The 71,061-nt window shown below is 44.4% G+C and overlaps 3 protein-coding genes and 2 long non-coding RNA genes across 5 annotated transcripts; 4 read left to right on the top strand and 1 right to left on the bottom strand.

Moving 5' to 3' along the window:
- Window positions 1–21,579: 21,579 nt before the first annotated feature.
- Window positions 21,580–31,727, top strand: LOC129383399 (lysosomal alpha-glucosidase-like). The gene is made up of 6 exons (XM_055067956.1): window positions 21,580–21,735; window positions 23,311–23,450; window positions 25,801–25,963; window positions 28,520–28,616; window positions 30,069–30,286; window positions 31,710–31,727. Exons 1-6 carry the CDS (start codon window positions 21,613–21,615, stop codon window positions 31,725–31,727), a joined length of 759 nt encoding a protein of 252 aa, XP_054923931.1. The 5' UTR covers window positions 21,580–21,612.
- Window positions 31,728–31,775: 48 nt separating this feature from the next.
- Window positions 31,776–35,213, top strand: LOC129383251 (uncharacterized). The gene is made up of 3 exons (XR_011889933.1): window positions 31,776–31,855; window positions 33,883–34,002; window positions 34,712–35,213. It is a non-coding gene; the product is annotated as an uncharacterized lncRNA (long non-coding RNA).
- Window positions 35,214–35,324: 111 nt separating this feature from the next.
- LOC129383250 (uncharacterized) lies at window positions 35,325–42,182 on the top strand. The gene is made up of 5 exons (XM_055067630.1): window positions 35,325–35,456; window positions 36,956–37,119; window positions 38,145–38,299; window positions 40,271–40,358; window positions 41,762–42,182. The coding sequence occupies exons 2-5, from the start codon at window positions 36,973–36,975 to the stop codon at window positions 41,963–41,965; spliced, it is 594 nt and encodes a 197-aa protein (XP_054923605.1). The 5' UTR covers window positions 35,325–35,456; window positions 36,956–36,972; the 3' UTR covers window positions 41,966–42,182.
- A 340-nt stretch (window positions 42,183–42,522) lies between these two features.
- Window positions 42,523–48,882, top strand: LOC129383249 (uncharacterized). The gene is made up of 4 exons (XM_055067629.1): window positions 42,523–42,706; window positions 44,152–44,207; window positions 45,413–45,547; window positions 48,793–48,882. Exons 1-4 carry the CDS (start codon window positions 42,568–42,570, stop codon window positions 48,853–48,855), a joined length of 393 nt encoding a protein of 130 aa, XP_054923604.1. The 5' UTR covers window positions 42,523–42,567; the 3' UTR covers window positions 48,856–48,882.
- Window positions 48,883–59,910: 11,028 nt separating this feature from the next.
- LOC129383248 (uncharacterized) lies at window positions 59,911–61,916 on the bottom strand. Its single transcript, XR_011889932.1, has 2 exons — window positions 61,480–61,916; window positions 59,911–60,418 (listed from the first exon to the last, which is right to left on the bottom strand). It is a non-coding gene; the product is annotated as an uncharacterized lncRNA (long non-coding RNA).
- Window positions 61,917–71,061: the final 9,145 nt, after the last annotated feature.

Below are 71,061 nucleotides of genomic sequence, written 5' to 3'. Positions count from 1 at the left end.
AGGGGCTATTCATCTCAACTACTAGGACGAGGTTGTGCACCTCTTGACTCTTCCCGTTCGCCACACCGCCGAACCATACAGCTGTTACGAAGCCATTGAACACTGCCAACGCCAATTTGAAAGTGTTCCAACTTCTATTTATTGTGTTTTGAGGTGCTGTTGTTTATGTTCAAGCAGCGTCCTGTCATTTTGCTCGTATTGCATACCGGGGCATGAACGGCGCAGGGAGATCAGTTGATACGTGCTAATTTGGAACAGTAAGCGTTGGGCCCATCTTTCTTATTGACCCTGATTTCGCTTCTGAAACAAGAAAGTTTAGACATATATCTCTCTCCCTTTACTATGTGTTGTTTCTTTAATTTGCATTGTGTACTTTGAAGCGAGTCAGTTCAGGCACCAATGTCCATGGCTTTATTGAAATAAAAAGTAACACGCAATGAAGCGACTGTTTGGCATTCTACGTGTTTATTACCATGTGATCGTGTGTCCATAACTTTCTTACTTTTTATCTTAGTCTGTCCATAAGTGTCAACTGCCAGGCGTTCATTGCTGTGCTGTATGTTGTAATCGTCATGCCTGCCGAAAGTAAGCAATAATACACGTGTGTTTCCGCAGTGGAGTTCTAGCCAGCATATAGAGCTGGAATCGGTTCCCTACACACGTTGAATGCGAGAGACGTGAGACATCGAACTTGAATGTAATAACAACGCAGGCGTCATGAGTATATTGTTGAAAATAAAGAGAAGAATTCAGTGTAACGCGTTTTTTTTTTATTCGGCCTCAATAAAAAGTTTTCTTGCTGCCCAGGACTAGTTTGATTTGCAGTGCCATGCTGACTGCAGCGGCCAGCATACTAGAAAGTTTGGTGAGCATGATGCCGACGCAACATAAGCAGGGCATTCCGCATGGTGGCGGAAAGATGGTCAGTGCCCAATCAAAGTATCTGGTGCATATTAATCGAAGCTCAATCACGGCAGCGTAGACGTAAGATGGGCGAGCGTGACGCAAACAAGTGGCCGTTACTGCGTACTTGTGATGTTGGTGTTGGGTTGTAGCAACAGGTGGGCTTGGCCTCGCGACGCTGTGCCATTTAACGACACACAAGTACGCGCAAGAAGCGGGTTCTACTCAGCCGAGCACCGGAGAAATTTCGTAGGATGTTTTTTTTTTTTTTGTAGCTGGACAGCTGCGCACACGCAGTTGCGCATGCCCAGTTACACAAGTTCGCATCGAACAGCTTTTATTGAACTGGAGATGCCTAGTACACATCTACTCCCACCCAGGACTACCTACTCCCAGTGAACCAAGTTGATCGAAACACGGTTATAGATAGACAGGCAGACGGGCAGACAGATAGGTCGATACACATGTAGAGAGACAGCTTGTCCCCGGAAAGTTCGTTGAGTACCATAAGAATACTAGACGCACTAAAATATTTCACGTTTTGTTGGGCAAAGTACCCCTACATGTTGCTGCGGTCTGCCTTTTTTATCCGGGGTTGTCGTAAAGAGTAATACGTGCGTCGAAAAGGTAAAACTATTAAACTATTGATAACGAGAATGTTTATTGAGCGGCACCTAGTTGTTTTATTCTTCAAGGCTCGAATATATGCCCCATATATTCATTATGACATTATCTTACGCACTGAGGAACGCGTTATTTTCCGGCTCAAATAAAAAAGTTATCGTGGCGTTTTGCCTTTTCAGCATATTTAAAACACCGGCTATGCTTACACATGCGTAGTCGAGAACGCTAAAGAAGCATGGGGAACATGTTCGTACATTATTATTATTAATATTACTTCATGTTGATGTACTCACATAACCATTCGAGCAGGCAGGTGAGCCGGAGTCAACATCGCTAAGAGTGCGAAACCAATATTGTTAATTGTCATGTGCTTGTCCTGGGATTTCGGAAACCAGGTTGCGACTCCTTGCAGGCAGCCATAAATATCACGTTAATGTAATAGCATTTTATGGGCGGTCTTTACCTCCGTTAGAAGTATCGTCATATCATATCGAAAAAATGGGGGCGGTTCCTCGAGGCAGCGCAGTCTATGACAGCATTTCGAGGCGCGCACTGTCAAGTAGGAACAATGAAAAAAAAAAAATCTGGCACGTGACACGCTTGTCACAGGCTTGAAAGACGTACATTGAACCGAAAGAAGACTGCGTGCGTTCATGGCCTGATTGAGAGAGCAGCGGCATGCTATGCTGGAAAAGGCTCGATGCCACCATCCGTCCCGTACTTTTTTGCAGCTGGATGACCGTAGTTCAACTGTTATGGAGGTAGCTAACAGAAAACCGCGGTGAGGATCCAGTTTACGCGAGCGCCTTGTAGTGTGCACAACTTCGAAAAAGATGCGAGGTATAGAAAAGTACGTCACTTAGTTAAAAAAATAAATAAACTCAGGGGTTTTACGTGACGAAAACACGATACGAATATGAGGCGCGCCTATAATGGGGGACTTCGGATCAATTTCGACCACCTCCAGTCTTTAACCAGCATGCAATACACACTACATGGGTGCTTTTTCATTATGCCGCCATCGAACTGCCACGGCCGGGATTTGATGTCGTTTCAATAGACGAGGGTATGCCAGGTCCCTTGTCGTCATATAGGCGGAGCGCTTTTATTTTCCCGAAGAGGAAAGGGTCTCTTCCAGGCGGCCTCCTTTTGTGCGCTGCCAGCATCAAACTCAATGTTATGTAAGCTCGATGCATGGCTTTATTAAGTTAGGGCCTCTGGACGTGTATTGAGAGCGTAGAGTTAAAATTGGTTGAGTGGAGGGAAGGGAAGGGAAGTGGAGGGAATGCAGCAGTTGAAGTGGGACGCCAGACACCAAGCCAACCAGTAGGCAAGCTCTCCCAAGTAACAAAGGACCTAATAAAGAAACGACAAAGAATGAAACTCAAGAGATAAGATAGAATTCACGCAACTGTCAAAACTGATTAACAAAGCGAAAATAAGTGATACCAGAAATTAGAACGTGAGAAAGACTGAAGAAGCCGTAAAAAATGGACGCAGCCTGAAATCAGTGAAAAGGAAACTTGCATGCGATAAACCAAGATGTATGCACTGAAAGATAAGCAGGGTAATATCATCAGCAATCCCGAAGATATAATAAAAGCAGCGGAAGAATTCTATACTGATCGGGTACAGTACCCAGAAGACTCAAGAGTACTCTATTCGAAACAATAATTAACAGTATATACAGAAACAACTCCTATAACTAGAGATTAGGTCAGAAAGGCCTTGCAAGGTATTAAACGGGGAAAAGTGGCAGGAGAAGATGGAATTACAGTCGATTTAATAAAAGATGGAGGAGACAATGCTATGCAAACTGGCGGCTCTCTATACGAAGTGTCTATCGAATGCAAGAATCCCAGAAAACTGGAAGAGTGCAAACATTACACTAATCCACGAAAAGGGAGACGATAAAGAACTGAAAAATTATAGGCCCATTAGCTTACTCCCAGTATTACATAAAATATTTACCAAAATAATCTCCAATAGAATAACGGTAACACTGTACTTTAGCCAACCAAGGGAACAGGCTGGCTTCAGGGAAGGATACTCTACAATGGATCACATCCATGTCATTCATCAGGTTATCGAGAAATCCGCAGAGTAGGATAAGCCTCTCTATATGGCTTTCTGAGATTACGAAAAACCATTTGGTTCAGTACAGATACCAGCAGTCATAGAGGCATTGCGTAGTCAATGAGTACAGACCGCTTACGTAAATACCCTGGGAAATAGCTACAGAGATTCCATAGCCACGTTAATTCTACGCAAGAAAAGTAGGAAGATAACTACAAAGAAAGAGGTCAGACAAGGAGACACAATCTCTCCAATACTATTCATTGCGTGCTTGGAAGAAATATTCACGCTAATAAACTGGGAAGGTTTAGGAGTAAGGATCGACGGCGAATACCCCAGTAACCTTCGGTTTGCCGATGACATTTTTCTATTCAGCAACACTGCGAACGAGTTACAATTACTGATTGAGGACCTTAACAGGGAGAGTGTAAGAGTGGTGTTGAAGATTAATAGGCAGAGGACAGAGATTATGATAAATAACCGGGCAAGGGAACAAGAGTTCAAGATCGCAAGTAGCCTCTAGAGTCTGTGAAGGCGTACGTTTACTTAGGTGAACTAATCACAGGAAACCCTGACCATCAGAAGGAAATTCACAGAGGAATAAAAATGGGTTGGATCGCATATAGCAGACATTGTGAGTTTCTTACTGGGAGCTTACCGTTGTCATGAAAAGGAAAGTATACAATCAGTGCATTTTACTGGTGCTGACATATGGGGCAGAGACTGACAAAGAAGCTTGATAATAAGATAAGGACCGCGGGAAGAGCGATGGAACAAAGAATGCTAGGCATAACTTTAAGAGACAGAAAGAGAGCGCTTTGGATCAGAGAGCAAATGGGTATAGACGATATTCTAATAGACATCAAGAGAAAGAACGACGCTGGGCAGGTCATGTAATGCGCAGATTAGATAACCGTTGGACCATTAGGGTAACAGAATGAGTACCAAGAGAAGGGAAGCGCCGTATATACAGGAAGGCAGAGGACTAGGTGGTGCGACGAAATTAGGAAATTTGCTGGTGATAGTTGGAATCGGTTGGCGCCGGAGCGGGGTAATTGGAGATCGCAGGGAGAGGTCTTCGTCCTCTATGTTGTTGTTGTTGTTGTTGTTGTAGCCTGCGATGCGTGTGGCTCCTACCCACGTTGGGGGATTGGCCAAGAAATGGGTGGATTATTCGAAATTATTATGGAGCATAAATTTCCTAATAGCTATTGAAATAGCATTGAATAGCGCTTAATTACCTGCTAAATAAAATCAGGAAAGTCATATCGAATGGGTAATAATTAATTTAAAAGTAAAAACAAAAAGAAAGGAATTTAGCAGGGCATTCGTTTAGATTCCGTAAGAAATGATCAGACAGCGAAGCATGCATCCCTGTGGCTGAATCCCAAAGTGGACGCTCCGAACGAAAGAATTGAAGGTTCTGTCAAGTCCAGGCCAATTCTTCGAAAAGGTATTTCCAACCATCTTTTTCTAACCGCAGTAAAGCGGCGACAAGATAGAAGAAAGTGGTGTATCGACTCTTCCTCATTACAAAAAGAGCAGAGGGGGGAGGGAACCAAACCCGACCTGTGTAAATAGAAATTCAGCGGGGGTACGCGGCAGCGTAATTTGGTGAGGCAGACCTCAAGCATCTTTGTGTCACAGGATTCGCTATGCCAGGGAAATTCCAGGTGCTTATACTCTGGAGAAGCAGTCAAATGTGGGTTTGATAAAGCTAATCTTATTGATCGCATCCGAAATCTTGCCGCCGTGATCTGTGCTGTCACTGGTATAATAGGAAGAACAGGGCCGGATAGTGATGCATTTGCCAGTGAATCAGCAGTTTCATTAAAAAACAAACCTTTATGCCCTGGCACCCAAATCAAATGAACACATTGCACATGGGCTGGAACTAGTAAGTGGAATAGTTTTAGCATGGGTGACTCATTAGTAGCGGTAAGGCAAGAGCATACTGAAAGGGAATCAGTCAGAATGGCAGCCGTTGTAATAATTGGGTCTAATTTGCGTAAAGCTAGGATTACTGCTAACAACTCGGCCAGAAAAATAGGCACAAAATCAGGCAACCTTAAAGAAAAAGACCAGTCGAGTGCAGGACAAAATATTCCAATGCCAGCTTTTTCCTCGCACTGTGAGGCATCTGTTGCAATGATAACGTTTGTTTCAAGGCTGCTTAGGTGGTCTTGCAACATGGCGTTTAAGATGCCGTAAGGGAGTAGTTTCGCGTGGTTTGGGAAAATGTCATCGAACCTGATCTCTGGGTAATTTGAATGCGTATTATCATGAAGCACCTCGCGAATTTGCACATTCAGTGGTTCAAGTAATGTTTGCACAAATATAATCTGTGGTCTATGAAACCTGGGCCAATGAATAGGAAAAAATAATTCTGGATCAGAGAGGAAAATGATTTGAAGGCGGTGTAATGGGGATTCATATAGCCTTAGGAAAGTCTGAACTGTCAGAAGGCGAAATCGGCATATTATGGGTGGGATTCTTGCCTCCAGGTATAATACGGCATTCGAAACGTATTTTGGGAGGCCTAAGCACAGACGCAGCGCCTCTCGTTCCAACAAAACTAGCGGCCGAAGCTTGTATGCTGGATCACCGGAGAATAAAACGCATCCAAATTCTAACACCGGACGAACATACATCTTATATACCATCAAGAGGGATTTTCTTCGCATACCTGTTCTCCGGTTGCTCAACTTGCGCAAAATGCCCATTGAACGAGCTCCTTTTGTCGCAATATATTCAATATGCGGCCGCCAGTTAAGAATTCCGTTGTAAATAACTCCAAGGTATTTTAGTGACTCTACTTGTGGGATATCTTCGAGATGATAGTTAAGCGATATGTATACTGGTTCTTTAACGGGAAACACAAGGATAGCACACTTATTAGCATTCAGGTTTAAGTGTAAGCTATCCAGCCAGCTTTCCAGTTCCCTGAGATACGACTGCAGTATTTCGTAAAGAGAGTATATGTCGCTAGCCATACCAAAAAAGGCAATGTCATCAGCATAAACGTATGTACTGACAGCTGGGTGAACGGGGATTCTGCTCAGTAAAATATTAAATAATACTGGTGAAAGTACCGATCCCTGAGGCACACCTCTTGTTTGCTTATATTTACTGGAAGAATAGCCGCTTCGAAAACAATAGAACTCCCTGTCATTTAAAAATTCATGCACCCATGCTACAATATAGCCTGGAAAGCAATGGCTCTGTAACCGATTCGTTAAAATTGTATGTTCAATGCTGTCATAGGCTTTACATATATCTAAGGTAACTAGAGCCGCATATTGTTTTTTCTGTCTGGCGATGTTAATGCGACTTTCAAGGTCTACATGCGCGTGCCATATTGAATAGCCAGATCGAAATCCAATTTGACACGGACTCAACAATCGAGTGTCGTCAATAAACTCTAATATATGTCCGAGAAGCACTCTTTCAATAAGTTTCACTATGTTTGATGTCAAAGCAATTGGTCTGATGTTGTCGATAGTATAGCCTGCCCCTTGTTTTTTAAGTAACGGAATAATTTTGGCGATCTTCCAATCTTGTGGAATCCATGCGTTACCAACAGAGTAGTTTAGCAACTTCAGAAGCTCACGTGGAGCTTCTTGAAAGAAAATCTTTAACATTGCATTTGTTATGCCGTCCGGGCCAGGCGCTGTAGTTGGCAACTGTAACATGACCTTTGCTACTTCCGAATAGGATATCTCCTTGTAGCCCGAGAATGCAGGAGAAAAAGCAGGAGTTTGGAGGCGCGTTGCGAACCGACTCTCCAGTCCTTTAGCCAGTAGTTCTAAGGACTCCTGCATTTCCTGTGAGGTATAGACGATTGAGTCTACATTAATGCTCATTGAGAGCTTGTGTCTAAAACGAAGGTAATTAAATAAAGCACGTTTGTTTTTGGATTTAGATAGATAATCAAAATGGTTTTTATCGTACTCATCTTTTGCATGTTTAATAGTACGTTTGAAGGTTGCCGAAATAAATTGATAATCTTTCCAATTTTGTGGGCTCTGATTATGTAGAAGTTTTTTCCAAGCAGCTTTCCTTCTTCTATAAACTCGTGTGCACTCGCTGTTCCACCAGGGACTAGATGAGAAACGCTTAGCTGTCTGAATTACAAATTCAGACTTTTGTCGGGACGTCTGTAATGCTGAACAAATATTCAAGCCAATGTCTTCGTCATTACTATTACTTAGTGACGCAATGGTGGACCGCAAGCAGTCTTTAAATTTTTTACAATTCACAAATATTCTGCCTTGTCGTTCAACTGATGTTAAAGGGCATGCAATTTCAAAGTATACCGGGAGATGATCACTGTTTGTACAGAAATCAATCGTTGTCCAAGATGTCACAGTGACACTTGTGCTAGAAAACGTCAAATCTAACACTGAGCGAGATTGTCCGCGGACAAATGTAGGTCCACTGGTATTGAGGCATGTAAGGTTTTTATCTATGGTCCAGTTCCACAGACGTGTCCCGCCTGAATCTGTTTTGTAACCCCAAGACACGTGATGCGAGTTGAAGTCACCAGTAAGAATGACTTCATTTTTGCAGCTGGCAAGCGCACTATCCAATTGGTATGTACTGTGTACGCCCGTAGGGAAATAAGCATTTATAATTGAAAATGTACGGTAGCCTGGGATGCTAAGATGCACTGCCAAAATTTCACATTCCGGAGACATTAACTTGAAAGCTATTTTCGCCTTATGACAGAATTTAGATGACAACAAAATCATTAAGCCACCTCCTTGTGAAAGGCGATCTAATCGAAAAGATCGAAAATCTTTAAATAGAAAATTTTTCTCAGGAGTAAGCCAGGTTTCTTGTAAGATTATGACGTCAGGATTAAGCTGAGTTGTTAAGCAATGTAAGTCTGTTGAAGCAGAAAACAGGGAACGACAGTTCCACTGTAGCACTTTTAAAGAAGCTATGGTGATGATCTAATTGATATAGTTTCTTCAGCGACTACCGTCGCAATGAACTTTCTTGGACGCCAGAATGAGAAATTGGATTACCCTTTTTGTTTTTGGTATATGGACAAGCAGCAGTTACTGGAGACCCAGTTCGTTTTTGCGGTCTGGTATCATGACCTGTTTCCATGTCGACCTGCGAGTCTGACTGACGCGAAGAACAAGGATCGGATCCTACAAATGTTGAGTCCGATGTGGTACTCGGCGCTAGGACTGAACTGGCTACCTGTTCTGCAGCACAAGCAATCGATTTGGTGATTGGTGTTGCAGCTGTTTGCAATAGCTGTGTCATCTGCGCAGTAAACACTTGGGAAAGACAGTCGGTAACACTTGTGACAATATGTTGCATAGCCTTTGTCATTGCTTTTTCTACGGCCGATTCAATGAGTTTCGACAAGTTGTCTTCCTGTAAAGTAGACTGCCTCGCAGTGACGCCAGCGTATCCAAAGGCTCTTTCCTTGACGACTGCAATAGCTTCTCGCCGCGAACATCGTCGCCTGTCAATTACTTCGAGTACCTGTATTTCGTTAGCTCTAGCCGAGCAGTTTGCATAGTCAGCCGCATGGTTTCCTCCACATAGGCAGCAAGTTTCGGCTTCAGCTGTGCACTCATTGGGAGAATGATTGGCCCCACAGGCGCGACAGCGTCCATTTGATTTGCAGCCTCCTGCACTATGGCCAAAACGCCAACAGTTCCGACACTGAAGTGGACGGGAAGCGAGAGGTTCCACTCTAAAAATAAGTGGCCACACTTTCAGTTCAGAAGGGCAGGACATGCCAGCAAACGTAGCAATAACTGATTCTGTGGCAACTTTTTCTCCATTTACCAGTCGGTTACAACGGTATACAGCTATGACGCCAGCATCTGACAGTTTCTCCAGAGTCTCAGTTGGGCTCAATCGAGAGTCTACGCCCCGGACAATGCCTTTAGTGCATGCTAGATGAGGAGGAATAAACGCACTCACCGGGACAGATGCAAAAGTCTTACACTTTAGGAGGTCTGCGACACAGGTCGAATCTGATGACCTACAGACTATCCCACCTCTTCCAAATTGTCGGACATCGCTTATCATCTGGAAATGACGCGTCATGGCCTGGAGCTCGGCCTGAACAGCTTGTGGGTTGTTCAGCCGGATGAATCCACCGTTCGAGGGCACCAGCGCGACAGGGATGCTGCTAACACCGCTGCGGAAGAAAGATTGCAAAGGCAAATCATCAGGGGAAAGGGAGGCTGACCAAGGGCTGGGCCCTTGCCCAGGAGAGTTTTTAGACATCAGCGATGTTTCAATCACGGATACGTCCTACAAAAATAAGATAAGTAAGATAACTAGGTCAAATCCACCCAAAACTCAGCCAAACCACCAAGTAAGTTCCAGCTTGGGCACACCGGGGCGGAGATTGAACGCAGCAGCAGGAGCGTCGAACGAGCCAACGCGATCCCCGTCCGAAGATCCGACCTCATAAATAGGCTGATGATGATGATGATGATGATGATGATGATGATGATGATGATGATGATGATGATGGATTGAAGGGGATGGTGGCTCATTTCACTTGGAGTTATATTTTTTTTCTTATTGCTCAACTGGTCACTGTGCATCGGGAGGAATCATTAAAGGGTGCAAAGACCATGAAAAAAAGAAGGGAAGGTACAGGAGAATATATATGCCAAAGCATAAGGAAGGTACGTATGACAACGCCTATTCTCTCCCGGAAAATCAGAGAAAATTAGCTTAGTGAAGTTAAGAGTTGACCAACACGAAGACACTGAGCCACGGCTCATGAACTTTCTACTATAAGTCCCTGCTGGAGGTAATGCATGAAGTGGATCGCTATATTTTATATGAAATTTAATTCACGCATAAAGTCGGCCTTTCGGAAGCCCAAGCAAATAATAAAAAAGGTCGCCTCAATGCTCGTATCAACGCACAAAAAAAAAGCGCTCTGCGCCACGACAAGCTCGACAACTGCCCCTTTTGAAAAACATAAAGAATTATTCGACCCTGGCCCAATAGCTGACGCAAGCAGACGTTGCCGTAAAGGTGCCGGTGTGTGTTATCTTAAAAGTATTGCTGACTAATTATGCGTAGTATTTATTATGCCAGTGCCTCGTGCAGCGGTAAATGAAGTGGGCCTCGAGGCGGCAGAGAAGAAGACGAGGTTCAACGAAACGAGACCCGGTATGCGCTGTCCTGCATGAGCTCAATTATTCATTATTGCGCAGTAGTTCTAGCACGACCGAGTCTTACCAAAATTGACTGACGATAAGCCATATCAGCTTTGGAATTCGATAGTCCTTATCTTGGCGATACTAGGTAACGGCTTCCGTTTTAACCTTGTCAAGCTATTGCTAACAGCTTTTCGCAGAAATCTTCATTACCAATGCAAGACGTAGGGCTCGTCTTGCACCAGCGATCTATGCGAAACGCAAATTACTTATGTGTAGGGAAAGGCGCTTACATTTCATTGCAGAGCATGGCATTTGAAAATATATTCTTTGTTCGAAACAATAACTAACTCATGGTTACGTTCTCGTAGATATATTTTGATATAGCTACCCGTGTCTTCGTGACGCAAAGGAAGCTGCATTTTATGATAGCCATCGATGCATTCTTGAGAAGGGTGATTCGGTCTTTTCTTACGGTTGTGCGCGCACGTGCGCTTTGGAAGTTTATTGCCGCGGCGCGAAAATTCTGATTTGGCTCGACGGCACATTTGGAGAACTGTGTAGCTTTAAAGGAAAGCGCCGAAGGGGTAAAAAGTGATCAGTATACGCAGTCAAGAAGCAATGCTTTTTTATTCTATTGTGGTTTGGGCTTGCACAGGAAAATGACTGTCGGGACGACAATCGGCGCAAGCCAAATGGCCGCCCGTGTTCTGCGGCAGCGCTGGCCTTTCATCGTTCTCGTCGTTCTGCTGATCGCACTCGCCCAGTGGAGAACATCCAGGTGAGAGTTCAGGCTCAGTCATTGCGCGCGGCACATAGCCATCTCACCTCCCGCTAAAGTTGGGGTATATACGAAGGTCACTTGGTATGGGCCAGACTTGTTCCCTCAGATATTGCTTTCTTGTTTGTTTACCTTCCTCACGTGGCCACATACAAGTTGATTGTCCTATTTAGGCTGCACAATGGGGTCGCTCTTTCTTTCTTTCTTTGTACAATAACTTTGGTGGCTTAGGTGGTATAAGAAAAATACGTCTGCCGCGGACTCCGTTTGCAATAATTGAAAGGGTCTATAGACTATTCAAGGCAGAAACACGTGTCAGTGTCGGAGGCATGCTGGTAATTTATTCACGGAGACTTACTTGTACTTCCAACTGCCTATCAATGGTGTCGCTAATTATGTGGAGACACAGAACTGCTATATAAAAAATGTCGAACATAAAAGGAAGATGTCCGGATACCGAGCCAAATGATGTAAAACATATATTTACGTTACGGCTCCCCATGGGACCGTTGTTCACAATCGTAAATCGAAACGTAAATATATGTCTTAAAGCATTTTGGTCGGTGTCCGGACCTCTTCCTTTTAAGTAAGCTTCATCCCGACTAGACGGGCTTCCGTCATGCTCCCGACTTTGTCCAAAAAACAGTGAGCCGTACGAAATAGCCGCGCTTCCGGTGCTAACATCTTTCTCAGCACCGGCTTGTAAAACTTCGTGAATTGCTCTTCAGCATACGAAGAAAGAAACCATGAAAGATGACATCGTTTCGATGTTCGTTTAACTTAAAAGCATAAAATCACAAAGTAATGTGCACACTATGGGAGCGCCGGACAACAGTAAGTGGTCTAAGATGTCAGAATATAAAATAGCGGAATATAAAGATAGCGGTTTTACCGTGATCTATGTATGGTTAGCTTATGGCGTGCCGTGTGGTTGGAGCTTGTGTTTCCACTTCTTTCTGGTAAACAAACCCCGATCTGCCTGCACGTTTGTGTATTGCGCTGCATTTGTGCGGTGAAACTATCCAGGACCAACGTGTGCAGTCGGGAAGGAGCCGCATTAACGCGCGACATAAATGATTTGAAGCGAGCAAGGTGCGCTATCTCTGACTGGTGCTGTCGACAACGCTTTGATTTGACATCGTGTGTAAAGACCTAGTAGTTGATTTTACCAAGGCAGTACAAGATCTTGTAAATTCCAAAGTGGCGTCTAAGCAGTTTTTCAAGCAACCTGTGGGCACGTGCAAAAGTTCTTGCCCAGATTTCGGCCGGTGCGTGATGTGCGCATGCGCGAGTTAGCAAGCTTCCACTGCGTATATTGAATAAGTTGCCCGGCGTCGCCAGCTGTAGCGAAGCGTTGACGCTGTACGGGAAAATGGCATTATAGCATTGTCTGGACCTCGAGCCCGAAGAAAACACGAAACGGCGTAAATCGTGCTCTTTGATGTGCGTGAATGTAACGGATACATTCCAGGGTCTCATCCCAGGTTTTCTTGCTGCACGTCTACATACAGCCTGTCAGCGATGGTTCCATCTAACCCTTCCGGCAGGAGGTTGGTTTGGGGAGGATTGGAAGCGAGTTTCATTGCGATACTGCGCGCATTAGAAGACGTCGCACATAAATTTCGCTGTAGAGGCTGTTCCGTTGTCATTGATTACGCGGGGCATCATGACTGAGAACGGTGTGGTATGTACGAAACAGCAAATTCTTAAGCCTTGGCTCGTTGTACAGCTTTAGTTTTGGCGTAGGGCTTAAGGGTTTCGGGACAAATACAATCCACTTTTTTCTGGCAGACGACCTGGATGCGTTGCAGTAAGCCAGCAGGCTTCGCAAACGACGAGTTGTCGCTTTGGCATTCTCTGCAGCTTTGCACGCAACCGTGGATACAGGAAGAAAGCCTTGGCCAGTGGTGCTTCTGGTGCACTTACACTAGAGTATGCATAAAACCTAAGCTTCCAGATGTGGGCACGTCATACAAATCACAGAGCATGCCGTCATGGAGTTCGGCAGGCAAAACCAGCAGTGAGGCTTTATCGTGGGCAGTCGAGCTTCTTTCTCCTACAGGGCACCACTGCCGAAGCAGAACGACGAGAGGCGGCGAGTAAATTGTAAAGATATGGCAAGAATTTAGCCTTTTAACGTGATCGATCCCATTTATACGCAGTTTCTCCTTACTATGCAAAGTCTAAGGTCTAATTTGTATAGCTAGAGGCCACGGAGCAAGGAGCATTTAGGAGGGGAAACTCCGCTGTTTGCGGCGACTAGAAAAGGTCACAAGCCCGCGGAGCCTTTATCATGCTGGCGGCGGCTGGCGGCCTGGAAAGAAATTACCGCCGTTTCGTTTGCCAGGGTAAGGTGGCTAGAGCCACCATAGCCAGGGCAACCGGTCGAGCGTGTTGCTACCGTTCGGCCGCGCGCGCCTGACGTCTATTGAGAGCACGCAGGAAGTGGCCGGAGAGCGCGCCGGAGCCGCCTGCCCGGGCGCTGCATTTTGTTTTTTCGCTGCGGCTTCTACGACGCGCCGCATGGCACCGCCACTGCATACGGCCCCGTCGGCGCATACAATTCTGACCTTATCTGGTCGCCCGCGCTCGTTCGCGCTGACGGGAGTTTCACCTCCTAAATGTCTTCCTACGAGCTAGAGGCTAAACAGGCAGCTAAGCATCAGTGCTTTGTAACGCCGTGATTTATAATGTGCTGTTATAGTCAATGGCGTTGTAGTGACAAAGACAGCTTTAGGTTAGGCAATACGTATCCACTGTTCAGGGCTTGTTTTCATATCCTTTTCAACCTTTCTTCCACTCAAAATATGAGCTACCCGGCACCAGCAGAAAGGCTTCTCTTCTACTTTGGGCTGGTTTTGCTTTTGTTGTGTTCAAAAACGAAAAAAATGCATAAAGTATCTTTTATTCTTCTATTTTCTCTCTGTCGTATGACTTGCAGCTCCCAAGGCGAGCCAGCAGTCGCTGTCCGTCGGAAAGCATATATTCCGCAAAACTCATCGTCACAAGACTTGGTGAGCGATGTTATGACCATGCATCTAGATCTCAAGCTTGCGGAATATTTTCCTGTCTCATAGAAACAAGAGAGAGTAAGATATTTATGTTGTAGTTGTAAATCACCCATCCACAATATTACAAAGAATTCACTCTTACTGTGATAAAAGGCTTGAGAAGCTGCAAAAGACGCAAGAACGAAGTTTAACTATGTGGAGCGTTGTTCCACATACCTAAACATGGTTCTAGTAGCCGGTGTGCATAGAAGAACGGTTTATATAATAGGTAGAAATATAAGAAACACGGTTTCGTTTAGCAGTGCTATTTTCACTGGATCATATATAGTCACACATAATTAAGAGAATTTCAAATGTAAGAAGTTCAAATTGATATGAAACATCCTTTTTGTATTTTGTGATTTTATGTCAAATCTGCTCTAATTGTGTAAGTGGAAAAGCAAATGCGGAATTTGACACTAAATGTAACCAGATCTTTAGTGTACAATACACTCACTTAAGCTTGCTTTTAGGGTGCTTACAACCATGCGCCATTGGCTACCACGGCTAGGGTAATGCCGTAGCAGCCGCCGAGAAAGGACCGTGCAGCTTTGCGCTGCGCGACTTCAGCACAAAGTTGTAACCCTCGGCGGCAGCACCTTCTCCGTGCAAATGACGTACGAGACACATTTTCCCAAACAGAGCGCTAATTTTTATTTTTGAATAGCAATTATAGGGACAATCCAAATGTGTATTTTTGCCGTCGCCGTCGCCGTGACGTTCTGTACAAAGTCCAAGGGCGACGCCGCGCGTCGTATACTGTATGTGCGAGTATGCTGTATGCTGCATGCACGCGAGGGAAACCGACGATCGCGGCTCAATCTGGTGCGCGCGAAGAACGAAAGCGGAGAGCAAACGCGCCGTCTTCCGTCGCACGAAAGACCGTTGGGAGATGGAAGGGAGGGAGCGAGCGTGGGCGCATTGGGCTCCGGCAGCAGCTGCGCATGCACTTCACGACCGGCCGCAAGGGGAACTGGCGATCGCGGCTCAATCTTGCGCGTCATATGTGGAGTGCGATGTCATGGAGTGTGATGTGCACATGTTTGCTTGTGCGCGCTGACACCGTGCTTGTCAATTCAGTTAGTAAGCGAATGTTTCCAAGTTTGTGGAGCCGGTAAGACTAGTATCCTTAATTCGTATAGATGTCTACTAATTTGCTATGGCACTCGACGCTTCGCCTTTCAGGCGAAACTGCGACTTTCTTTGCGTGATGCGATATAACAATCTTCCTCGCAACTATATTTGTTCTTCATTTTCAAGCATGAGCCGCTCTTTGCGATCACGCAATCGCAGAATTCGAGTTCTGTCGCACGGCGACAGTTGTACGAACAGTGACGGTTTTTATTCATGTTCTTTTTATATAATGTCACCTCGGCTAAATGTATTTCAGTCTATAATGCACATGATGTGAGTAATATTAAGAAAGAAAATGGTGGCAATGTGTGTTAACAAGTCCTCGGTTTCAGGGTTATCTAAGGGTGATAAAGAAAATTTAATATTTTTCCATAATGCGGACGATTAAGTCAAGTTAGAGATAGTTTATAAAAAATATTGTTCGTAATCTTTCAGACTGTATTCTACAGTTCATAGGAAACATGAATTTTGTACGTATACTACAAAAACATGACTTATTGCGAATGTCAAAAGCAAGTAACAGATGCTCCGTGGTCAAGCGATGTAGGTTCTCGCGGCTATTTTATAGACTTCACCATAGATCCGTTCCTGCAGTTTCAACCTGTAGCTCGATGTTGGTTCTGCAAAGGGGGACATAAGTGCAGAAATGCTCCACTTAGTCGATGGATCTTGGAGGAAACGAATATCCTTGGTCACTGGCTCTTCCTTCGGTGAAGCTCATTGCCACTGTTATCTCATTCACTCCTACTTTTCTTAATCTCCTAATTGGTTCAACTAAGAAAGCTAGCCATATTTGGAGAAAAAATATTCCGCTTATTGAAACTTTTGACGAACAACACCAGGAGTGTGACAGCTGTTAAAAAAAAAACCTCGGAAGGTTCGTCAAATTATTCAATAAAGCTCCCTCGATACCATATCCGACACCAAATTGCTTATTTTCCCCTGAGTACAGCGCGAACTTATTTTTGCGCAGCATTTCTGCATTGAAGGAACACAGCTGAAAAATCACGTGAGCTGCGTCCGTAAATTATTTTTCCACAATATTAAAACAGAGACTCTTACCGTGAGAAGACGCTGGGTGAGCCAGAAAAGATACAGAATGAAAGACGGGTTGGGACTCCGCCTCGGAACTTCACGCGCATCCTAGTCGTGACGTCATGGGTTCTGACGCCAACTCCTCGTGCTTGTTAAATTTTTCGTCGACGCGAATGATTGGTACATTGTATTCTAAGTAAGCGAAAGGCCGAGCCTATGGAATGTAAAGAAATTTCTCTGAACCGCAATGGCCGAAATTCGGAAGAATACTTTTGCATCCGTGACGTCACATTACCGTGCCGGCCAAAGTGTTTCAGCGCTAAATTCGTCGGTGGCAGCTTGACCGTCATTCTGTTTTCTAATGATAAACCTATTGCCGCAAAATAAACTGAAGTGAAGTGTTTTAGCAATGCTTTAGAAACCTAACCTGAATCAGTGCTTCTTTTTTTGGTTTCGCCTTAAAAGTGTGACAGCCACTAACTGAGTAACCGCACATGGTTCGTCAGCACCTCGAATAAAAATTCCTAGGAACGAATCCCTCTCCACACGCCTTATTTTCCCCTGAGACGGGACGAAGATATTTCCGCGCAGCGATTTTTCAATAACGGTCTCTGTTTTGCAGGATGCTATATGCGAGGACCAATGGAAAGAAAAAGCGTACGTCGATTGCCACCCTGACCCAGGAGCTTCGCCGATGACCTGCATGGAACGTGGCTGCTGCTGGATTCCTAAAAATCCGCCAAGTAATTAACACACGGCGCTTATACGCTGGGCTAAACGCCTTGCCTGGCTTCGCTTAAGTTTTACCTATAGATGAATCTTATCGCAAGGGCAATTGAACACCAAAACAATATTATCTATAATTATACTAACACAGCAGGCGAATCACCGTCACCGCGATGTTCGGTGCACGTTTATGCATACGTGCGCTATATCTTTATGTGGGTTGTGTATGCTAGGTAGGCACCACATTATTCAAGCACAAATGTTTCTCAAACCAGGCTTTGTGGGCTTGTCTGCATCAGTATTCAGATTATCTTACAATTGCAGTGCGGAAGGGAAAATCATCAAACTTTCATTCACAGCGTATGCCTTTTATATTAAGGCTGCTTAAGCATTTATATAGAGGGATGAAATATTTGGGCTCACAGTCTGAAAATGAATAATTTGATTGACGCAGCTGGACGTGCTCTTTATGAGCATGCGCAGTAGCGCGGGCGCGATGTCATCAAATGCGTGATAAATATTCTGACGGTGGCTAAAATGTTAGCGTAGCCGCATATGTCGCACTCGCGTCTAGTTACAACACCGTCCGAGACTCCAAGGAGTTCCGGGGCAGGAAGAAACCATTGCCATTGCTGTCCTTTTTGGAAGTCCCCCATTTTTTTTTATTTACCTAAATTGAACGGCGCTCTATATAATTGAATGTCAGATGTTAATATACCGATACGTGTGAATGTGTGAGAAGTGCTTCTGTGACACGGCCACTGTTCCCCGGAACCATGTTACACACACCTGTAACTTTTATCGGGAACATTGTTTCCAATTTCTACCTGGAAACAGTCTTGTGCAACATCGCAACCCGCCGTTGTGGCGTAGGGGCTTCGGCGGTTCTGGCGGCCGCATTTCAGTGGGGACGAAATGCAAAAGCGCCCGTGTAGCGTGCACTGTGTGCACCTTATAGAGAATTCCACGCTATGGTGTTGGGTTGCTGAGCACAGGGTCGCGGGATCGAATCCCGGCCACGGTGGCCGCAATTCGATGGGGGCGAAATGCGAAAACACGTTAAATGCGATTTAGGTGCACGTTAAAAGAACCCCAGGTGGTCGAAATTTCCGGAGTCCTCCACTACGGCGTGCCTCATAATCAGAAACTGGTTTTGGCACGTAAAACGCCATATATTATTATTATATTAGAGAACTCCACGTGGCAGTGGCGTAGCAAGAAAATTATATTGGGAGAGGAAGTGTTCTCCGCCGACAACTGCCATGAGAAGCCAACAAAGACACCAAGGACAACATCGGGGAAATTACTTGTACTTACTAACTGAATCTAAAAGATGATAAATTATTGGCAATCAAAATTGAACAAAAGCTACTTGCCGCAGGTGCGCAACGATCCCACGTCTTCGCATCGCGCAGCCGCCAAGGTTTGTGGGTGACGGCGGTGGCTAACACTCGTAAGAAATTAAACATTCGCCGTCAACATCACCGCTAATTATCGTCACTCAAACGAAACAGCGCAGAAGTCTTCGCTTACGTCGACTCCCACTATTTGTGGGATCAGCATAATATTTATCTTTCTTTATTTATTTAGTTTTGCCCTACATTCGAGTGAAACAGAATTTCTTTTCGATCATGTGCCTGTAGAACCATGCTTAAGCATACAGGGCCTTTGAGCTCTATACGAAATAATGTTCCTGGTAAAAAGCGTGTACATTTCTGCGGAAAGCTGTTCAATTTAACAGTAGCTTTTTCAATGGAAATGCAGATGCACATAATAGATTGGTGTGTGCTTTTAAAACGTCCAAAACTGCAGTATATGCAACGCCGTTCCCTATATTTTACCATTTTGTTTTTAATGTCGTTGTGGTAAGGTAAATGAAAAATATCTTCAATAAATTTCCACCTATAGCTGGAACGTAAGTGGAAGTAGATTAGGAGATCTGTCGTGGACACTTGAACAATGTGTCAAGTTTTCTGCAGTATTTCCCACATACATGTGTACGTATACGGTTGGGAAGCCAGGCCACGGCGACAACTCAAAACGAGTTAGTTGCAGAGTCCGTTAATTCTTGTCACAACATGTATTCTATATTGCAAAATGGAGTGCTTCGTTGATTGAGTCATGGTTTGTGCAAAAACAATTATGCGAGAAAAGCATGTATCAAGCCATTCAGCCTAGCCACGAACTTGAACCTTCCTGGGGCGTGAGAGGCACGAAAGCTATGTTGCGCGGTTTCTTGTTGTCTGCGGCGCTCGATAGCGCTGCGCACGGGCTAGATCGAGGGCTCTGTTTCAGTTCGCTGCAGCCGCATTTCAGTGGAAAAGGAGTGCAAGAAGCTTCGTGCAGTTAAGTTTAAGTGCTTGTTAACGAATTTCAAGTGGTCCAAGTCAAATACGGAGCTCCTTCTTGCTTCTGCGATAACGCGATAACGCATGTGTTAGCTTGGAAAAAAAACATTCCGTGACCTGACTCGATTTTGATTTTCACGTGAAGCTATGCTACCTGACGCGCTATTTTTTAGTGCAGTGCTGACGGAAGTGCTGACGAAGGCGCGGCGCTGTCGCGGACACACGTATGACCGTACTACCACAAATAATTTTTTTTTGACACGAATGAGGGATATATATGAGGGAGGCCTTATACAGTGGATTGCTCCGGGCTCACATTGGTGAGCAGGGACTGTTGGAGGTGCAGCTGTGAGTAAGAGCATGAGTCCATGTCGACTCCACGTCAATATACGGAGTGCGAGAGCTGCGATCTGGACTACTGTGTACTGTGTCCCAACCATGAAGCCAAACATGTGTGAGACGCACGCAATGCTGCTGTCGAAAGTACAGCACCATACAATAAGTTGTCACAGTTACCTGTCAGATAACCTGACAAGTATCTGACCCTGTGCGTATCTCTACAGCGGAGTCGTTAAGAGCAGCAAGAGTTGTTAAGATCGGGTGCTCCTATCAAAATACATGTAAAAGGAGAATTCGTTTTTCTCGACAACCACTGCACTAAATTTGACGACGTTTGTTGCATTTAAAACAAAAACTTAATATCTAGTGACTGCTGGTTTTGAATTTTCGGTTTAGGTCGTCAATTTTTTATTAAAAATTGTCAAAAATAGACAATTCTCAAAAAATGAAACTATCAAGTTTACAACTTTGTAACACAGCAACAAAAATGATAATACGATTCTGTGCATTGCATCTAATAGTAAATCTAAAGCGGACAAAATTGATATGCTACACGTGAATCTAAAAAAATCTAGTAATATGGAAATACAGCTTTTGCAGAGCACATGTAAACAAGTTAACAAATTTACATAAAATGTAAAAGGACATATCGAATTTGTCTGCTTTGAATGATCTAATGTTTACAGAACCGCGATATCTGTTCTTGATGAAGAGCTATGAATTTGTAAACTTCGTACTTCTATTTTTTTCAATCTGTACAATGTTTGAAAACCTTTTAAATAACATTGAGGCCCTAAATCGAAATTCGCTTCCAACAGTCACTAGAATTTAACGTTCTCTCTCAAATGCAACAAATTTCATTAAAATCGGTCCCAGCGTTATCTCAGAAAAACGTTTTTGCGTTTTACATGTATTTCAACAGGCCGCGTCGGAGTTGGGCCCGAGCTAAAACTTCCTGTTAATACCTGGCCGTGCCCGCTTTGGTATGAGTGATAATGCGTTCGCTGTAGACGTCCTTGCGATGCTTGACGCGATAAATTACCTAGAGGAACAAACACGCGCAAGGATTGTGCAGCAAGTCATTCGAAGCCCCTGTCATTGACTGTGTTTTTGAAGTCAGTGTTTTACTAAGATATACAGTTTGCCATGACGCCTTTATACGCGCAACCTCAAATGCGATACAGGGCGTATGATTATAGGGTATAAAGGTTCCCTACAGCTTGCTGTGAATGTTTGAACAGATTTCGAGAAACCTGTGCACGTGCGTGTTCATGTGTGCATTTTTAACGAGGTACAACCTATCTGAACTAGCTGTCCGTGCTATTATACGTAAGATTAATAAATTTCGCATCGCTCGATGTATCGGGTGTCTCCTTTCAGTGGCTCCGCAATGCGCCCTTCCGGCTGGCGCCAGCCGCTACGTCCGGACGTCTGGAGCGTGGACGATGGACGGTTGGAGCGTTAGCATGTCGCTCCTAAAGAACACCTCGGCACCGCTGCCAATACCTGAGTCAACGACGGTGACCGTTACCGGCATCTACTTCGCTTACGGAATCGCACGATTGCGTGTGAGTTCGAAGCTTCCTTCAGAATAATTTCTCACTCAGGACCAACATCCATCACTATCCCTAGTCAGGCTCCAAACGACCCCCTCCCCCCCCCCCCAGAGAAACTATCTGGATGCCTGCCTCAGTGCTTTAATGTGGGTTCAGCATTATAAAAGCACGAAGTGCTGGAAACTAAGAGAAAATGCAGGAGTACATATAGATGCGTTGTTGCTCGTAATTATTTTCTCTTATCATATACCTTCTTTTCAAACACTCATGTCCCTTGAGCTGCTTTGCGATCACGAACTCTGAAGGACCCCTCACTTTTTGTTATGCACTGTAAGTTCTAAAGAACCGTCCACATAACGCTTTTCTTTTATGCTTCAAATAGTTGCATTATGAAAGAAGATGAAACTGAAACTTCGCGTCGTGATGCCACCAAGATACCAAGTCTCACTGCCGAAATATAAGCCAAGAGCCGTATGCCGTAAAACCATTTCAATTTGTTTTTATTCTAATCTTCTATAAGTAAAATTTACGCAGCCACCATTGCAGGCACAATTAGGCGGTAAACCACAGCGTTGTTTGAAGAGTGAGATCAAAGGCTGTCCTCCTCTATAGGAGGACAATTTTGTTTGCTTTAAAAGCGTTTGGCAATTCCTACATTGAGCGGTTTTTCTTATTTCATTGGCTGATACGAGCCGAGGAGCACGCTGAAGTGGAGAGGGCTACGATGGGGCCGAGCCAGCGTAGTGGGAGTAGATATAACCGAATGAGGAAGGTGGTGCCGGCGTCTACGATTAGTCCGCTTCTCCTTGCTTAGTCTGCGGTGGCTGGCCGAAAATCCCGGTGCCGTGACACGGAAGTTTAATGATGCCACTAGAACGAATCCTCGGTGAAGAAGAGTTGGCAGAGTGATGTCCTTACGTGCCAGTAGGGCTCGGTAATGTTAAGCTATCAGGGGAATATTTTTATTCTACGTATATAAATCTATGCTTCCCGGTAGCACCCAGTAGCCAGTACCACAGCGATCGGCGGGCAGCCACCTTTTATTCCTTTGGGAACGGTGCAGTCTCAGGCTAGCCAGAAAGAAAAACTGCAAAAAATTGCACAATATTTAGTCCGTACGTATATTGTATTTCCTAATTTTGAACTTGTATACACGCATACATCACACTATATTTGGAAACTTGTTCTGTTGCAGAAACAACGGTTGTCGGGAACACTGGCCATATACGCGATACATCCTGCAACATATTGAAGATTGCTTCGAGAAAAGGGTGTGGGAAAGTGTTCCGGGTGACAGTGGTCATTTCGCTGGAACGCACTTTCATGTTCCTAAAGTTAACGTAGATAGAAATGAAACAAAATGCAATATATGAAACGCTGTTTTATTTAGGGACGTAGAAAGCATTTGCAAAGATAGCGTGAACCTAATTGAAAAGAGAGTAAAGAATACAAGGCCCGGTTCCTCCGATCGCTAGGGGCTTAAGTTGAATAAACGTAATGGTAATAAATAATGATGGTAATGACGATGACGATGATATCTAGCGCTGCACTTAGTACAGAGAGCTTGAACGCGCGTTGCATATGCAGATTCACGATGCGACGCAGAAGGAATATGAGACATCCGTTCCGCCAGTCCCGCAAGGTGAGGGCGTTGGCATCGTTTCCTACAACTTCACAGCCTATCCCGATTTCGTCTCGCTCAGTCCAAAAAGTTTTCTTGACTACAAGTGAGTATCGCTTTAGAGCACTAACTGCGATGCCCACGGTAACATTGAAGCTATGGAAGTTGTTGAATGGGCCTGTTTGTGCATGCTAACCTATTCTGTGCAAGTTGCAATATAGCTGTGCTTCACCGCAATAATAAATGACATGCGTATGAGTGCTAAAGTGCATATGTTACCGCTACTTCCCTTCAATTCTGCTCACTCGAAAATTGTCAAGCGGGCGATAGCGACCGCCGCACTTAGACACGACCATTCAAGGTCGTGCTTCTATAAGGCCGACTCGTGCTTCAAAACTCAAAAACATTGACGAACGTGCGATTTACCGTCCCGTTGCTATCCGCGGTGGTGGCTTAGCGGATGCCGTATTAATCTGCACGAGGTCGCGGGATCAAATCCCGGACGCGACGGCTGCGTTTCGATGGGGGCAAAATGGAAAGAACGTCCGTGTCCCGTGCATTGGAGGCGCGTTAAAGATCCCCAAATGATCGAAATTATTCCGAAGTCCGCCACCACGGCATGTCTCATGATCATATAGTGATTTTTGCACGTAAAACTTCAGAATTAAATTTTTGACCCGCTGCTACAAGACCCAGCGGAAGTGTTCTTGAAATCTCCTCGAAAGAGTAACACAGGAGGAATGCCTGCGATTGGCCAACAACGAGCGTAATTCCTTACGTCCATGTCGTATCTCACGGGATCAAATAAGTCGCTCAGCGAGTAGGCGTTCGCGTCGCCTTTTCAGCCCGAAACAAGTTAGGCCGCCTCTGCAGAAGTATGAACTATGAAGAAGCCAAAAAAAATTAATGCCCTATCAAGCGCGCGGGACTGCACGTGAAATGTACCTTCGGAGTCGTGTACAAAATGCTACTCTCCTTCAACCAGACGGTGCCTCAATGTACGCCTGCGAAAACGCAGACAACCATCGCGAAGCAAGGGAGCAGCTTGGCGCTACGTTGTGACAATTGTGAATGCACACCGGATTTCCGCGCATGTACGGTTATCGGCAGATACCCACAAGCTTACGCGTGCTTGATAGCCGAAGCAAACGCGATTCGATAGCTTTAAGCAAAAAAAAAAAGTCTTATTCTTTGTAAGGGCACCTTAGACCTTCCCTGACGGAAAACCACACTTTTAAAACCGATGATTAGACCTTCTTCTGCATAAAAGCATTTTACCTATGATTTGATATCTTTGACGATATGATCGACACATGCGGGGGGCTGTGCTGATTCTATATATTGCCTTGTTGCAACAAAGACAACGTTGTTAGTGAGCGCATGTGCTGTCGGTCTTTTTTAAATCCTCGTCTTACACGCTATTTTCCCTTCCCAAAGGAACAGCAACTAGCCCAACGTCGGTTCCTCATAAAAACCTTGCCCTTCAGGGTACAACAAGCCTTTACTGTACCCGACGCCAATCTCAAACATTATGTGCGAAGAGAAAAGCCTAGTTTACACATTTGGGCTAATTCTCACCACCTGAAGTCCCACCAAAATGCCTGACAGAAGGATTCCACAGTGAGAGCATTGAAAGCTTGTTTCGTGCAGTTTTTGTGCAGTTTGTTTCCGTGTCTTCATGTTTACTGGCCGAAAAGTGTCAACAACAACAGAAAAACTCTCGTTTCTCCGTCCATTATTCAATTTTACCACTTCAGTTCAAGGGTATATCCATGGAACAATCAAGCACCCTCAAGGGTGCCACAGTTCTACTTGGGTTCTTTTTTTTTGTTCGACCACTAGCTCTAATGAGTTTGTGTGCGTTTTTTATGTTATTAGATAGCGTAAGTTTGTCACTAAAATTACCATATATAAGTTAACTGGTTACCGGAGCCACGAATCACAGTAGTAATTCTGGTTGTGGCATCTTGTGACTATTTGTTAAATTTCATTGGATTAGAGAAATTTTTGTTTCTCGTCAGTGCTAATACCGATGGAAACTCTTAAAAGTACGGCATGTAAAGCCTGTACATCAGAATTCAAGTAGAATATGTATAGTTCACTGCAGTAAGACGTTTGCGTGTGCACTAGTTACTCTGAGTCACCAAATGTCGCGACCAGCTTTAGTGCTGCCGTACACCTCTCCGGTAGCCCGGTTTTCGGCAAACAGTAATAGGTTTCCTGACAAACTAACACTCTGAATTCATAGGGCGTGAACTTGAGCGAGTTGGGATTGTTTTTAACTTACCAAACGCGTTACTGATGGGACATGTAGTTTAACTCCTACATGTTTCTTCGTCTTTGTCGCGTCTGTAACGTGCTTTAGCAGCTTAAATGTAAATTTGCCTTCGGCAAGGTTCTATAGAGACTGTTCCCGTGTTGCATTTGTTCACACCATGCACTGTCGCCCACTGCAGATTAAAATTTCTGGTTGGAAAGATGTTTCACGCCGACGTCCTCAAGCAGCTGTTGGTCAGTCTACCCGGCCACATCGTGTATGGTTTGCGAGGTCCACGTCAGGTCCCGTTCGTAAATGCGAGTCGGTGGAGTCGGCACACCTTCTACAGGTCTCATCAACAGGTAGAGCACCAGTAGAAAATGGTCAATTTCACTGTAATTAAACTGGTGGCGGGGCTCAGTCACATTAACCGAACATAGCAACAAAACATGGCAACTAAGTTTAGTATATAAGAATCAGACGGATGTTGCCACTCATGTAAAGTGTATATATTTTATATTGCTTAATATATGTATCCGTCAACAATGTTGTATATTATAAACGTCAACAAACGCTTGAATTTGTTCAGCGCTGTCGGTGTGTGTCATTATATATGTGGGTCCAGTGTGTGTGGGCCTTTTTCTTCTTTTTTTAGATGTGCGCTGCTTTGTATCCGGTATATCTTTGTTAAGCGGACGTTTTGTTTCCTCCAGTAATTTTTGCAGAAAATTCTGTGAGGGCTGCTCAGCCACATTCTATGGCTGGCGGTGTTCAATATATATGGGGGTGTTCTCGCCGTGACTGGCTACGAACGCATGGCTGCTTATAATGAACTCTCTTCTGCATTGATTTCACGTAATATCATTGTTTGTTTGCAAACTGTTGAGCGTCTTCTGTGTAGGTTTGCAAGCAAAGTTTCAAAGAGAAATTTACAATCGCTAGTTTAGAGCAAGTAGTTTCGTGCTGATTTTGTATTGCTTCAAAGAGAGGTTTCAAAATTCCAGTGGCAGCTTGGAAATTCGGTACAGAGCCCCCACTGAGCATTATATTATTATATTTATTATTATTTATTATTTATTATTTACCAAAATTATTATTAAAATAATAATAATTATTATTATAGATTATTAATAATTATTATTATAGAGCATTATTTATTATTATACCACACACTAAAGTAAGCTTTTATTCTGCAATTTTTCATAGTAATATCGACATTATTCTTCATGTAAATATGGCGTACATTATTCCGGTGCACATGAGGAATGCAATTCCCAACGTGCTGACAGCTTTCCTAGTCGAGCAGAAGACAAGCGGGAAGGAATGTACGCAGGATTACGGAAATTCACTGATACTAACTTTTTGAACTCAGTGCTCCTCTCGTTGTACGTGTTCTGTCCCGTCTTCTTCACTGGCGCTCTTATGAACGCTGACAGAAAGATGACGAAACCCGCCCAGAGCAAGATATTGTTGTCTAACTATTAAATTTTTGATACGATGCACCTACAACTACAAAATTTCTCTAGCATGTTGGACCTACAAAGCTCCTTATGTGTATAATTTTCATCCGGATACCTACGGCCGTCGTGAAACGAGAATTCCACTGAATAACGAAAGCAGGGGTAGCTCCAAAGAACAGTTGACAGAAATGTGGTAATTTCTCGAAAGGGTCCTGCATTATCATTCGCAGTAATATTGACAACACATTACCGCTTAGGTGCCATCGTGCTCTCTCTAATGAATCACGTGATTTCCCCTGGCTTTCTCAGAACAAACTTCATGCCAGTTCTCAATTTCCTAATAACTCTGTCACAAGCGTTAGATCAATGTTTTATGGCGTGACTTCGAAACCACGAAAAGTAAACAAATACGCTTGCACAAAACGTTTTCTGTGTACCTAAGTATAGCACTAAGCGATTTGCAGTCTATTTCAGGCATAGAAAAACAAGTGATGGAAGCAATAGCAGCAAGTCTCAGTCCCAGTTGGGAATAAAAAAAGGCGAATGTCTATATATGTAAAAAGAACATATTAAAAATACTTATAGTTACAGCCCTTTTGAATCCTTGCGATACTTTTTTATTTAAATGGCTTACTGAGTATTTCTTGATCAACCCACTTCTCCGAAACTACTCGACGACATCTCCATTAGCACATTGGCCTTGTATGTATTTGGAAAGGAATAACGAAATTCATTCCAGCGGTAGAACTTCAGTTCAAGTTACATTTTGGCAGTGACGTTTTCTGCGCCATTTGACTGATATCTTTAAAGGTAAAAAGATGTACGTTACTTCCCTCGCCGAGCACTACCGCAAATCATAACCTGTAACGCGCCTGAGGAAGCGTGTGTGTTTACAACAACAACATAAAAAAATTGGACCACCATCGTGGCAATTTGAGCCTGCTGGTATGTTATATATAGTAAAGATTCTGAATAGCAAAATAACGTGATAATACGGCAACGACAGAGCACTGAATCGCCGTTTTCTAGGGGCTTAGCGGACTACCAAACATCCAGCTTTTTTTTTGCTTTCTTTTCTTCCTGTTTTTAACCCAGTACGGCCCACACGCTGTTCCACGTCAATAAACATTTAACTATATTGTTGGCAAGTATTTCTGGCCATGTGGAGTACATGTGTAGAAAAAGCAAAATGAAAACAGTTTTTGGGGGGGTAACATGTATTAGTAAAGCACTGCTTTATTAGTAATTGTTTTCCTAAAATATATCCGGTACCGTATTAGAAATCCTTCTATAAGTTCCTTGCGCTTCAGTAACTATTGTTAGGCATCAAATCCAGGTTAGCGTAAGTGATACGTCACGGATCGCACGGATGAAGTATAGTCTTTCATTCGTTATACGACACGCAGTGCAGGATCTTGTATGCAATCGTGCTAGCTAACCGCTGATTCACTTTTACAGACGAGGAGAAGAGCGTACGAGTCGGTCCATCCTTTCTTCGTGATGACGGCAGGGAATACCTCTGTGGGCCTTTTTCTCCGCACCAGCAACGACGTGGGTAAGGACTAGCCTAAAAAAAGGAAATCAGAAGGCTACCATTCCTGCATCATGCATGATGTAACCTTAGCGCGATAGCTGCAGTCAAAGTGGCCATCTTCGTAGGGGGAAAAATTTGAGCTGTGTTTGTGAATTGCCCTGTCAGAATACCAAGCAAGCCTTGAATTCTTAGCGTTAGAAGAGGCTTATATATTTTAAAAAATATGCGGAAGCAATAGACAGCTGTGGCGATGCCACCTTGATCGTTTCCGCTCAAATTCACTCTGATGCCGTGAATATTTGGGGTGTCTAATCAAGCCTAGAGATTTTTCTTTTTCGACGAATATTGTTAAACAAGCCAAAAACTAAACTTATCACTATAGAGAGCCTAGCAACTTCCTAGCCTTGCAGGTGCTAGTTTGGCGGCAAACCTGTACATTATTGCACGATCATGGTACGCAGAGAATTTTTAGCCTTTCCACAAACTCCTGACCGCTTGCGGTTTAACAAGTAACTGGTATATCAGGCAAAAACTGCGCTGGTAGCGACACCTGGTGAAACAATGTTTAACCAAAGGACATGCAAAACAAATGCTGCAACTTACATATTCTGTATGACTATTGCGGTAAAGCGCTGGTAGTAACGTACTGCTTAACCTGTCATACTTTTATGATTTTCCTCCTACATAAACGTGATTCGACAAAAAAGGTACAGAATGAACAAAAATGCGCTGCGCAATACAGATGGACAAATTCTCACAAGACGTCTCTACCAGCTTAGCTACTACCGGCCACCTCCCTGGTAACCTTGTAATCTGTAAACATCAAGGAATTTGCTGAGTAGACCATAAGTATGATCGCTTTGGCGCAAGCAAGGAAGGACGGAAGGGAACAAGCGGAGCGCCAACTTTCGAGTGTTTATTTTCTATTGTATGGCATGCAATTGCAACATATACATGCAGGCGAATGCGCGACATACAAAAACAGCTTCAATCGCGCAGCACCCTAATCACAGCCGGCTATCAAAAGAACCTTCTGTCTACATGCAAATGTAAAACTGATGTGTCGCTAATACAAGACGGACCTCGCTGTTTAATGTGAAACACCTCTAACAATTCACGTGCCGTGGTGTACCTGCTTCTAACAGGAATCCGTATCTTGTCCAGTTGTGGCTCACAATGATGTGAATTGCGATGCTTAGGCCAATGTGCTCCGTCTTTACCTTTCAGTGACAGCTCATGTTCCCGCGCATACTCATTTACGCATCACCCAGTCTGGCCGACGTATGCCTTACCGCAAGACCACGGAAACTCGCCGCAGTTGTACTTTAACGTGAAAAAAAAAATGGCTGCTCAATATATCAGCAACGGCTACACTGCGGCACATTAAATAACAGTATTCGTGAAAGTGCACAGCCTGTTGCCTAAGGTAGGCCATCGAATGAGTCCAAGCGCTGTCTTCCTCTTCGCGCACAGAGGTGACACTGTCACCCAGCCAAGTGGCCACGTTCCGCGTTGCTGGTGGCGTGCTCGACTTCTTCGTCTTCTTCGGAGCCAACCCCGCTGAAGTGGTCGCGCAGTACACGCGACTCGTGGGTCTGCCGGCGATGCCCTCGCTCAGGTTCATCGTGAGTGGACGAACGGCCAGCTCCAACAGAAGAGTTGTTCCCTTCACACTGTTCCTCCCAGAGGAGGCAAGTTGCGCACTTCGTGCCTGCTGGACAGTCACTGAAATAAGTATTCAGTCAATCGGTCAATCAGGTATACTGGGTCAAGCTGTCAACCAAGTATTATATATAAGTCATGTAATCCATAAGTCATCCAGCAAAAAACTTAATCAGCCGGTCAGCTAGCAAGGAAGCCAGCCAGCCATGGAGTTGGCCGGCGAACGTGCCAGCCAGCCGGTCGGTCGATCTGTCGGTAAGCCAGTCATGTCAGTATAGCTTAAAGGAAGCGGAAGACAGAGTATAAAGATCATGGAAGGCGTCATGCATATTTATCGTTGAAGTCCATAAATATTGTCTGTTCGCCGTAGTTTCTTCTTACACGCGGAAGTAACCATTTATTCGTTTTTCTTGTAGATATATATTGATGCATGCATGTTATTTTAGAGGGAGCCTTAAGATGTTCAGAGATTCTCGGCAGAGGAAATCTGAGGGAAATAAATTATGAAGATATATCGGCTGAATTCCTTTCTACTGAAACAGCTTTTACAGCGTATCTTTTGAGCCATTATATTACTACCGTGACCATCATTCCACGTCACCGCTCGTTACTGGGTGGGTAACATACAATTACTGTAATGTGGCAATTCTCACAGTTGAAAACACGATTTTCTTCATTTGAATTGCGCCTCCATATAACTACTCTAAACAATATCGTGACGGGTCCCAGTCCACGGTCTGTTCTTACTTTTCGATATCGTGTTATCGAGAACGCATTCCGGCAAACTGAACTTCACGCAGCTTTGAAAATTAGCGCCAGTTCCTGCTGCAAAAAGAAATGATGGAATCGTTCAAATATACTACAGTGGTCGATTTGATTACAGCTTCCTCCTCTCCTCGCGCATTGGCGAATGTTTTTCGCATCATTGTTTGTTGGTGAATGTAAATAACAGATATGGCAGATAAACCACAGACCTCACAGGTGCTGAAATTCCGGATGACCGCAATGGCAATTGTCGCAAGATTATTAATCACTTAGTATTTCATGGATAAACTCCGTACGGAGGAATCTTGAAATGTGGAGGAAAGCTCAATAAAGGAAATCCGCATGACGCTCTGAAGTAAAGTGCTATCAGTTCTCCTATATGTGAAGCTCGTTACTTTCTCTTCCGTTCACACTCAATATTGGGTCGCCTTTTTTATTGTTGTAGTGCTTACCTTGTAGTTTTATTGGCAAAACGTTCTATTTATTAAACAGTGGATAAGGACTGAATAATTTATGCGTGCATGCTGTATTCTCTCAGTACCATTTAATACATGTCGTGCATCCCTGCAGCGTTACGATTTTATCGTCTTCCTTTCTTTTACGACGTCCACGTAAGATTATTTTCAATGTTGGATGGTTCCAGCTTTCACTTTTTTTTTATCCTGATTTTTTTCACTGTGCTTGCAGGTGCGATTGTGTTTATGAATAGAAAGCCCTGAGACAATCTCCATGCCGTGTATTTTCGCTTGTTACAGATAAAGAAGAATGGCATGGACGACCCCCTTCGTTTGGCCGTTTTCCGAGAAGTTGGAGGAGCTGTGCTCACATGTAGAGTGAGTCATCTTTCTTTTGTTTGGCCGCCAGCATTTCCTAAGGGCGTAAGAGTACACTGGTATACCTGTCACGGAGCCCCTCTTAAATCTTGCGGCAAATTTACTGAAAAGAATAGCCTTCTAAGCCAGGGCCGAATATTTAGGTCAGACATTGAAGATGCTTTTGTAGGCTCAGTTAAAATCATGCCAAATAACCACGCGGCTGTGAGACCATGCTTTCCTGCCTAGTAGCACTCAGGCGGCGGCTGTGTATGGCGCGGGTGAGCGCGTTTGCGCGCGCCGTATCTTGAAATCTATCTCCGATAGGTAAATAGTATAGCCGCGCGGAGGGCTCTGAGCTTCGTGTGCGGTGTGTTCTCGCTGCCTGGTTTACGTTGAAACGAGAGGCAACACGAAGGTCGATTCGCTCGCTGATGCTGCCGCTGTTCCTCACGCCACCGTTTTGGCCGCGAGTGTTCGCGGTCACCGAGTGAGATATGTTTGCCTGTGCGCGCGTGGCACCATGATTGTTAATGTTGTTAGTAAGAGAGAAAGAGAGATAACGTAATTGAAAGAAGGCAGAGAGGTCCGCCTGAGCTAAGGCGCTCTAGCCTCTAGCCAAGGGTAGGGGGAACGGGGACATAAAGGTGTGATGAGGGATGATGATGACATAGCAAGAGAGATGCGCAACCGAATGTTTACAAGTTTGTAGGGCTGATAGAACTAGTATCCTTACTTCGTATAGCTGTCTAATTTTTTGCTATCGCGACTGATGTTTCTCCTTTCGGGCAGAACAGTGACTTTGTTTTTAATAAAAAATCACAGGCTAGAAGCAGGAACTCTGCAGCGTGTGGCATTTTTGATGATCTGCTACGAAAGTAGATGTCGGCACTTTCATGGCACACTGCTTGTTCCGTCACATTTAAATGCGGAAAAATAGGTTTTGAACCCTCATGACATATTCGGGTGTTCGTTTGATTGAGAGTGCTCTGGCCGTTCGATGGTGGTGAAAAACGCCCTTAAAGCTTTATTGCGAAAAAGAAAACGAGGTATCGAAAGTAAGTGTTGATAATGCTTTATTATTATTAGCGGAGGCCAATCATGCTATCTTGAACGTTTAGTTGCTCTATTATGGAAACCTAGAAGCACTGCCAAAGCGCTGAAAAACGACACGCGAATGTGCCACGAGGTGACGAGGTGTATATAATGTGCGTATGTCACGAGATATTCCCAAGATGCCCAGCAGCGGCAAACGGTCTGGAAACGTACGGGCACACTAATGGGTAGCTCAACTTGCGACATCAAAATTTATTGACTTAGAAGTTACACGCGACACGCCAGTGAAGTTTGCGTAAATAATGCGGAACTCAGCATAACCTGAACAAGTTCTTCACCTGAAATGTGTTAGGTAGGTACGCCCTTACACACTAAAAGATAAATACAAATAAAAAATTCACCGATGATTGCGATACTCCCTAATGCGAAATTTGAACACAGCTATATACTTGTTTCCATTTCTCTATGTATTGGCTGGCACGGACAAGCTGTCTCGTGCGGTACGTTGCAAACGGAGCGAATTATGTGATGACTGCCTCGCTAACCCGGAGATTGCGAGAGGCATCGCGTGGGTGACGTGTGCACAGTATTCACAGGAGCGCTGATGCAGCGCTTTGTTTCCACACAGAGGACGCGCGCTACTCTGGCGCCACCTCGTAACCATTGTCCCCGCACAGCCCGTCTTGCACAGCACTATGCTTTTCCCCTCAAACTTTCGTCATATCATCCTCCTCCACTTTCCTCCTCGCGCTCTCTTCGCTATCATCATATTTCATCTCCCGCGGCACTCCGCATTTGCTTTTATCCTTAACTGTGCTCGTCCGCTCGGTTACGACGTAGAACGCCAAAGATTGCCACAGGAACGGGTGCCTAAGAGTTGCGCACTAAAAGGAAGCGCTGGTGTATGCCAAGAAATGTTTTATATTTCCAAAAGTCATTACATTGTTTCTCGCATGCATTCACGTTGTCCTCCTAATCTACTTTGAATCTAGACTGGCCGCGGATCCGTGGAGCGACTCGTTGATCTGACACATCCGGCAGCTGATGACGAGTGGTCCAAGATGTTTGACCTCATACAAGTTATCGAAAGCTTCAAGACTACAGGCGTACTGGTGCGTAGTCTGTTCAGAAGGTCGTGCGATACATATTGGGAATCATGTTTTTACTATAGTAAAGTTTTCTTTGAAATTTCTGTTGTCGTTGTTTTTGATATAATGGGTTAATCATTAGAATAGACAATCAAGGTGAAAGTTTCAATATTTCAAATTTCGAGCCGTAACCCCAGCCCCTAATACGTCAGTTAGACGTCACGGATTTTAAAGTATCTTTTTTTTCGTTTAGGGCGTGCTGGCTTAGCAAAAGTACCCGGATTAACTCGCCATATTCAGTCTTTCACTCGCTTTACAACACAATGTAGTCGATGCTTACTTCAAAAGAATTAACTAGGCCATAGCAGACACCGTCAAAATCCATGCCGTTATGGCGTGCTGGTGCTGGAACTTGAAGGAAGCATTGCCACCAGTCTTTCGTTTGCGCGTTACTTTTTTTCTTACCAATCAGCTTCTCCTGGTTAGAGTGGTGTTCTTGGTATTGTAGAAGGGTAATTTCCTCATGCAGGGGAAATTTTTTTTTTTCTTTGGTGTCCCTTTAAAGAATTTGAGGTGGCCCGGGCGACACTCATAACAGCAATAAAAGAACTCGCAGAATGAGCTTTTCTAAATCTTTTCTGGACAGCCGATCAGGCTCAGTGCCTTCCTAAATATTCCTTTCGTTCTGCTTTTTTTTTTTTTTTTTTTGCCATGCCGGACAACTGTGACGCAGTGGCTAGAGGCATTCACGTGCTTGAAGAATGACAGCAACGTCACCGACTGTCCAGCGCATGCACGAAGATTCCCTGGTGACGTATGTGGCATGGCCCAACTGCACCGGTCTCCGTACTCTGACGTGCGGAACGCGTACGGCTACCTCATGGCGCGAATGGCCCATCGGTTTGTCCACTGTTTTGCGACTTACGCGTGCACATTGTAGTACTGAAACTGGATAGTACTTACACATGTCCATGTGGCTTGTGCTGGCCACGTCTTCCACGGCATGTGTGTGCTGTTCTCTTGTTCTTGTGTGATGAGTTACTTTTGGGAACATGTTTAGGACATTAATAACAACAAAATGTTACGCCGGAGCTAACTGGAAGACTCCGGCACTTGGAACAAAGGAAGCGTCGTGATAAAGCTTGAACTTCCTTTACGAATGAACAAGAGCACTACACAAGAGACGGAACCTAAACACCACTGTTATATCTAAAACTTGCATGGCGTCTCAGTCATTAGTTCTTGCTGCTCCCTCGTTAGCACATGTGCCTGGCTTTGTGAACGTTGAAACCAGTGGACACATTTTTCGGCATTATCTCACGGTGCACTGTACTCATCCAGGGTGATCACGCCGAAGAGACAGGCTTATCCCGCTCTGGCCACTATCAGCGACACGTTTCCTGGCATCGGCCAGTGGAACGTCTTCTGGAGTCTCGCACGCGTAGATGGAGCAAAGGGCCTCATAAAGGCTGTTCGAGGTAAGCCTCCTCGACACCGCAGAATGCCATGTTGCAGAATGCTAGATACCACATATTTTTTCGTGACCGTTTCACAGCTCGACATCGAGTGTGTCAGGGTATGTTATGATACGGCAACAAAGATATGCACTGCAATTGGTCAGTTTCTCTTTCTTAATTTTTTTTGGTTGGTTTCTCCAAAGGCTCATGACAGTGGGTGAGTTAAGAAGGTGAGGGATATCTTTGTAAAACGAATACCCAAAAATCATCAACGAAACAAAGCTTCCAATGAGGCACATGCTTTGGAACAATGCAAACCACTATAACATAAGATAAACTACGAAGCAAGAACCCACTTTGAGACTTTATTGGTAGCCAACATGATAAAAAAACAAAGTTGCTTTGGAAGATAGAGACACAAAGAAGGCTGAAGTATTACACAAAATTTATATAAACAGCAAGAGGCAAAGTAAAGACCGCATGATACCAATTAGAGTACTACATAACGTTCCACACGGTTGAAAACAGTCATGAAACATTTCTTGTGTGCGTTAATCTAACCATTAATTTCTTGGGAGGGAGACAGATGAGGCGCTGAATAGTGATGGCAGTATTTATTACCGCTGTGGTACTGATTTCTGCTATAAGTGAGGCAACTGTTGCGTTCGTGGTTTGAATACACCTCATCCGCCACCAAACCCCTTCCTCGACAAGCATTTTTCTTTCACGAAGTGCAATGTTTATTCAGTACACGGGTGGAGATGTCTACACCTCCCGTGGAATGAAGAGCTATGTGCTCAATGCCTGGTTATGGACACAACGCTAAGGAAAACAAGGCGAAAACACAAAGTATCAAAGCAAAAAAATAAATTACTTAAAGCGCATAAAAGCAACCTCAACAATTTAATGCGTTGACTGGAAAACTCAGTGTAACATTTGGACACATATACAGGGAACCAACGGCGATGAACGCTGCTATTACTAATAACTGTTTACGTTGCACTAAGCTTTCCTGTAAACATGACAGACAAGCTAGCCCGTCGGATTTACAGATAAACAGTCCGCTCTTATTTTGTTGTTACCGTACGTAATCACAGGAAAGTAGACCTAGAGAAATAGGACCACTCGTTTCGAGCCTAAGTCACTAACATATGGCCCCAACTCAAGCAGAAAGTGAAGTCTCCCTGCGTTCGGGTTCACTTTATCGCATATCTATTTTGGCATGTATATTTTGCGGATCGTGGACAGCTGAGATATAGCTGGTGCTTCAGCCAACCGCTGAAGTGCCTGAATGTAGTTAAAGATCGGCTCTCTTTCTAATTCGGCCTCTAACAGCATATGACACTGTGAAGTTGCAAAACCTGGAACCAGTTCTCGTGTTAGTGTTTTCTCCCGCAGAAGCAAGGGTGCGCTAGCAGAATACGTAATAAATTTCGGAGCAGGGCGAAATACAACACGGATGCCACTCTTCGTGAGGTCGCCGCATGCATTCAACTGTAAAAAATATCTGTCGAACACAGACATCCAGCTCTACAGCATGATGGGTCTACCATACTTTCTGGTGTCCTTGTGCCCGGTGCAAGATGTGGAAAACGGCACCATACACGGCATCTGCAGCCTTTGGCTGAACTTGGCCGCCTTCTTTCCTGTGGTTCAACGCGTGAAGGTTTTGGAGACGTCAAACGTAAGTGGCGAAGCACAGGCTGTGGTTACCAAGTGCGCACTAACTGCAATGGAAATGTTCTGTAGCTTCATCGCTTGAAGGCAATGTCTTTTTAGCGAGTTGCCAGCACTTTTCCGTGTCGGTCATGCTTCTAGTCGTTTTCGTGGGCTGATCCCTAATAAAGTGCAGCCCGAAAATGCGGCCTGCTATGGGCTACTGTGTATACGTGCCCCAGGTGCCACTGCTCACCGTGATGTCTTGTAGAGCGCCCTGGTAGAGTAAGCAGATGCCGCATGGCTTCGCGAGCGGAGCTTGTAGTGCATTCTTATGTTGTCAGAGAGTACTATAGTGAAACGCTGTCTGAAACGCAGGGTGATGATCCAGCAGAAAACTTTGCCTGCTCACAGAGTGGCAAAAATGTGAAACCTCGGCGTTGGTCCTCTTCGTATAATTGCCGTAGACGTGAGCGGAATGGGCTGCTGACACGCTGCGTGGTAGAAGCGTTCGGTAATTTCCAAGTGCTACACGAAGATCACTGAAGATATTTTTTGTTTGAATGCTTCTGGCGCTTTGCCTCAACATTTTATAACACTCGAACTTTACCTGCAGTATGAATATACGGAACAGTATGAATGCTGCGCTTGTTCGTGAATTTCTGCTGTGTTCATTTTGTTTTTCTTTTCGTATATGTTTATTTTCCTCATTTCGTTATTTAGCGTGATGTAGTAAAATATAACAAAAAGGAACCTCAATTAGACTCATCCAGCTCCTCACAAGACAGGGGCAGCAGAAGAGACTTTGCGCACTTGTGGTTGGTTATCCGATGGGTATATTCGGATGGAACTTTAGGCTTGAGGTTGGCCTGAGCGTCCTGTGCCTACTACTGACTACCAGGACAGAGGCACGTCTATAGGGTGATGCGGGGCCGCCGTAGACGTAGGAGCCGGTCACTTAGCACAGGTTCCTGGTCTGTCAGTTGGCTGAATACATTCACGTCCATTCACGAAGCAACGTTGAATGAAATGTTCTTCCCCTCGGTTCCCCAGGATGCTTCGACCGAAGAGATGACCCCCGAGAAGTCGTACATGAGAGCAGTGAAAGACGCCCGGTCACTGCGCAGCAAGTTCCTTCCTCACCTGTACACGCTGATCTTCAAAAGCTCCACGACCGGCGCCATGATTGTGAGACCTCTAGCGTTCGAGTGAGTCTAGAATTAACGCATGCATATACTGTGCCACCAGTAGACGTTGACAATTCTCACTCAGCTTACTCGAGGTAGCAATTTCCGGAGACAGGGACTTAGTTCCCTATTCTAAAAAAACGTTATTTAAGCAGCCTAAAGAAAGCCCTATATACCGTCCAGCTTGAATTAACAAACTCGCATAAAGTGACACGTTTTCCATGTCCAACACACGTAATTGTATGGTCGGCACTGACTTAAAATAACTCCTTTATAACAAACCGGATATTGGATAGATATATAAGTTTTGGAACCCGCTAACAGTCCCATGAAGCCACTTGCATGGCATGAACGCAATCGTTCAAGGCGATTATATTTATTTCTTTGTATAAAACGTTTCTTACTTGCAACGATTTCTTTTTCCTGTCTGTGTATGTGTGTGTGCGGTTTTTTCTTAGGGGACTCCGGCAGTTCTATACAATCTCGCGCATTGAGCAGGCCGTTCATAATGACGATGACAAACATTTCTATGCAAGGCAAAAATACTTTCTTCCTTGCATTTCTCTCCGCTGTGGGTACGAAATTTGCATATTAAAACGCGTTGGAAACGTTTGTTTTGTTTTGCTATGACTGAGTTTAGGGGTATATGGGATTAACTGATATAACGAACTATATATATTTCGAGTGCATGTACAGGAGTACTGGTTATAACAAAGGTCTGCGTATGTGTGCTACAGTAACTTCATACTTATGATATAGGATTGTGGCCTCAGCCCCTTTAACTTAATGCTTAACTTGCCTGTGTAGTCATTAGCCCTACATTTGTGTTTTTAGGTTAGCAAATGGCTGGACTGATTTTAAGCTTCCTGCAGCAAGTATACTGGTCGTTTGGAGGTAAAATGCGCATCACATATTGAGTGCGACAGCGCCATCCCATCGAGATATCCTCGAATGCACCAATTGAAAGGCCACGTACATCCCACCGTAATTAAGTGGACACGCGTGAAAATGAAATAGAAGGCGAAATTTGTTTATTTGTCTTTCGCATTTACCGATGTGCATAACACTATTTTGACTCAGTAATACACAGGCGCTCAGTCTCGAAGCAAGTGCATATATGATAAACTACGAAGGAAAGAGTAAAAGTTGAGTGTATTTTATGGTGTCATAAGGGAACGTTCAAATAAGCACCGCTATATATAGATGAAACGAAGTCGCGGGGGACAAGCGATAAACATACCAGGTATGCCAAAGGAATAAGGTTCTCTAAGGACTGTTACAGGCACTACTTATTTTTACGAACGGCCTGTGAGAGGAATAAACTGCCGGAACGTGCCGTAAGCGCAAATTGTGGAGAACAGTTTTTTTTTCTGGTATTCAAGAGTGTCTTCGTTAACAGGGAATGTTTCTCATCCGATGACAGTGCTTTTACTTCATGCTTGATGTTCGTGCCCCTGACAGATGCAAAATTGTAGTAGTAGTAGTTCCTTCAAGACGTACATTTTTAATATCGCAGTTCCATGTAATACCCTTTTAACTGGTAATATCGGAGTGTTAAAATATATTGTATTCTGATATTTTATTCTAAGGTGCGCTTTTGCGGTATGCATTTTGTGTTAGTGTAGTACAGATTACACTATATGATGACAATGTCTTCAAGTAAACGAATAAATAAATACATAATTATAATTACCTGGTAATTAATTAATCTTCGGGGGTAATCAGACGTAAAATGTGCTTTCCCCCTTCGCGCTTCATTCCAGCGTGGTAACCCAAATATTTTGTTTGTAACCTTCTTCAAACAACGTTTGTTAACTTTGATTTAGGTACGTTGCCAGGGTTCTCCAAGAGGGCAAGCAACAGCTTGCATATCTTGGCTCTGACTTGTGGGTGTTTGCCCGCGTAATTGATCCTTCCTCAACCAGACCCAGATTTCTCTTCGCAAAAGCATTACATTTCAAATCTCGGTGTATCGACGTCTTTGCCTCCCAGGTTTCCAGGTGAGCGTCTGGCACACATCTACACTACGCAGTTCATGCTGGGCTCACATCTAATGGTGGTTCCAAAGACGCAGTACGAGGTTGGTATTCCTGGTATCGGCAGCGTTTCCCCTTCGCGCACCACTTGTGAGGCATTTACGCGACAATAATTTCAGGTAGCTGTTTCTTTCATTTCACGACGACTTGAAAACTCGGCAACTTTGCCTTGGCCAGCTTTTTTTCTATTTTTTTTCTCTTTCAGGCCCTTGATGCTAGTTATTCAGCGTGTATACATCAAATAATAAGAGAGAAATGTTTTTAGAAAAATTGACATTTTGGCAGGATCCATCAGTTGGATTGTTTGTTGAGCACTGTCAAAATCTATGACCTCGCAGTGAGCTTGTCCGGGAGGTTAAGGGTGGTGGGATCGGTGTCCCCACTCGCATTTCTCTCTCGCATTTATTATGGCTTACTGAGCTCCCTATCGCAGTGAGCGTGACAGTTTCGCAGCTGCAGAAGTATAGTCTACTGACTGGGCACAATGTCGCGGGCCCACTACACCGTCCGGGTGGGATTTTTTTCTGTAGGCAACATGTGAAGGCGCTTGTGTAGCTGTATACATATTAGGCGCATGGTAAAGGACCCAAAGTGTTCAAAATTAGCAGCGCTGCGAGGGGGGCCAGCTGGCGAAACATAATAGCCAGACGACATTATGAGCGGTCGTTAATCATTAAATCATTAAAAGAAGTATTCATTAAAATGAGACAAGGTAAAGCGGGAGCTCACAGCTGCTTTGTTTTTCTAGTGGTATCCATCTTATGTACAGAGCTCAAATAGTAGAACATTTTAGAGAGGCACACAGGGAGCAAGAAATAGAAGGGGAGAGAGAATACAGATAAAAACAATGTACGAGAAGCTCATTTTTCTCATCAGCAGGTGTGCTTAAGACGCTAAGATTTTTTTTTCGTTTTGTTAACTGGTGCTGCTTTAAAAAAGTTGTGAACTCTTTACATAACGCTGATGCCCGTTACGGGCCCAAAACACTTGTGTGTTAGTGCTTCACTTGGTCGGTTTTCCTGTCGTTAACCTGCACCTCGTTACGACTTCGAGCAGCGCGTGTAGTCACGTGTTCAAAATTGATCCGGAGCTCCCAGACTACACGGCGTCTTGTGTCGGGCTGCTAAAGCAAGAGATCGCGGAATTGAATTCCGGCCACGGTGGCTGCATTTCGATGCGGGCAAAATGCGCAAACACCCGTGTGCTTAGATTTAAGTGCACGTTAAAGTATCTCAGGTTGTCCAAATTATTGCGGAAGCCCACACTACGGCGTCCCTCGTAATCAAATTGTAGTTCTGGCACGTAAAACACACCTTTTTTTTTTTTTTTTTACAAGGCGTTTTTCCTAACCCACTGGGAAGTTTAACCACAATAAACCCCGGAACGTAATTTTTTTTTCGGAGTTTCAAAAAAGTGTTAGCGAGAACGTTTCTTGCTCTTTTCGCAGGATTCCCGGCTTTCCCTCGACGCTCCAGAGCTGAATTCGACACCGACGTCGGTGTACCTGCCGCCAGGTGTCTGGTACGAGTGGCAAAGTTGGAGGCGCATAGTCAGCCGAGGCTCCGTCGTCTACATGTCCCCGGAAAATACACCACAGCCAAGATTGTTAGTGCGTGGTGGAGGAATTCTGGTCACGAGAAACAACAGGTGACTTCGCCATAACTGACATGGCTGATTATTTTCTCCGAGGAAGCCTTCGTGGCACATTTTATGATAGATGTGGTTTCAGTTCCAAAGCAACACATAGGTATGGTCGAGTATATAACACCCTGCCGGCATAGTTGGTTCATATTTAAAGCACTGTTACATGATGGCGCCAGACGGCAAATGGAGGAGATGGAACAAGGAATAGGAATAAAATTCAAGCGCAGAACATTCCTTCTTCTTGCTTCTTTTTTTATTGTGTTTGTTCATTCTGTGTTACGTCGTTTCAAAGAGCGCTGCCTGTGACTCAGGTTGCGCTTTTCAACAATGCGTTTAGAATCAAGAAAAGAAAGTACTGTTACATGTTCTTTTAGAGCGAAGCTGTTGAGGGCTACTTTCCCCACTATCGTGTCCACGTGTAGAAAAAAAGATACCGCAGATAGTGCAATACCGGGCTGACCCGCGGCAGAGGTGCATTTTGCCATTAAGGCGCCCAAATATAAAGCTTCGCTGGTCATCCTTCTTCACAGTGTGGAAGGGCACTGAATCTTAAAAAAAAATTACATACGACGCTTACTTGACTTGATTAATACTAATATTAATAATAATATGTTGCGTAAACGCAGATTTCAAGAAAGGGCGAAGGACAAAGCGTTAGCGGCCACCAGTTTTCTGGAGCTCACCGTTTGTCTAGACGCTGCGGGTTCCGCCTACGGAGATCTCATTGCGGCGTCATCAGAAAATGAAGGTAAATTTGTGTTTGCAGAGCGTCGGTGTTCACCGATTCATAGAGCAATGAAACAAAGTGTGGTATTTAAATCTTAATTAATCAATCAATGAATATATCACTTCAAAATTGATGCTAGTGACAGTGCGAAATTAATTACTTTGTTAGAGGCCCTGAGCCTTAACACTTGCTTCGAGAAATATGTCCTCAATATCTGCGGTAAGTTGCACATACCGCCATTAAAGTTATGTTTCCATCCTACACGCGCTTCCGTTCAGATTCGATAACCGTGACAGAGACGACACTAGTCCTTATATTTATGTCTTCAGGATTTTGTCTTTGCGCCGGGAGTCAGAAATCCAAGTGCCCTATACTTCCTGCAATTCCCGTCCACACTGCAATCCCGTAGGACCGCCATTGCATCTGCCTTGATTGCGATGACATGTTTACAGCTGTCATCGCAATCAGCAGTCAAGTGTAAGGAGCTGGCATTCCTAAATGCAAGGAGCTGCTGGACATGACTGCGACAGTGAAATGCCATGCGCTTCTGTGCTAGTTCTCAAGCAGTAACTTTTTTAGCAAGATTACAGTATTCCATTTTTTTTCGTAAGATCGCATAATTCTCGCAGAGCTGCAGAGGTCACTGACTGATTTATTGATTGGGTTTAACGTTCGAAGGCAAAAAAACATACTACTGGAGCCACTGAACTGAAGGACTCCAGATTATTTATTTATTTATTTATTTATTTATTTATTTATTTATTTACAAATACTGCAGGCCCTATTCGGGCCCAAGCAGATCAATCGAAAAATGCAGAACAATAAAAAATATACAGGGACATCAGCCTTTGCCTATAGAATTGTCAGCAATAAATACGAAGTAGGAACAATAGTTGTAGTTCGCAACTCAACAACATAGTGATAAGGCATGAACACACGACAGATCACTCAGTTAAGCATTTTACCTAATTTTAGTACAACACACAGACGGGAATCAATTAACTTCCTTCCCTGTGTTCAGGACGCTATCAAACAAAAGAAATATTATTAAAAAAGAAAGAACAAAGAAAGAAAGAAAGAAAGAAAGAAAGAAAGAAAGAACTTCGTCATCTGATTGAGCCTCGCCCTGTAGCTGTCGCACCAGCGACCTTGAGCTCAGCGGTGCCTCATTGGCCCTAGCTGCTAAGATGTGGTGGGTCAAGATTAATTTTGAATAATTGGGGGTCTGCGCATAGAAAATGTGTTAATTACACGACCGCTTTCGCGCTACACTGGCCTCCAAGTTAATTACAGAAAGCGTTTATCTGCTCTTTACCGAAACATTCAAGTACATCCTATACGGACTCATTACTTTCTTAGTAATATGCTTATTCGAACGGTGTACCTAGTACGTTAATGTAGCACGCCGGCTTGCGGCGACCAGCTTTTCTTTATTACATCTCTCTATATTGTTGCTCTTGTTTCAGCTCCTAACCCTCACCTGAATGGGCAGTACACGCATTTCAACTTCTTCTATTCAAGAGTAAGTGAACATTAGTCAGCTACTAAACGAACAACGCGAGTGGTCAAAAAAAGAAATTAAAAAAAGAAATCAGCCGTTGCCCAGAGATTTTAGTGTTCAATGCAGCAACATGAAAAAAATTACCAGGCAGTACAGATGACGGCAGTGTTCAGAGAAACATCACTGATTCATTTTAGACTGATAGAAGCGTCAGCTTAGCGTTTCAAACTGACAAACTCCCACGCATAAACGGTGCGTGTAGGCAGGATACAAGTGACGTAGAAAAGAAGAGAGAGGACGGGTGCTAAAACCAACTGCAGTTTTTTTTCCCATACTTGCTTTACAGGCCTTTATAACGAGAGCTCCCTGCACTGCGGCATTTTGTCCTCTCTCTCTCTCTCTCTCTCTCTCTCTCCATATATATATGTATATATATATATATATATATATATATATATATATATATATATATATATATATATATATATATATATATATATATATATATATATAATATACTGCAGTAGCGCCAATACATGCGTCTTTGCACTAGCGCGACAGATCGAGTATACAGGGAGGAGCTGACTGGAAGGTACATCGTCGTCTTCATCATCATTATCAACAGCAGCCGCAGCATCCGATTTTTATGACCTCTGCAGAACAAAGCCATCCCCCAGCGATTTCCAATTACCCCTTTCTCGCTCTCGCGGATTCCGACTTGCGCCTGCAAATTGCGTCATTGCATCGCCCCGCCTAATTTCCTTCCCTTTCCTTGAAGCCTATTGTCCAACTCTAACGTTCCACCGGTTATCTACCCTACGCATTACTTCGCCTAACCAGCTCCTTTCTTTTTCCCTCTACAAGTGTCAGCTGTAGAATACCAGCTATCTCCATAAGGTATAAACCACCTGCATATTGCTTATTACGAAAATACAACACTTTGACCTCAGACATTACTTCATATTTACAGTGCGCGTGCTATCTTGCCGAGAAATGTCCTACTCGCATATAGCAATATATGCATGTGGTATATAAACGTATTATGCGCAAGTCTAAAATGAACTTCGGCTGGAAGTACAGTATAGTTGTCCTGTCTTGTTCATCGTATGTGAAATGTATTTGTGTCCAAAAACGTAACAAAAAAATGGCGAACGTCAATGTAATACGCGGACTACCCCGGCAAGAACCCATTTGAGGCTGCAGCGTGCGGAGCTTTTCTCTCGCAGAACTTTCTTGCGGGCTACTGCTCACCGTGTGACTACAGGGACGTCCTGCGCAAGATCACCGTGCTCGGTCTCGCCGGCGCTCCGTCTAGGGTGGAGTTCAACGGCAAGGAATTGAGTTTCAACGTTAACAAACAGGTATACGCACATAAAACACGTCGCTATAGGCTAGTTCTTCCGAGATTGACTACCAGAATTGTAGCGCTGCAAAAGAAGAAAGGCAGGAACAAGATAGACACAGGGCGCACGACTGTTTATGCCTCTCTATGTTGCTTATATCGTTCCTCGTCTTTTGCTGCGCCACATTTCTGGTAAGGTATCTACGTCGACACTATAGGTATATCATTGGGACACAGACCATACCGAAGTCGCTCCTGGTACGCGTTAAAGATGTAAGTGGATGCAGTCTACTGTGAGGTAACCAGGAGAAATAATTATATTCGTAATATTTCAAGCATTTGGACATTTGTAAATGTGGTACGGCAGGCACTAAGCCTAATAGCCTAAGCGTTAGTGTTCGGGTGTGCGGATCAACAGGGCACGGCGCTTTTTCTTTAGACATGCAGAATTTTTCGAGACTCGCATGTGGCAAACAGCGTATACTTGTAGTCCTTGAGCTGAATTTCTCAAACCTGCGACAACATTCACAACCAACTAACTACTGAGAATGCAATAATACATTTTTAATTATTTACTTTATGGGTATGCAGTAATTTTCGAGTTGTAACTGCTGAGTTTTCAAAGCATATAGAACGACTTCTAAGGATTTCACGGGTTTCCAGATATGCGCCTTGAAACTTTGGGAACAAATGCAACATTTTTCATTTACTTTTTTACAACGCTCCCCTTTTACGCAATGAAGCAGAAAGGTGTCCCGAATGCCCATGGATTTTGTTGAGCACTTTAGGAATTATTATATCGAACCTGGTGTCATTCTGGAAATTGGTCGCAAGTATACGCGTTGCGAAGTCACTGGCTTTACTTTGGAAATTGCAATATGGAGCTAATTACTGCCGAAGTTGATTGGACAATTTTTTATAGTTAGCTGACTTTGCGTTTCAGTGTTTCCTGCAAATAATGTCCGCCTCTCTGGGTAATCCGACTCAATCTCCAAAATCATGCGATCTGCCACACGCAATTTAAGAATGCTCTATATGGCTTAAAAAACTGACTGCACTGTAATAAAGTGTGTTTCAATTCCTTGTATAGGCTGTGTTTTAATTCTGGGATAGTCTGCGTAGAGAGGTAAGGCGATAGCTTCTAGCCCGATTAATGGAATATATCTTGAACCGTCTGGAAGAAGTCTCCACGACGTGACGTCATCTCGCGTCTACAAAAAAAAATAAAGCTAAGCGAACCACATATTGTCGCTGTATTTTAACGCTTTGATTTTACGAAGCTATGAAAAACACGACGCTGTTTACATAAGGCGCATAAAAAATCATGAACTCGTCGGGTTTCTGGTCGAGTTTTCATGCCTCCTGCTCTGCCGCCATCTTGGTTGGACAGCAACATAGCCCGCATTGTTTTTTTACTTCGATGATGCCTTCCCAAAACTGTCTCTTTTGTCGGCTACGCGAGAATTGGAACGATGCCACTGCCCACTTAGCTTTCGTATTTGGCCCCCTAAGACTAATATCTTAACAAAGCCATAAAATCTTTCAGCGAATAATGTGTACAGCTTACGGAATTTAACTCCAAAAACACATTTCACGATCGACATGAAAAAAAAATATTTCAGGAAACCATCGATGATGATTTCTATATAAGCTATAACAGGCTGCTTGAACTAACGAACGATTGAATGAGCGAGCCAACAACTTGTCGCCGGTGGGACACGATCCCACGTTCTCGCATTACGCGTAATGCGCAGACGTGGGATCGTGCCTCCCCCCCCCCCCCTCCGGCGGCAAGTTGTTTTTTCACCCACTTTCATTGCCATTATTTATCCTTTCTTTAATTCGATTAGGAAGTACAAGTAATTTCCCCTATGTTTTTCTTGGTGTCTTGGCTTCTCGTGATATGATCAATAAGTGTTTTAGTCGCTTTCACGCGGCAAACTATATGTGGGTCCACAAAGTGTAAGCAATAAAGTAATAAAGACATAAAGCCCAGGTGCTTTACAATAAGAATCGCTTACGGTTTTGTCTAGCGTTGTGCTCCTGAATCAGTTTTTTCAATGGTACATCAACGCTTGGCACGTGCCAAACTCGGATGACGTCATGCTGTAATCAGAGATGATTTCCACGTTCCTCCATTTATTTTCGCCTCCTGCACACACGCAAACTTTTATTCGGCATTTGTATTGGCATATGCGGCCAGCTACCGTAGCCCAGAGGCCATGGCCTTGCGCAGCCGAGCAAGAACTAGGTCGCGGGTTCGGCCCAGGTCACAGCAGTCCCGTTTCGATGAGTGCGACCTGCTAAAATGCCCTTGCACTTCAATTTAGCGGCCTTTTTAATGAATCCCAGGTGAAAAAATAATCTGGATTTCCGCATTATGATGTGCCGTTTAGTCATGATGTTGGTTTTGGAACGTAACATGCCATAGTTTGGGTTTGGTTTTCTTGTCGTATGAAATAACACCTGCGGAGGTTTTGAACATGAGGGTGTTTGCAGGAACACGGGCTAAATTAAAAAAAATTGTGCGTTAGTTCGCACAGAGCAGAAGTAACCTATTCGTGCAAAATGTCCGTGCGTTATGCAGCCCATGTGGAATACATATGTACTCAGGCTGCACATCACAAAGCGAAATGGAGGAGTGGAATGACGGCCTTCATACTTTGTGGCATTGGGCATAAATTACATTTCACTTAGAAAACCTCTTTTTATTTGGCAATAAAGCACTCCGTGGCCGCTATGGGACACCAAATGAAGCGCATAATCAGTCTACTAGTGTCTTTCTTTTTCGCAAGACCCTCTTCAGTTGCCCCTTCCCGTTATTCGTAAACTAATTATTTTACAACCTTCCTCACCAATTCGCTTAATGAGCTTGTTTTGTTATTTCTGTGGCGTTACGAGCCACAGCCACAAAATGGTTATGAGGTATGCGGCGGCCGTCGTGTGTGACTCCGGAAATTTCCACCACCTGGGGATCTTTAACGTGCCCCCTATATGCACGGGACACGGGCGCTTTTGGCCCACCTAAAGGAAAAATAGGCAATTAAATCTCTGTATCTATAGTTGGGTAAGAGCTAAGTACTATGGTTTTTATGCCGTAACAATCACAAAGCGAAAGTGCGAGTCAAACTGAGACAGCAAGACTCCATGTGACTGCCGCTCTTAAGCAAACAGAAGTTCACAATTTCGTTTTTCGTGTTCGCTTTGTATGTAACTTCTGCTACTGCAATTATTTGGCGACTTATTCTTTTTCTTTATGCGCAGGTTCTTATGGTCGAAGCTGCCTACCACATATTGACCGAGCCTTTCATCATGAAACTGACATAGGCTATGTTTTTTATGAGGAATAAAAGAAAAAAATATTCATTTATTATGCACAACGCGGTAATGAACCCGTCGCTGTAGAAACTTATCAGATGACGCTTCTTCACGTGTTTTGTATAACCACAAAGAAAAAGAATATGCTGATGCAGAACACATGATAGAATCTATGGGAATTACGCTTTAATGATGCGGTTAACTAAAAGCTTCGAAACCAACGGCAATGCACATAATTTCGCTTATTCCATTATGTGCAGTGTGAAACTTCATTCTCACACAACCTTTGGGTTCACTACACAGCTTATACATGCCAAGCCGAAATGCAAGCGCCATATCAGGTGGAGGCGAAGTGCAAGATGTGTAGGCTTCGATGTCACGAACACTATATAAGACAATGTCTAATGCTTGTCGAGGAAAGAACGGTGATGAGTGGGGCCTACAGAGACTTGTACGGCACCCACCTAGCTGCATTTATATCTGCACCTATTATGTCACAGTGGCACAATCTGGAGCATTCGCCAACAACAGCCACACACACGCAAAGGCGCATACTGAATTACAATATCAAGCAAGACATCGTAAATGAAGCACTCCTATGAAAATATTGCACTATTCTATTAACAGCTGACGTGTATTAGATAATATTCTGAATTTTGTTCGCATGATTCACAGCATTTTGTTTGGTAATGAATGAATAATGTCATCAAGAGTATGACTGGAACTCGGAGAGCTCAGTCTATACATTTTCTCGGTAAGAAGAGAAAAACGAGCGAGAGGAAACAAGAACGTGAATACAAATTTTACGTTCTTGCGCGTGTAAAAAAACATAAAGAAGAAAAGAAAAAACGTAGCGGTGTCAAGAATACCACAACGGGCACTGACAAATGTCAAAGTCAACGAAAACAACTCGTGAAAATCAACAACAAAAAAAACGTAAATGCAAACCTGCGTGAAAAAAAAAGAAAGAAAAAACTTAAAGGAAAGCAACACGGGTGAGCAGTTTGTGAATGACCCACACGTCAACACGTGCAGATTGACTCGTGTCCACAAGGACAGATGACAGATGTAGCCCCTGTAAGGTAGGGAGGGGTGACAGGTTTGACAGGGGTTGCCGCTGCTCCGACCTTGAAGATGGCCAATGCTTCCACTTGGTTAGAAGGCACCTGCACCTGCACAGGCCCCTGAGTTTAAGGAAGCTGCTTTCCATTGACCTCTTTGCACAGGTGGTATCATTTGTGTCTGCGAGCAAGCTGTTTTTAATGCAAAATTTATGCGTGAATGAAGAACAAAATAAAATATAAGCGAAAAATTAATTTACAAGGACAACTGATAAGTATGCACATGTATCAGCAGGGCGAGAAGAATTTCTAAGAAATGATATGGAAATACAGATGTCATTTCATCAACGTGTCCTATGATATGTATCATCTCTAACCGTCACGAATTGCATAAGGCAAATAGGAAAATTGTTCAGTGGTGAACCATACTGTAGTTTCGAGCACACAAACAAAAACAAAAAAAGAAGAAACAGGGGAAAAAAGTAAAAGAAAAAGAGCGCTAAAAATGTTCATTGCAGGGTCTTGCAAAAATGAAAGGGTATGCTTCGCGTGTATCACTTTCGTAGTAAACCCCATTCCTTTTAAGAGAACTTGTTCGGCGAGTTTGTACCGATTCATTATGGCTATTGAAAAGAACAATGCACAGCACACAAGAGAAAATAATGAGACTGAGCGCCACTCAAAAGTACTTTATTTTTAAAGAAGACGCGTACATTTATCCCTTCAGTCTGCCCCTGCGCATCTTGCCATTCTTTTCTGACGTGCGGAGTCTGGCCAGAAGCAATGATACGAAAGATATGGAAATTATTCAAACGTTTTATATCAGTGAGGAATGTAGCTTGTGCGTAAGCGAAACATGTTTGTAGGAAGTTCCTTATCTTACCGCACTTGATGCTTGAATGTTCTTGCGCCGGCGCTGACTGAAGGTATATATATGTACGCGTATTCTGCAGAAATAAAGCAGTTGCGAGTCGTGCTCTGGTACGTTTTCACGTTCCTTTGCTTAGCGTATACTTCTCGAATCTAACTACGTCACATGAAATTGGAGGCACTGCATTGTTACAGTGAGTAATCTTGCCGCATATAGCGCTTTTTTCCGTGATATAAAGCTACGGTCAGCGGCTAACAGGTCCTATGCAACATGAAGCTGATGACAATAACTGTTTTAATTGGAATACATTTGGGTAAGTACCTCTTTTTCTTATATGTATATGTCATCTGCTGGGGACTAACTCTTATTGGTCTTTTAATTTATAAGTATAATGAGGGATACGGCTGCCGAAGAAAATGAGCATACGATTATTATGAAATTAAAGTGCTTAGCGACTAGAAACTGCACAGTTCGTTGTGAGGGGGGCTGCTGGAGAAGGCTCCGGATTAAGTTTGGCCACGCAGTGTTCTTTAACATTCACTCAAAAGAGATAAGGCGAAGGAAGTCAATTGGGTTCTCGTAGTTATTTCTGTGAAAATAAATATTTCTTCATTTCGTCATTTAGAAATTCAGGGAGCAGAAAAAAAAGGCTAGCAATCAAAAGCTCGACGGAACCTTCGTCCTTAAAAACAGCGAATAACAGAGACACACTAGTGGCTGCCGGTATAGTTAGGCGTTATTCAACGCACGGAAACTTACGTACTCAAAAAAAAAAAGCAAAAATCATCACCTACGAAAGGTGAAATTGCGCTCAAGTGAATAAAATATGCATGATCAAAATAGATAGGTGGACGAGTTGTCATAGGTTGACCATGTTGAAGTGCAGCGGAAGAACAAACAAGCAAACAAATGGTGCGAAAGAGAGAAGAGGAGGCTCACATACGATTGCTACACTGATAAATGACCTTTTATTAGGAAATGCAGAACACGCACCTGCAGAACGTTTCTTTCCCGAAAGGCCAAAAACCTTCAAAATTGGAAGCATGAAACCTACAGAAGCATCTCCGCATCTCACCCTTATCGAAAAGCACCCTTCACAACTGGGCTTAACTCAGATGCCTCGGCTTGAGCAGCGCGTTGGCACAACCACTGCACTGCCGCCACGGCTTTTCACGACATCCAATTATAGTTGCCATAAGAAATCACGTCATCCTGGCTGACGCACAAACATTTCACAGCGTGTAGTTACACTTGCCATTGATTCTCCACGTTTCGCATTCTTCAGCCGTGACGTAAGCTTCCAGGTATGTCCTCTTGACATGACAATAAGCTGTCACTTCAGTGCAGTGATAAGGTGATACAGAAATTACCATGCGAAACTGCACAACATTGTTCGCGTCCGATGCACTTCAGCTAGCGTGCTCAAGTGTACATGCAGTTATTCAACCATACATTTTTGAGTAGGGAAGAAGATTGTTTATCGTCCTGAATCACAGCCCTCACTGTAAAATATTTTCACCGTCTAAAAGTAAAAAAAAAAAGGTGTAAATGTGTTTTTAACTCACGTCCTCAGGGTGTCAGTTATATAAATCACACCCTAAAGGTGTGCGTTATAGACAAATTTACACCCTTTTCCACTTTTAAGGTTGTAAATTATTTTACAGCGTTGTGCAGTGCGCCGTTATTAGAACAGATCACTGAAAGAAAGTTGCCGCTGAAAACAACCAGACACCCCACGTGTGGAAGAAAATGGCCATAGCATCTTCGGTGGAGACAACCAACATACGCGGAAAGATAGATGTTGTCCAGAGCACCCAGCGCATAAGCAGGAATATGTACTTGCGCAATCATTTTGCTATAAATCCAATTCAAAGCAGTTTTTACTTCAATTTAAAGGTTAGTGGAACTTCATTTTATAATAACATGTTTAGGTTGTTGCTCTTTAGTCCAAATATTGTGCATTCGCTCTAGCGTTCTATGCCAGCATTAAGAAACTCTTCCAGGTTCCCGCTGCCATAACCTTGACCGCGTTGATATAACATCCTACTTATACTTGGCGGCAACGCCTTTGGTACGTATGTGAATTAACACAGAAAGTTCGCTTACCGTGGGCTTCCTTACATGGTAAAACTAGCAGCCCGATATACGCTGAGCATCGGTGATTAGGTGCTGAGCCGATAGTGCGAGGGAGAGAGCAAAAGGAAGGACTCCACGGAGAGTCCGCTTTCGAAAGCTGACGGCGTGATGTCACATTGTCTCCATGTTTATTGCGTTCGTCCATGACAGTAACGAAGATTTAATTGCGAACGCTGGTGGCCTCCGCGAGCGCTGTCTGTGCTTGCGAGACAAGCTGCAGCCGTTATGCGGTATAGTGCAAAACGGGTCAAAGCAGTCATGCTCCAACGGTGCTTGTATAAGTCATCATTAAGACCTATTAAACACTCGGGTGAGGAAACGCTCCAAATTACACTTCAATATGTGTAAAGGGACGGGGATACTCACTGACTGAGATTTGTTGTTTTGTACATTTGATCATAGCGTACTTTCTTTTCAAGCCTTGTATATAGCATAAGTAAAACCTGGGACTGATCGTAACCGCGCCATGCATCAAGGTAATTCATGTCTCACTTGAATTCACGCTAAAGATTGGAAAGCTTGTGCGAATTCTTGGTGCATTATTCTCCATCATAAGCGTTCATACAATCCAGTGCACTTCAAGAAATGTAGAAGAATGACTATTATTGTTGTCTGCTCTCCTTATCTGTTCTTTCCCGTTTTCCCCTCTCAAAGCGTGGGGTAGCCAACCGGGCACGTCCTTGGTTAGCCTCTCTACCTTTCCCTCTTCGTTTCTCTCTCTCTCTTGGTGCATTCTTCTTTGCGTGCCAAGTGGTTGAGTTATAATTGCTTGACGGCAAAGATGGAAACACGGAGATCTTACTTGGCTGCAACTACAAATAGCAGGCAGTTTTTGTACGCCATGCGGTGCAGATGTTTGGTGAGTTATGTAATAGCAGCTACAAAGTGCCCGCACGCGCGACCACGTGAAGCGATTTGCGGGTCATGTACGCGTCCTACATATTCAATTCTGTTTGGCAGGCGTTATAGAACCATGCACAGTTGCAACATTGCGCGACTGGGGCCGCCCACTTCTATCCATATTCGGCCATGTTACTTCTTTGTCACAAAAGCAAGACAAATGAAAAATCACGTTTCGTGACGAAGTTGCATCTTTCTCTGAGGATCATGTGTTGGTCATGTTTTGCCGTCACTAACGCCTCTATCCTGTCGACGCCTTCGCGTGCAAAGGGCTTAGATTTTTGTATACCAGATGCACCACAGCACTGGGTTTCGAGCACCTTTCCACCATGCGAAACGTTCTACGCATGTGCTGTCGATGACGCGCGTATAGCGCTGCTGTAGCAGTTTTGCTTGCGTCCGCGAATACTCACCGATTATTACACCGAAACTTTTTTAGTATCAAAGACAGCTGCGGTAGCATGTCAATGCAAATCAGATTCGTACTCGTCAAAGAGAAAAAAAGAACTTTTATTGAAGCTAAAGTCAAAGACAGTACTCGCTTCTTGCGTATGCAGTCAATGGGCTTTCTTTATGATCTACAAAACATTTCCTTAACCCCCCACCCACCCACAAAGAACCTGCTTACGTGCAACATTCACTTTCTTGTCTCTACACGAGCGGATCGATTTTTCTCACCTCCAAATGCTGGTTTCTTGTAGGCGGCGGAAACACTCGGATTGTTGATTCGCTTCGCCAGGCAGGGCAGTTACAAGTGACAGCACGCCGCTAGATTCCTGACATTGGACATAAGTCTTATGACCAGAGAATCAGGCACGTACCCAGGCCCGCTCCCCCCCTCCCCCCAAAAAAAAGTTAAGCTGCATACCCCCCCCCCCCCCCCCCTCCCCACCCACGCCACTACTCCTCACACACATTCCTAAAGTGCCACCAAATCAATCTTGAGACTTGACAGCTATTCGGCGGTCAACATTGTGCTGTCTTTTTCACTCCTTTTGGATGGTGGTAGTTATCGGCATCCCTGAATGTGACGGCCACTTTTCTCATCGATTCGGTGCCCGCGTGATTAACTCGAGATGCGTTCAGTTGTCAACATCTATTCAACGGTCGCGCGCATCGCTGTTACTTCGTTATTTCGACCTTCTTAAGACTGATCCAGGGACCAGGAAAGGGATTCGGTTCGTAGACAGCTGGTCTATATGCTCGTGGAACGAGTTGTGGCCGGAGAAAACGCCAGTTGGGTTTAACATTTCCTTTTGCTTCATTATTTCCTCGAGTGACGGCTCGCCGCAACGCTGGCAGATACGCGATATGGGTTAGATAAGGTGTAAAATAAAATAATTCGACTCAGCGTCAATTATCAAAGCCTGCAATAACCGTTAAACCCATCAGCAATTCAACTGTCACCCGTTACTTTGTCTGCTTTTTCTCTAATTGTACAGCACTTATCGTGCAAAATTTGCAACTGGGAACAAGAGTCGCAAGGAGTTGAGAAATGCGAAAGAAAGCGAAAATGAGTACATTTAACAGCTGGTTGGGAAAATATTTAGGGATCAACATCTTCTTATTTCAAATGGAAGTAGAGGAAATGCCGCCGGAAGTGGAGAATAAGAATTCCGTCTGTTTTGAATGGTGCTTCTACCGTTTTTAGTCGCCACTTTTCTGCTGTTCTAATCTGGGTGTTTTTAAAACCTTCCACCGTGGGCCCAGTACGTCTAGAACCGCCGCGTCCTGCGTTCTATACGTGGTTGTACGGGACTGGTGGCCATGCGTCGTTACGCAGCTTCCCAAATAACAACGCGAGTCGGTTTTGGCACTTGGTAGAGCAGTAAACGAGGTATGCAAAAAAATACTGTGATTGTTCCGCAAGTATATTTCTGCGTAATTCTTCCAGAGCTTATTCAAAAAACACTACTAGAAATCTGTTTTACACATTCGCTTGTTAACTTGTTCTTGGCAGTGTTCTTCCTGCGCATCTTTCATGCACGAGTACATTTGATGTGGTTCCTTCTTTGCCAAGTAAAGGAGAGGTGTATCTCACAGGCGTACCTGTGAAATATACCTTATTTCATTTCTCTTTTGCGGGTGTACGCTACTTTAGGGCGAATGGTGGGCATTACGCACATTTGCACTAGTAAAGGCACCCCTCCCCCCCGCCCCTCCCCCCCCAAAAAAAAACATCCTGGGTATGTGCCTGCAAATAATGCTACAGTAAATGTAGTCTCGCAACTCGAGCGAAAAGAGGTAAACATTCTGACGGACGCACTCTTGTCTTAGCGCCCAATGTACCTGCTGACGTACGATCCATATGAATGTATAGGACCCGGTAATTTGACTGGCTAATTTGCTCTAACTCGGATTCCTTCCTTATTGACGAATTAGAAACTAAAGGAAAAAGAACCCTCTTCCAATGGTTGCGTAATACCCACCCCTCTAAAATTTTTGAGGGGAGCGCTGTTTTACGTTCGAATTACAACTTGAGAAGAGCTACGCAAGTTATTCATTGGCGCATAGGTTATCAAGAAAAGCGTCTAATCACTCGCCCTAAGGTCCTTTAAAACTAATATCCTTTGCGCCGACCAGCTCAAGCAAAAAAGAGCTCAAGGACGAATCCCATATGCTGCTTCTTTTTTTTTGCCTTCTCAATAAATGTGTTATAAATGAAGGAAGGCAATTCACGAAAATAAAAGGAATAAATACAAACAAAAAGGCTCCCTCTGTCGTGCGCTGCGCTGCTAGTCATTCCGCAGCCCGCTGAAGGGCCACAGCAGACAGTGATAAGGCGTGAACGCCAAAACAACGACATGTTCTCACCCAACGTGATCCTTTAATACGCCATAAATTAAATAAAATGTGGCTCCCAGAAAAGCTAAATAGTAATGTCTTCAGGATGCTCAGATGATTGCCAGTGTTTCTTACATAATTTAGGTTTTATGGCCTTCGAACGCAAACGATGAAAAGCCCTGAAGGTTGCGGCAGGTCTCCTATATACACACACATGTGCACACAGACACAGAGAAGCAACTGATACCGGCTACAAGAAGTATCAAGGGCTAAAGTTTTTATGCTTTTCTTTCTATTTCCCTTCATATCCCATGAGTCATTTCAACTGAAGCAGCAAGCTATACATAGCAGGACGGGCATTGTGGTGTTTAATTGAACTCTTCCTTTTTCCGGTTTCTACAGCTATTGACGCAAAAAGAAGCGAGCGACAGGAAACAAAAACGTTAGTAGAAATTTCACGATCTTGCGCGTGTAAAAAGAAGAAAAAAATATAGTGAGGTCAAGAATACCTGCAAATGCACTGGCTCATGTCAAAGTCAACGAAAACAACCGTGAAAAGTCAATGAAAAAGAGCAAGCATGCAAACATGCGTAAAAAAATAACGAAGTTTTGAAGGTAAATAATTCGTTAATGACCCACACGTCAAAAGGTGCACATTCAGTCGTGTTCACAAGGAAAGATGACAGTAGCGTGTAATGTAGGGAGGGGTGAAATGTTTGAGAGGGGTGTACACTGCTTCGACGTTGAATATGGTCAATGCTTCCCCTTGGTTAGAAGGCACCCGTTGTGTGACCTCAACTGACCCCTGCGTTGTACGAAGCTGCGTTCCATTGCCCTCTTTGCACACGTGATTGGATCACCAGTGACCGCAGCCAAGCAACAAAACGGACGAAAGAGCCAAAGGAAGGCATTCGCATAAAACAGCTAGAATAATGGCCCGCATCTGCAACAACAAAAATATTCATTTATACACTCTTTTGACAAGAATGCGAAGTTAATGTGCGTAGTGTGAACAGTTGACACACATGAAGAAACTACAATCGCGTGCTCATGACATGATTCATATTTCAACAAGTTATTTAGTCGCTTTCATGCGGCATATTATATGTTGGTCCACAAAGTGCCAACAATAAAGGAATGAAGACATAAAGCCCACGTGCTTTAAAATGATAATCGCTTACTGTTTTGTCTAGCATTATGTTTCTGAATCACTGTTTTTTCAAGGTTGTGCGTCAACGTTTGGCACGTGCCAAACTCGGATGATGTCGTGCTGTAATCCGGGATGATTTCCACCTTCCTCCCTTTATTTTCGCACCCAGTACACACGCAAACTTTTATTCGATATCTGTATTGGACATGTATGGCCCGCTACAGTAGCGCGAAGACCATGGTCCTGCGCTGCGGTGCACGAACTAGGTCGCGGGTTCGACCCCGGCCACGGCAGCCCCGTTTAAATGCGTGCGATCTGCTAGAATGCCCGTGTACTTAAATTTAGCGACCTTTTCGAGGAATCCCAGGGGAGCAAAATAATTGGGGTTTCAGCACTATGATAAGCCCTTCAGTCATAATGTTTGTTTTGGCATGTAACGTACCATAGTCTCGTTTTGTTTTTCTTGACGTGTGCAATAACGTGTGGCATGTGCAAAAAATTGTCGTCATCATCAGCAGCAGCAGCCTGTTTTATGTCCCCTGCAGGACGAAGGCCTCTCCCTGCGATCTCCAATTGCCCCTGTCCTGCGCCAACCGATTCCAAGTAGCGCCCGCGAATTCCCCAATTTCATCGCTACACATAGTCTTTTGTCGTCCTCGATACTGTTTTCCTTCTCTTGGTACCCATTCTGTAACCCTAATGGTCCAACGGTTATCTAACCGGCGCATTACATGACCTGGCCAGCTCCATTTTTTCTCTTAATGTTATTTATAGCGTCGGCTATACCCGTTTGCTCTCTGATCCAAACCGCTCTCTTTCTGTCTCTTAACATTATGCCTAGCAATCTTTGTTCCATTGCTCTTTGCGCGGTCCTTAACTTGTTCTCAAGCTTCTTTATCAGTCTTCAAGTTTCTGCCCCATATGTCAGCACTACTAAAATGCACTGATTGTACACCTTCCTTTTCAATGATAATGGTAAACTTCCAGTCAGGAGCTAGCAATGTCTGGCGTATTTTTATTCCCATTTCCCATTTTTATTCGTCTGTGACTTTCCTTCTCATGATCCTGGTTCCCTGTGAATAATTGACCTAGGTAAACGTACTTACTTCTTCACCGACTCTAGAGGCCGACTGCCAATCCTGAACTCTTGTTCCTTTGGCCGGCTGTTTATCATTATCTTGGTCTTCTGCATATAAATCTTCAACCCCACTCTTGCACTCTCTCTATTCTGGTCCTCAATCATTTGTTTTAACTCGTCTTCATTGTTGCTGAATAGAACAATGTCATCGCAAAACGAAGGCTGCTGAGATATTCGCCGTTGATCCTTACTGCTAAATCTTCCCCAGTTTAATAGCTTGAATACTTCTAAGCACGCAGTGAATAGCATTGGAGAGATTGTGTCTCCTTGTCTGACACCTTTCTTTACAGGTACCTTGCTAGTTTTCTTGTGTAGAATTAAGGTAGCTTTAGAACCTCTGTAGATATTTTCCAAGGTATTTGCGTAAGCATTCTGTACTCCTTGATTACGTAATGCCTCTATGACTGCTGGTATCTCTACTGAATCGAATGCCTTTTCGTAATCTATGAAAGCCATGTAGAGAGAATTATTGTACTCTGCGGATTTCTCGATAACCTGATTGATGACATGGATGTGATCTATTGTAGAGTATCCTTTCCTGAAGCCTGCCTGTTCACTTGGTTGACCAAAGTGTTGCCCTTATTCTATTGGATATTATTTTAGTAAGATAACTTATATAATACTGGGATATTTTAGGAGATGTTTTTAGGAGATACTAAAAGTAAGCTAATGGGTCTATAATTTTTCAGTTCTTTAACGTCTCCTTTTTTGAGGATTAGTTTAATGTCCGTTCTTACAGTTTTCTGGAATCCTTTCAGTCGATAGACACTTCATATAAAGAGCCGGCAGTTTTTCAAGCATTATGTCTCCTCCATCTTTGATTAAATCGACTGCTATTCCATCTTCTCCTGTGCTCATCCTCGTTTCAATTGTGCGTTAGTTCAAACAGAGCAGATTATAACCTGTTTGCGCAATGTGTCCGTGTGTTAACGCAGCCCACATATAAAATATATTTCATCTACCACTTGGCTGTACATCATGAAGCCAAATGAAGGAGTGGAATGACCAACGGGAATCACACAGACTCATTCACAAAACATTTATTTTATTCCTTGGGGATCACTCATACGGAGACTAAGCAAACCTCTACTCAGAAGAATATTATGTATTTTATTTACGCTACGCTAATCGCATTCAATATCCCATAAGACGGTTTCATTGACCGATACAGGCTAAATGTTGAGAACGTCCCCTATCTTCAGGAAACTGCGAATGTGCAGCCAGCAGTCGTAGCCAATGTCAGTGAGCTGATGCCTGTCGTCGGGATGACGAAGGCACTCCACCCTCTCCTTTACGACGCCTGCCATTCTCATGAACTCGTCAAGGCTACAGCGGTGGGCTCGCAGGAGGGTGTTGCTGATCATTTTCTTGGCTCCGGTCTTAGTGACGTCAGCACCTTCCATCACAATTTCGAGGAGGCGTGGGTGGTCGTGCATCAGCTCGATGGCATTCGCGCCTTCCAAGTCATCTTGCTCGCCTAGCACGAACTGTGCAGCGGCCGACACCGCGGAAGCATTCCTTCTGGTCGCTTGCTGCATGAAAATAAAACAGATAATACGTCGTGTTTAAAGAAGAAAAACTTACGATAAGCCTGAAATGGTAGCAATTTCTGAAGCGCCTGACAGTGTGCGCGTAAGTGGAAGCGTACGTTTCCTAAAAATAAGGGAATGAAAAATAGCTCTCTTACAAACAGCCAATGTACTAACTGCATCATTCATACTTATCTTGTAAGTGAGGTGATCTTGGAAACAGTCGATAAGAAGTCACAGCAACGTGAGCGAAGCATTCTGAGCAACACCATAATACTTCAAATGCAGAAATATGCATGCAGAGCAATCATCGCAGACGACCACCATTCTGTGGGCACAAAAATTATATACTCGTTGAGAAATTGCAATATCTGAGCGCACAAAATTGCCTCCTCTCCCTCTTTTGCACCGTGCGCCTGTGGCCTGTCTCGCACGAGCGATGCAGGTGCCACATTCCGCCATGGCCTCCGCGATCACTTCACGGGCTCGCTGATAGATGGTGCAGCGGGTGCAGGTGGCGCTTTCAACCATAGAGATTCACATAAATATTATTCTAGGGAACTTTGGCGCTAGTGTCTACAGGAGCTACAATCAGGGCGGTTCGGTGAGCGCGGTAATTATAAGGGAAGTACGTGGATTGGCCTAAACTTCGTCGTTCTGGCTTCAAGCGGCTTCGCGACATTGTAAACTGGTACTTTTTAACGAAGTACTGTGCAATAAAAAAACTAAAGACACATTAATAAAATTGCACAGAAGCCTGGTACTGGAAACCCTTACGCCACGGAAGCGTTCAGCGACAAGAGCCATAGAACGCCCTTAGAAGTTCCTCGCAAACAAGTCATTGCGTTGAGACGCTCGGCGCGTTTCGATTTCGCCGCCTGGACAAGCTAAACCACTCCAATTAGTATTAATTGTGTATGTTCGCTGCATTGCTGTGTCCTCTGCACTTAGAAATGTGTTGATTGCTCTGAAATTTAGCACAACGATGGCAGATAATGCGTCATAAACGAAGTCGCAAGAACGTCTGAATGCACAAGCACGAAGATCAGACAAATCAACTGTACCATCATTCCCGTGATCGCAGCGCCAGAGTTGCCTCCGGTAACTATTCTAGGAAACCTACATGCTTTCACCTGGCGCCCAAGGCCCCCAGCTCCCCTCCGCAGTTTCCATTTGCCGATGTTCAAGCAGCAGCAGAAGCCGTCGACAAACATCTTGCCGCGTTCCAGGCACCAAAGGAACCACTCGCGTGGCAGGGGCTTCTTCGTTTTGGGGCAAAAAGGTGTTGAAGAACGCGAACGTATCCGGCTTCGAAAACGAAAGCCAGGCGGCAAGAAAAGAGTGCAGAGCAAGATAATCACGTGGCCGCCATCACGCACGAAGCGAGCATGCGTTTGTGCGTCCCTGTACGCCTGCAGTACGCTGCACGGCTGAGAAAAAAAAAATAGAAAAGCAAAAAGCCGCATGTAATCAAAATATATGGGCCTAAACGTAGGTCGAGCACTAACATTTGAGTGCGTACATGAGAACTTCTCAGAACACCGATTTCCACAGGTGCGTGAGATCTCGTGCAATTCTTTTTTTTTTTCTTCTTCTACTGCCTGTGTACAGATGGCGCGAGCATCGGACATGGTACAATTGCGCGCTGCCAGATGTCGAAGACAGTAGTGCGTCGCATTTGCCGTGTGGCCAACACAATGGGTTGCAATAGTCAGCATCTGTCAACTTAAAAGTTTGCTAGTGTAATGGAAAAATAATTCCGTGCATTGCAATGAACGGTCTAGTACTGTAAGAAAAGCAGTGTCCTGCCATGAACAAATTCGATACTAGTGGCGAACGCTGTAAATAAAGTAAATATACAAGAACATGTAGAACAGTTCGTAAAAGGACCATTCGTGGACTGTCTAGGAAAGAGTGGGCAGAATTTACCTGTAAAGTGTACAACTAAAGTTTTCTTGCAGTTAACTGGTACGCGGCACTCAAGCTTTCAAAACCCATTTTATACCAACCTAATTGGAAAAGATAATTAAGTAAAGGCAATGCTGAACAAAAGACACTATTATGTGGGGAACTTATCGGGGTAATTCACTGAATAAACAGGTGGGAACAGAACAATAAAAATGAACAGGTACGACAGAGTGTAAGTGCAAACGACAAGTGAATTCACTCCCCGTATACTCCTAAGTCGAATTCGGCACTTCCCTTAGAGTTTCCTACCCCAATTACTAGAGGGAATTACTCCAGTGTTACAATCGTCGAGCTGCCATTTTAAGGAAGAGGAGTACTTTTGGTTTGGTCTATAAGTACCTTGAGCCTCAAAATCTTTCGTGACGCCTTTTTCGATGTTGTTTATCTCTCCAATTTTCTAAGCGCTCATTTTTGTAAACACAGCAAGGGCTGCGTATATCATTAGGGTTTCTTGGCGCTTATTATTCAGTATGCTGTCTAAAATTATTAATGTGCAACGTCAGAAAATGTTTGAACAGACCGCTACACCCATAGACACTACGACAAAAGTAGCGTAATTTTCGCAGGAAATGCTTTCGCAAGTCCTATTCGTGCGTTGTCTGCAGTTCCTTAAACTTTTTAACAGCGAAGATGTTTACAAATAGCCTCGATATGCATCCCCCGCATGCGTTCTCATGTGGGTTTTGATCGGACTAGGAGCATCGCAGCGGTGACAGTCTAGGCAGACCAGGGACTCCGAGCGCGAGCGGCCTTCACGAGCAACAGCGCTGGAGAGGACGACCCACTACAAAGCGCCGGAGAGGACGACCAACTATATCGTTCCAATCCTTCTCTACTATATGCATAAAGTACACTTCGCCTAGTAAATTGTTCTTCGCACGCTTTATTTGTTTTAACTCGTGTTTGACGAATAATCACAGGGGAAAGAGTGTAGCGATGGCACCTGTGCACGTGGCCTGCGCTTCTGCGGTAATAACATCACGCGCGAATGAGTTGCCGGCGCAGCTGCAAGCAACGGTTGCGGCAGATGCGGGGGAGGTGCGGTGGCGCTTGCGATAGCGTAGTGTGCTGGGCCGTGTGAAAAAAATATAACTGATGATTTTATAATGCATGCAGCTTAAATAGCTTCGATGATAATCCGTCCCCATATGAATATTGCGGCCGCACCAGATTCTTTCTTTTTTGTGATCGCGAAGGGAAGAAACTGAGCCATACCAGGATGTCCGATAGTGCGATGTTCTTGAAGTTGAATGCTCCCTGTGACCTCTTGGTCAACTCAGTATCGCGACAACAACGCTTTTCACAAGATTCCCATTTCCAGATACCGAAACCACAGGCAGGAGTCATGGTGAATGCGGTCAGGCGGGTGCTCATGCTAGCAGCAGTCGCGAGTATGTTCAAGTCGTCGCTGGACAGCAGCGCGCCCTTGATGCTGACATTGACTAGCTTGAGGTTAGAGGCCAGCGCTGACACCAGTTCGGCGTGCACGTCCGCGCGTTCCTCTTCTGTCGAAAAGACCCCCAACCTGATGTCGACATCAGTGAGGGCGGACGCGTTCCTTAGACATGCCGCCAAGGCGGAGAATGCTTCGCGGCTGAAGCGACGACACTCAACCCGTAGCGATGTTATGTGACCGCTGCCCCCGACCATTTGCAGAGCTGAGGTAACTGACTTCGCGCCCGCGTCTTCGCGAAACAGCAACCGGTTCACACTTATGGTTGTGCTGCTAATCTCCGCACATTTCAGCAATTGCTTTGGGCTGTTGTAATTTGTGCAGTTGTGCCCCTTGATGACCACTCGGTCGCTCAGGCCTCGCTCCCGCATAGTTGTGCAGACCCTATCGAGCCCATCGATGCAGGGCAAAGAGTTGACGATCACCGCCCTCGGAGCGTCGCTATCCGCGACTGCGTTGAAGAAGGCATGGTAAGTCAATGAAGAGCTGGTTGAGTAGAGATTGCGGTGTCTGCAGAGCCGTGGCCCAGGACGTCACGCATTGCGCGGCTTCGCGATCGGCAAGCTGGCAAACGGGAACGCCGATCATGCACGGTGGGTGATCGCAGAGCGTCGAAGGTAGCCTGAGGCAGCGTAGTGAGGGGCTTTCAGTGACCAAGTTGGCAAAGAGGGCGACCGAACTTGCGCTGAAAACATAGAGAAAACACGTATTACATAAAAAACAAGTTACCTAAATTGAGAAAATAACAACAAAAGCAATAAACATTCGGTATGAAGTTCATTAGTTGGTAAGAAAGTTGCACCAATATTTATCTATTAGAGATAAGTGAGAAAATGAGGAAGGTCCACGTCCACGGTCCACGTTTACGTCTTAGATGAGGTCCGCACTGCGTTGCTAAGTCAAGCCAGCGATCAAAGAACTCCGCATGTTGACATTTGTAAACACCATTGCTGAGAAAGTGAATCCGAAAGAAGAACTTATAGCGCTGATTCAGGGACTCGGCAACCTGCATAAGGAAAACCGAATTCAGCCGCAAGCAGGAGCGAAACCTTTCGCGCTCAGCTCTACGACGCGCATCTCAATTCCTTTATACGAAAGGACAAAGTTGGAACTACAAAGAATGCAGAAACTCGGCGTCATATCACCTGTTGGCGAGCCGACGGAGTGGTGTGCACCAATGGTAGTCGTCCCAAAGCCACCCGGAAACGTGAGAATCTGCGCGGACTTCACAGAACTGAACCGCAACGATTTGAGAGAATGACATCCTATCTGTTCCGTGGAGCGCACTCTCGGACTTCTTCATGGAGTTCTTCAAACTGGACGCTGACTTTGGATTTTGGTGAATTCCACTTTGTGAAGGTTCCAAAAAGCTAACCACATTCATCTCACCTTTTGGACGCTTCTATTTCAACCGGTTACCATTTGGAATTGCGTTTCTTCCTGACCACTTCCAGAAAGAGACGTCATACATTTTACAAGGCGTCAGTAGGGTTCTCTGTCAAATGGACAACATCCTTATCTGGGGTTCCAATGAGCATGAGCACAATTAGACAGTCAGAAATGTGCTGCAGCTATACTCGTCAAGGCTGGACTGACATTGAATGAAACAAAATGCTTGTTTAAGGTCCAGCGCCTTACGTTCCTTGGACACTGATTAGACCAAGACGACATACGACCTGACGAGAAGAAAGCTGAAGCCATTATGAAAATGGAGAGCCGAAGAAACAGGACCGAGCTGGAAGAATTCTCGGAAAGACAACATACCTCGCCAGATTCGTTCCCAATCTCTCCGAAGTCCCGCAACCACTTACTCTTTTGCTGTCAAAGAAGCAAGAGGTTGCTTGGGATGCTCAACAACAGCAGGCGTTCAACAGATGAAAGTCGGTGCTCTCGTCTCGCCCTGTCCTTGGAGTCTACGATCCATCTAGAGAAACGATCATGACTGCAGATGCATCTTCCTTCTGACTTGGTGCATTAATCCGGCAGAAGAAAACGAATGGCAAGATTTCTGTCATCGCTTATGCTTCACGATTACTCTCAGAGACCGAGAAGCGTTGCGCTGAAATCGATAAAGAGGCTCTTGCTTTAGTCTGGGCATGTGACAAGTTCAGCGATTATCTTGTCGTCAAGCTGTTCAAGCTGGAGACGGTCCATAAGCCGTTCGTTCCCATCTTCACTTCGAAAAGCCTTGACGACCTGACACCCAGATTACAAAGGCTAAAGAAGAACATGATGCGATACCAGTACGAGATTGCATACGTCCCAGGCAAAGACCTTCTAGCCGCAGACACTCTTTCCAGAGCGCCTCTCTGGCCAAAAACAGAAGACACAGAGCTCGAAGGAAACGTGGAATCTTTCGCATGCTCTTTGAAAACCTCTTTTCCCATAAAGGAGCACTGCTTTCAATGGTTAAAAGCATCCCAACAAACAGACCCTGTTTGTGCACAATTTCGCCGGCGGAGCAAGAGATTTACCAATGGACCAAAAACCCTTCTACGAGCATCGACACGAGCTCACTCTGGAGAACGATTTACTCCTCTACGCTGCCCGAGTTGTCGTCCCTGCCTCTTGCCAAAACGAATTCCTACGACTCTTACATGAAGGACACTTTGGTATAACAAAGAAATTTGCTCGAGCCAGAGATTGTGTCTGGTGGCCTACTATAGGAGCTGAGGTCACGTCCCTAGTGAAGCAATGTCAGCAATGCGTCGAAACAAGAACAGGAAAATGGCACGAAAATGTTCAGAATTTCCAGAAGGACGTTGGCAACGCATTGCAATGGACTTGTTTCACTATAAGAGCCAGTGGGGGTTGATAGCAATAGATTATTATTCCAGATACCCTGAACTGGCTCGGCTCGAGAAGCTTACGTCCGCAGCTGTAGTCAACCACTGCAAGTCATTTTTTGCACGCCAAGGTATTCCTGAGGAAGTGGTTTTCGACAGCGGCCCGCAGTTTTCGTCGACTGGGTTTTCACTCTTCGCTCAAGACTACGCTTCAAGCACATTGCCTCTAGCCCTCACTATCCTCAGGGCAATGGACTTCCTGAGGCTGCGGTAAAAATCATCGAGACTTCCATGACAAAGACGAAGGACCCTTACTTGACGCTCCTAGCTTACAGGTCGACTCCTTAGAAGAATGGTTATAGCAGTGCGGAACTCTTCATGGGTCGTCGGCTAAGAACCATGCAAGCTTCCTCTTAGTTCCCCCAAGCTGACACCCCCCAACTACCCGATTCGAGGAACAGTACCGGAAACGTCAAAAGAAAGACTTCGACAGGCGTCACGGAGTCCACGACCTGCCGGATCTACTCTACGGCGACGACGCCTGGTTGACAGTCCTCAAGTGCAAAGCGACAGTACAAGCCCCAGCCGATGAGCCTCGGTTCTACTGGGTTAACACCGACACTGGTACTGTGCGCAGGAACAGGACCCAGCTCGTTCACTATTCCCCTGCTAAAACCAATGCAGACAGTATTTGTGTCAGTGACGGTGTAGCAGACGCCCGTTTGTGTGGCGAAGACACTTCCCACATGCATACTAGAAGTGAGAGATGCGTGAAGTCGCCTGCTGCAGCGAACTTCGCTTGCTCTGTTGGGGAGATGTTTGTATGCTGCCATCTAGTGAAAGTCGGCAGACATAGTTCCCCGTGACGGCACGTGGTCGGCGATCTGGCAGCGCGTCCCCTTCTTCTTGAGATAGAACACGTCTGACCATTAAACGTGTGTGTATGTGACTCCTCGTCTGGCCGTCTCGCTATTCCTTCCTGGCTACAACAAAAGTTGCATGTGACTAACCTTCCGTAGCTTTTTCGGCGTCCTGCAAAAGAAATAGACTAAGCAATTTCTAACAAACTCGTACGCTTCTTCACGCTCGGAGATACAGCTTTAAGTAGCACCTATGGAGTTACAGAAAGCTGTATCGGGAGTTTTTCATGTTTCTGTACAATATTTTCGGTGACACCTTTAATATAACTATAACAATTGATTCATTAATTAAGACTACTTGTCTAAATAGGCGGATTGCAAAATAAAATATCTCAGTATCTCGAAGCGATGGCAAACAACATTACCTCGGTTCGGTCCAGCTACGTGGCATTTGCATATTTTTTTTCAAATTGGCTCAACTTATTGAGACAGACACCCTGTTAATGCTTTCGCATCGAAATGTTCACTGTTATTGTGAGTGGAGCCATACTAAGGCAAAAAAAGGCACGAAAACAAATGATCGGTTGCGACGCCACTAAAAGCGACAGCTCTTCATAACATAGATATTATCACCGTCCACTCGACCCATATTTTTTTTTTATAAGGAACAACATTGCATTCTGCACGAGCCACTGTGTTCCGCCAACTTTTTCGGCACCAGAACGATGCGAATAAACAGAAACACTTGGACGATCATAAGACATACTGCCATGGAAGCCTGATGCTCCTGTGCGAAATTTAATAATTGTCTAGCTGAAATGGCCATTTTTGGTGTCGGTAACAACAGTTTTGCGTCAAATCAATGACAGTAAGATCTCAAAAAGATAGCTGTTCAGAATGAACTGATTTACAATTGTATTCAAGTACTGCCTTTAAAAGCAAGCTCATATCATTAAATACATGTTTAACGCTCTTGTGCCCAGTCACAAGACAGGAACTTTTATATGTACCGTCTGGATATGTTTTTCAGTAGCTGGCAAGTTCAAGACAAATTCATCACAACTCCAGTAACTTCGACGCGTACGTTTTAATACCCCATCTATAACGGCCAAAACCAGTTAACTGAGAACAACTTGTCCACTTTCATTTTCGGTCACTAACAATAGATTTAAAAATCGAAATTTATTTGAGTAAAACCATAAGAAGCACAGTAAATGTGTCATTAATTAATGGTTCGCTGAACTCCTCTCAGTTGAAAGCTCGCTCCAGCATATCAAAAGCGCTTCTATAAGATACGCTTTAAACTTGCCACGTATTAATCAGAATTTTAAGTACCATACTCGGAGTAGCATATACGTGTGATTCGTTATGCATCAAATGGCTACGAAAGCTAAAGCCCCGTAACGATTGTAGCGAAACGTCCCAATGGATTGTCTATCGATAATAAGATTTCAGAAATATTTACAAATACTTACAATATGGTTCTCCTCAGGGCCATATCCACATTCAGGTTCTCCAAAAAAATCATCTTGCAGAAGGCATCGATGAGTTTCCTCAGGAGTGAGCCGTCGTTGAACAAGGCGATGGATTTGAGCACAAGTGTCCGCAGCCTGCAGTTGTCAGTGGCAAGGTATTTGGGAAACATGGCATCGGAGAAAACGTTTTGTCCGACGCTGAGGTCGATTATGCTTTTCTTTTTAATGAGCGCCTGGACGAGCCGTCCGGCCTTACACCGGGGCAGTACAATGTCTGGCACGTGGAGGGTTGACAGATGATTTATACCTAGGTCAAATAGCATCCTAGACCTATTCCAATCAATGCCCCATAGCTTCTCAAAATCATAAACCTTGAAGACAAGATGCTTGAGCTGCGAGAGAGATTTGATGACCTCCAACACCTCAGCTGCACGGTGAGATACAATGACTGTTCCGCACACTGTAACGCTTGTCAAAGAGGGATGACGTTTAACGGCTAATAGCAGTGAAGGGCGAAGCATCAAGTTGTGGTTGAATTCGATCGCTGTGATGCAGTGGTGCTCGGCGAATAGATGTTCAACGAAGTCCAGTGCTCTCTCTTTGTACGAGTCTTCCCTAAAGCCGTACCATCGATACCTGCATGTGCATGCCTCGACAACAGCAATAAGCACATCGCCTCTGCTCTCTCCTCGCCTGTCTTCCCGAAGCTCCAGGGCAGCGCCTAGAAGTATCCTATTATTTCCGGACGGTACTGCAGTAACTGACATCTCGTACCGCCCTCCTTTGTGCATGGTATGTCCTGCGCGTTCCATTCGGTGGTACTCCAGTCGAGCGCACATGTGATGTCGACGGCATGTCCTGCATGCGACGCTTTAGACATGATTCACCAGTCCGCCGGGTGGCAAAAGTCAGTGCTTCCAAGGGAACGCCGTCCCGTGAGACCTGCAAGTAGAAAGACATGGTGTGCAACAGTGTTAGCGTATAAGCGCTTGCTTTGCAGTAAAGCTCTCTCAACACGCTGCCTTCGAAACCTCCCCCTGCTGTTGTGAAGCGATATCATGTTCCCAACTCATCCACATATACGAAAGACAGAATGTGTCGCAATGTATACACGTAAAGACGCCCTACTGCATGCTGACGATTATTCCACGTGCTGCTCAAATTTCGGCCACCATTCAATGTACAACTCTAGCCTACGGTACCAGCATCAGTCTATGAAAATTCTAATCAACGGCATGGTTTGTCATGCAGATGCTGTTAATTCTGTCAGCACGTACATTTCGCACGTACACCATTTCGCACGTACACCACGTGTGGTTACCGGGATAAAGGAGCGACGCACCGACAAACGATCGACCTGCTTGCTTTCACGCAACTTCGTGGCCACAAATATCCAATGGCGACCGCAATCGTCACTCGGGTGTGCACTCAGGCCACACAACTTTCTGCCCTGCTAGGCCAAACGAAACCGGGCGGTGTAGCGTGAAGGTTGTGCGGTTTGGAAGGTCAGGAATCTTCGACGCCGCAGAACGCAAGCCAAGGGTAAAATTATAGGGTTTTACGTGCCAAAACCACTTTCTGATTATGAGGCACGCCGTAGTGGAGGACTCCGGAAATTTCGACCACCTGGTGTTCTTTAACGTGCACCTAAATCTAAGTACACGGATGTTTTCGCATATCGCCCCCATCGAAATGCGCCCGCCGTGGCCAGGATTCGATCCCGCGACCTCGTGCTCAGCAGCCCAGCACCATAGCCACTGAGCAACCACGGCGGGTAACGCAAGCCAGGGATGTAAAGTTTCATGTTTAGTCAGCCTTATAGCGGCCAAATTGTGCTCATAATCAAATTTTTGCCGAAATCACTTATCTACGGAATTTCGTTCGCGCGCAAAGATGTTCACGGCGCAAATTGCGCAGATCAAGTCTAAAAGCTTTAATAAACCATCTTTTGGCGCACGAAATGTCGGTTGCCGTTTTACATTCGCGTTATGCCGCCTGTGGCGGAACCCCGAATAAGCCCGAATAATGGAGCTTATCGAAAATATTGATCGACGATGCAGACCAGAAAGTCAGTGAACATTTTTATCCCTTTAATGTTTTAAAA

The sequence above is a fragment of the Dermacentor andersoni genome, chromosome 8 (genome assembly GCF_023375885.2).
Source record: "Dermacentor andersoni chromosome 8, qqDerAnde1_hic_scaffold, whole genome shotgun sequence".
In the NCBI taxonomy this organism is placed as follows: Eukaryota; Metazoa; Arthropoda; class Arachnida; order Ixodida; family Ixodidae; genus Dermacentor; species Dermacentor andersoni.
Note: the sequence above shows the minus strand (reverse complement) of the source record. Positions and strands in the feature narration are given on the sequence as shown.

Coding starts and splice junctions, on each gene's coding strand:
- LOC129383250 (XM_055067630.1), top strand. CDS start 36,973: ATGATGGGTCTACCATACTTTCTGGTGTCCTTGTGCCCGGTGCAAGAT. Junction 38,300..40,270: donor GTGAGACCTCTAGCGTTCGA/GTGAGTCTAGAA, acceptor TTTGCCTCCCAG/GTTTCCAGGTGAGCGTCTGG. Junction 40,359..41,761: donor TTCCAAAGACGCAGTACGAG/GTTGGTATTCCT, acceptor CTCTTTTCGCAG/GATTCCCGGCTTTCCCTCGA.
- LOC129383399 (XM_055067956.1), top strand. CDS start 21,613: ATGGACGGTTGGAGCGTTAGCATGTCGCTCCTAAAGAACACCTCGGCA. Junction 21,736..23,310: donor ACGGAATCGCACGATTGCGT/GTGAGTTCGAAG, acceptor TTGCATATGCAG/ATTCACGATGCGACGCAGAA. Junction 28,617..30,068: donor CCGCACCAGCAACGACGTGG/GTAAGGACTAGC, acceptor CTTCGCGCACAG/AGGTGACACTGTCACCCAGC.
- LOC129383249 (XM_055067629.1), top strand. CDS start 42,568: ATGTTGCGTAAACGCAGATTTCAAGAAAGGGCGAAGGACAAAGCGTTA. Junction 42,707..44,151: donor GGCGTCATCAGAAAATGAAG/GTAAATTTGTGT, acceptor CTCTTGTTTCAG/CTCCTAACCCTCACCTGAAT. Junction 44,208..45,412: donor TCAACTTCTTCTATTCAAGA/GTAAGTGAACAT, acceptor TTTCTCTCGCAG/AACTTTCTTGCGGGCTACTG.